The sequence below is a fragment of the Chamaea fasciata genome, unplaced genomic scaffold (genome assembly GCF_029207755.1).
Source record: "Chamaea fasciata isolate MVZ Bird 193981 ecotype frontalis unplaced genomic scaffold, bChaFas1.0.hap1 SCAF_56, whole genome shotgun sequence".
Lineage (NCBI taxonomy): Eukaryota > Metazoa > Chordata > Aves > Passeriformes > Sylviidae > Chamaea > Chamaea fasciata.
The window spans coordinates 424,860-496,465 of record NW_027094141.1 but is presented as its reverse complement, the minus strand read 5'-3'; the positions used below and the strand labels follow the sequence as shown (position 1 = coordinate 496,465).

The 71,606-nt window shown below is 46.7% G+C and overlaps 1 long non-coding RNA gene across 1 annotated transcript; it reads left to right on the top strand.

Annotated features, from left to right (window-relative positions):
• The first annotated feature begins 14,758 nt into the window (after nt 1–14,758).
• On the top strand, nt 14,759–40,944 carry LOC136304189 (uncharacterized). The gene is made up of 2 exons (XR_010724413.1): nt 14,759–15,253; nt 39,715–40,944. It is a non-coding gene; the product is annotated as an uncharacterized lncRNA (long non-coding RNA).
• Nucleotides 40,945–71,606: the final 30,662 nt, after the last annotated feature.

The following is a 71,606-nucleotide window of genomic DNA, read 5'->3' as shown; positions in this document are numbered from 1 at the left end:
GAGGATCCAACGGCTTGAGGGGACACACAATCCTGGGAGGCCTCCAGCCCTGGCCCCAGGCTGCTTACCCGCTGCTGAAGAGGAACAGGACTCTCCTTGTAAAAATGCACGGTGGGAGCATGAGTCATGGTGGGAGTGGGGGTGCTGTCAGTATTTGGGAGGCCTTGAGTCATTCTGGTGGCAGGGTTTGTGATGCTCGTGCCCTCGGTCATTTCCATGACAGCAGCCTTCGCCCGGAGATCATTCACTGCAGTGACAAAATTTTCTGAGCGTGCAGTCAAATTTGTGCTGACATCAGGCTCTGCCTGGCAGCTGGTCAGCCTGGAGTTAAGCTTGGCTGTACCTGCAGTTGCAGTGCTGCTGGTGTTCCTACGCCGAATGCGCAGGAATTTCGGGAACATCTGCAGGGGAACAAAGCCAGGGATGTTCCATGGAGCGCTCCAAGCGCGGTGCTCGGCCGAGCAGTGACAGCAGGCCCAGCCCAGGTGGGGAGGGCTGCAGGTACCTTCAGTGTCCTGCGGAAGCGGCCACTGGCAGGCCTGTGCTCTTGTGTGCCGTCCGTGGCTGCATCTGGCAAAGAGCGAGAGCAGGCAGAGCTGAGGGGCTGCGGGAGAGGCTGGAGAACACAGCCCAGCCCTGTCCTCCCTGGGCTGGGACTGCCCCAGGATGCCCCAGGGGATGGAGCATGGGTGCTGCCAGGTTCAGCCCCAGCCCCTCTTCCGTCCTGTTCCTGGGCATGTCCACAGCAGGTGGGAGAGGACGGAGCCAAGCTGGCTGCAGCCATCAGCCCTGTGGCCCAGTTCTGCCACTCACCATCCTGCACTGGCTGGAGCTGCTCTGGCTCTTCAGGCTGTTGTGCTCCACGGCCTTGCTTTCTTTCCCCCTTGAAGACTTTGAAGAGGCCAAGAAATCTGCCCGCCATGCCAGAGTGTGGTGTTGAGGGCGCCTTCTAGAGAGGTGGCTCAGAAGAGCTCCGAGTCAACAAGTCCTCGATGGTACCTGCAAAAGAGAAGCCTCGGGTAGGCCACAGGTCACCAAGTCCTGTGGTCTGGCCTCGAGGTCACCTGTAGGAATAACGCCTCGGAAAAGCTCCGGATCAGACGGGAATGAGTGTGCCTTGGGGGGGCTCCTCACGACACCGCTCTATCCCGTCCTGTCCCGTCGCCTGCTCCGAGCACTGTGGCCTGGCTGTGTCACCACCAGCACCTATGTCACCACGGGTCACAAAGGGTCCTTTGACACCCCGTCCCGTTCCATGCCATGGTGACCCCGCTGCTGCACTGTGTCACAAAGGGCCAATGCACACACTGCCACCTGCCCTGGGGCTGCCCCCAGCCCAGCCAAGGTGGCCCAGGTTGGAAGGAATCCCTCACCCCAAGTGTCGAAGACAGCCCTGAGACAGCATCTTTCGGAGCGGCTCAAACCGTGGGCAAACGCTGCCCGGCTCTGCGGGCCCAGGGCAGCAGAAGGAGCCCCCAGGGCTGCCGACGCAGCCGTAGCGGGAAGGCCACGGGGCCTTGCACAGAAGCTGGCACGGCCTCCCTGGGACACGTCCCCATCCGCTGGCCGTCCTAAACCCGCGGGTGTGACGCAGACGAGGAACGTGTGGGCCAGGGCACGGATGCTGCTCTGAGCCCTGGGGCCAGGGGAGCGCTGAAACCGGCAGGTGTGACGGAGCCCCCGCCCAAGCAGAGCTGCTGCCCCCCGAGCCCTGGCAGTGCTGGTGTCATCTCCTGCCACAGAGACCTGTGGCCCGGGGCGCTTCTCTGCCACAGGGCAGCCAAAGCCAATGTGCGCTGGAGGCCGTGCTCCTTCCTACAGGGCATGTTGGCAGGAGCACCTGGAGCAAGTGCTGGCAACACTTGCTCTCTGTCAGAAGCTGTTACTCCATGCTGAAATTGTTTTCTACATGGAGTGATTTCCTGAAGCAAAAAATCAACCTGGCAGCAAAGGCATAGAAGGATCTGGCATTTAAGAATCCTCAATTCAGGAAAGCTTTTCTTCCCATAACTCAAGTAGTTCCAAAAAGTTGCAAACTTCCTAAATTCATAGCAATGGCCTGAGAACCTGATAGATTTGGAAGTTTCCTTCCCACCTCAAAGCAGTAACACATTTGCCTTAAGGTCATCCACTGAATGTCGCTTTACAAAGCATGAGACCACACAGAGGCAAAATAAAGGCCTTGCTTTGGTTTCAAACATTTTTCTAGGAAGGCATGATAAGAACCTAATTCTCTTAAAGAATAAAAGCTCTCCACGAATGAAAGTCCACTCAGTGTTACAAAAGCAGCCCAAACAAAGGAGTAGATTGCAAAAGGGCTAATCCTGCCCCTGCTACAGATATCTAAGTGGCCAAGAAAGCACAGCTCTCCCCTTCTGCTTCTCTGCAGGAGAAGCAGGATGACTAAGAGAAAAAGTCCCAGCTATTCCTTCTGTCCTCCATAACCAAAGCTGTGCCATACCACAGGTGGTGCCTTCAAAGTGACTCCAGTTCCAGCCTAGACCTCTCCTCTTCCAGACGACTCCTTCCCCAACACGCCCAGCAACACCAACCCCAGCTCAACGCCCTGCCAAGACCCGCAGCTGTCCCCATCCCTCCGCAGAGCTTTCCCACCCCCTGCTTCCCTGCACGTGCCGTGGCATGGCACTCAGGAGGATGTGCTCCAAGGCCTTCCCCGGCAGCAAGCTCAGGCTGCCAGGCCTACGGTTCCTGGATCATCCTTCCCACCCACCCTTCCCGTGCTCGGCTGTTCCATTTGCGCTCAACTCGGACTTGTCCGCTTAAGCAGGACTGCTGGTCAAGGATGGAGAGCAGCCTGGCAAGCTCCTTCTCCAGCTCCCTCTTTACTGTCTGGGGAGGTAGAACATGCCACAGGAAAGCAAGCAGTGCCAAAAGACTTGGGCCAGCATCAGGCACATTTAGGAACCAAACAAGGCCTTTGTTTGATGTAAGGAAGCACAGGCAATTGACAGAAGGAAAGAGTACTTAGCACAGATATCCAGAAGTACTTAGCACCAGTTTACATAAGAAAAACCTGGAAGCCTAACTTGGCAAGAGAGTGACTTGACAAAAAGCTTTAGACATAGCCTTGGGGAAGACCTAAGGGTGGCTACAGAATCAGCCCTGTGCAGGGAAGGGGTGAGGAAGATGAGCTGCTTTGGTGTGCTGAGACTCCTCCTGGCCAGCAGGTGGACATTAGCTTCAAGTCTAGGATTCTGGCGCAATGTGTTTCTTTCTAAGCCCCTGCCTATGGAATCACCTCAGCAGTCTAAAGACGGAAGGTATTTTTGATAGAATTCCTACAGAAAGCCACTGCAATTTGGATGTGGCAAAGAAGCCTTGTGGTGGGGTGCAGAGCCCTAACCTCCTGCCAATCAAAGAGCTTTTGGTGGACAATGCATTTGTCTGCTGATTTCTTTGAATTCTAGAGACCTCTCAGGACTGCTCTATCCTGAGAGAACGTCCTTGGCCTTGACCTGTAGGCACCCGCGCAAGCTTCAAATCAGCTCCCTCAGCTTCCAGGACCTCTCTTGGCCGGCATCCTGACGGGGATGCAGGACTGCTGCGAGGCACTGCTGGGACCCGGCAGGACAGGACCGGCTGTCTCGTGTCCACGTAGCAGCACCCCCTGACACAGCCGGGGTCATCCCGAAAGCAGACAAGGCTCACGTGTCTGCGGAGAGGGGCAAGGAGCGCTGGGCTCCTCTCAGGGTGTCTCAGCTGGGCCTGCTCCACAACACGCCCCCGTTTGAAGGCCTGCTAATGCCCAGCTGCCAGAAATGCCTGCCTTGTTCTCTCCAAGATGCACAGGGAGAGCCAGTGAGCAAGGCGCCTTGGGAGGCAAACCTTCCAAGCCTTTTCTGAGGCCACAGACACCCCAAGATCAGCCAAGACTCTCCATGCCGCCTGGCCCACACAGCCCAGCTCGGTGCGGACCCTCTGGGCCGCAGGAGCCTCCAGCAAGCAAGAGGCAAATGCATATTGCCAAGAGTTGAAACACAGCAGACAGGTAAGATGTGAGAGGTGTGTGCGTGAAGGCCTTTGACTTCACAGCTATCAAAGACAGCTTTGGGGCTGGCAGCTGGACAGAGATGCTCCTGCTCACACCTGTGTCCAAACGGGGGGGAACACACCCTGCTGCAGGTGCTGGCCTTGGTCTCCGCAGGTCCAGGTGGATTCCAAACCTGCTCTTCACAGCCTTCTCCTTTCCCTTGTCCATCTGCCAAGTGCAACGGGCCTCAAGGACTGAAAGGACCACACAGAGCCAAAGGATGACAGCTGCTCCTACATCACTGGGAGTTCCTAGGAAAGCGCTTTCCTTCCGCAGCAAGCCCCTTTCCCCCAGAGGCGTTTCCCCAAATGTGTACCTTTCCTGGGGAACACCAACACACTCTTAAGAAACCCTAGCAAGGCTGAATTCCTTCTGGTCCCTTCTGGACAGGCACTCCAGCTCTAGCTGGGATTTCCCCCAGTGTGATTCCAGGTGGAGGTTCGCACACGCAGCCCCAGGCCCTCTACAAACACAAGCTGCCCGCTGCCTCTTCACCTGCCTCGACGCCTGCCTGCGCTCACAGCAGCAAAACCAGGCTCTTCCCGGCCAGAGACCAGAGCCCTGTTCCCGCAGGACGCTCCTGCCAGCACCTTCCAGGACTCTCCGCTGTGCACGCAGCACTTTTCATGCCCAGTCTCCACAGCCTTTGGAACACAGAGCACAGCCTGGCTGGCGCTGCCATCAGCACACCCCAAACACAGGCGGAGGAAGGAGAAGCAGGGGCTGCTTTGTGGCCATGCCCAGGAGAGACTGGAAGGCTGCCCTCCCTCTGCTCTCACTTGCTTGGCTTTCTGACAGGCTCTGAGGCAGGGGCTGCGATTCCTCAGCTCTGGGCACCAGAACCGCAGCCAGGATCCCGGCACTGCCTGACGGCGCTCGGGTCATTGGCTCGGTCACGCGTCCAAGTCTCGGCCACCGTGCTGCTGCTGCTTCACTTGCCCTTAGGCACACCCAAAGCTCCCTGTTAAGGCCTGATGGTCTCTGCTTCTGCCCTCTCCCTGACCCTGTGCAAGCATGGAGCACTGCTGTGCTTTCAGGAAGGCATTCTTGAAAGCTTCCAGCATTCCAAGCTCCTTTGCCCTCTGTAGATGCTTGCCATGGAATCCCTCACAGCTGGGTTCAGAGCATACTCAGGTTGGCTCTTCCAAAATCCAGGAGCTTCAGGCTGCTCAGTTGGACCTTAAACTCCACAGTGTTGTGGAACTGGACCTTCAGCACAGGCACCTTTCCAGCCTGACGCGGCCTTGCTCCTCTGTGTCTCTGCACAAAACACAGCGCGGAAGAGGATGGCAGCAGGGGCCTGTGTGTGCCAGGGCTCAGGTTTTTACGCCGCTTCAGCTCCACAGAGACGCAGGTAAAGTGAAGAAGCCAAAGTGTTTATTAATGGAAGGCGAAGCAAAGGGATGAGCTGGGAGGGAATAAGGGGGGATGGGCATGGTCTGAGGGCTGGAGGGAGGGAGCTGTCAGCAGGGAGGGAGAAGGCAGGAGCTATGGGAGCTCCCCACAGGCTGAGCTGTGCCCGGCATCAGCCGTGCCTGGAGTGACACTGAGCGATGTTCTCTTCACTGGCTCCTGCTGCTGTTCTTGGGACACTGGTTCTCTGAATCCTGCAGATGGCCTTAGTTCTGCAGATCTTTGTCCAAAAATTGCTTGGATTTCCAAGTTAGTGGAGTATGGGCTGTCGTCTTTGCGGACAGGAGGTGCGCTGGGTTGTCGGTTTGATGGTTCCAATACAATATGTTTGGGACAGAGCCAATTAGAAATTATTTTAGCCAATTTATCATATGGCAATTTATTCATTACTTCTCGTGGAACTCCCCTTTTCAGTCCTAGCCACCACCGTTGCTGCCAGTTGGAAATTTGTTTTCCCTTTTCTGATTTTTCATTAGGAAAGGCAATGTGCCTGACTCCTCTGGGTTTTTCTTGTTTGTCCTCTGAGTAGTTCACTGGTCCATATTTTCTACTGTAACTTATTAACTCCTCTGCTACCTCACTCCATGTCCAAAGTTTATGACTGCTGTTATATTGTGTGCTAGGAGTTGTAAAAGGTGAGGAGTCAGTGGAGTCAGTGGAACCAGTTTGATCTCTTGTATGGCCAAGAAATCTTTCAAGTCTATCTACCAGAGAGATAGATGCTCTTGTTTATTGAAGAAGAATTGCTGTTGGTTTTAGAGACTCTGGCAAACCTCGAATTGGGGGGGTCATGATCTCAGGTTTGACAGGCTGTTGCATTGGTGACTCATAGCCAGAGATTAATTTCCTTTCATGTATCATTTGCAAGCATGCAGCTTTGTGTATGTTTTCTAGGAGTTGGTCTGGAGTGCCGACTATTGCCAGAGGGTTGTCCCTCTCAAGGGGGTTTAACCCCCCTGCCCAGTAAGCTGCACGCTGTGTCAGGGACCATGGAGCACGTGTATTTCCTGTTGTTAAGAAAACTCCGTGTCCCCAATAGCCACTTGCTTCTTGTTCACTTAATTGAATTTGGTCACCCCCAGTGAGTGAGACTCTAAAAACATACTCTGTCTCTGATTCACTTGGGAGGCGGGAGTATTCTTTCTTTAATTTAGCTAATTCAGTGGCCATGTATGGTATTTCTTTGGTGGTTATGTGGGGATCATGATCCTCTTCATTTATAGAATTATATTCTGTTTTGATGAGAGGTCTCAAGTTGGAGCAACAGTGTTCCCCACAATTTTGCATGTGTTCTAATTCTTTCTGAGAGTATATTTGTTTAATGTTGTATGTCTCCTTTCTTTCTGTTTCTGTGGGTGAATCTGCAGATTTTAAGTTTTTACTTCGCCCTTCTGCAAGGGAAGTCTGCAGCAAATAATTCTTTTTTTCCTGTTCTAATTGTGTTTGCAAAGCTTCTACCAAATTTAATAGGGATTCTATTACTGCTTTTTCTTCACTTACCCGTTTAAAACGGGTTGCTATGGCTGCCGAGAGACAGGCTCCCAAAACTGAGCAAAGAATGGTTTTATTTCTGCCCAGTTTATATCTAGCATCATGTTGTAAAGAATATATTCTAGTTACTATGTTTTCAAATTTAAACCAATTATTCTGTGCCCACCTTTCTCCGTCTGGAGAAGGTCCAGTGCCATGTTTCGCTAACAAAGCATAAAATGCATTCTTATCTTTTTCACTCATTTTGTGAAGGGACCAAAACCACTCTCAGGGAGGTATTCTTAAAGTTACACCAAAAGCACAGCTAAAACTGTGTTTCCCTTCGCTTCCCTGGAATGGGCGAGGAGACCAAAACTGCCTGGGAGGTTCACCTTAGTTACAAATAGTTGTCTCCTCAACTACACCAAGCAGCCCAAAACACACAAAAAAACCTAACTACAGTCCCATCTTTTGCACAATGAGATCTTTTTGTGAAATCCTGATGACAGGGAGTGCTATTTGCCTGGGTCTATAGAGTTTGTGGGAATTTTCCCTCGCCCCCCTTGCTTTCTAACAGCGCTCACCGAAGTGGTGTGCTAGGTGCGGCTGAGACGAGGGTCCTTCTCCTTTTACAAACTGTATAAAACCCGCAACCCCTCTGTCCATCAAGATCCTGTCCGTGACGCCAATTTAATGTCAGGGTCCGCAAATATATGCGGGGAAGCTGATGGTTTGTTTTAAGGATCTCAAGGCGCAAAAGACACAGCAGGGGACAACTCAGTTTACTCAATCAAAAATGCACCTTTACTTAGTGCCAACAAATGCGATAGTGGGGATTTCAAGGGAAATAAAGGATAGCGAGAAAAGAGAAAGAGGAGGTGGGTTATAGCTACCAACGGAGAGACGAAATCCTCGTGGTCTGGCCAATAGATCCGTCTTCTTCTGTGGGGAGATCTCAAAGTCTGTGGTTAACTCAGGGGTCCTTATAGTCCTCTCTGAAGCGACAGGCAATTGGCCAGACAGGTGGGGGAAATCATTACAGTGTGCTCGTTTTGAGAACTCAGAACAGGTCAGCCGTCAGCAGGTAGAGTGTCAACCAGTACAAGTCAGCAGGCGCAGTCTCTTCACCGTGACTTGCCCATTGTTTCTGCTCAGGTTCTGATGTTCCGATAGATATGCGTGCTGGGTTTTTTCCATCAAACACACCGGCAGGCAGCACTTGGTCAACATCCCACCTCAGCCAGGCCAGAACTCCTGTGCTGAGATTTTAAAGTCCCTTTTAGGGGTTTCAGTCTCTGTCCTTGACGATGGTCGTGAGGCAGATGAGGGATCTTTGGACTGTCTCTTACACATGGGGCCCTGCAGTGTCACAAGGGCCCTTTGCTTCCACGATGCCCTACAGTGTCACAACGGTGGCCTTGGTCCAATGGGGCCCCAAAGTGACACAATGGTCACTTGGTTTCATGAGACCTTGTAGGATCACAATGATCTCCTTGGCTCTGCAGTGTCACAATTGGACTCCTGGTTAAAGGAGACCCCAAAGTGTCACAATGGATCCTTGTTTCCATAAAGTCTCACTGTGTCACCATATTCTCATCAGTTCAATCAGGCCCCACAGTGTCCCAATGGTCTACTTGGCTCAGCAGTTTTGAAATGGCCTTGGTTCCATGAGGCCCTGCTGTGCCACACAGACCCTTGGTTACACAAGACCCCACAGTGCCACAAGGATCCCCTTTGCTTTCATAACACCCAAAAGTGTCATAATGGCCCCTTGGTTCTCGGAGGCCCCTCAATGTCACAATGGACCACTTGGTTTCCTTGGCCTCCCCTGTGTCACAAGGGTTCCTTTATTCCATGAGCCCTTGTAGTGCCACACCGCTCTCCTTGGTTCCATGAGGGCCTGAAGTGTCACAATGTCCCATTGCTTCTATGGGGCCCCAGAGTGTCACAATGGCCCCTTGGTTCCGCAGTATCGCAAAGGACACTTATGGTTCCTTGAGGCCCCAAAGTGTCACAGTGGCCCCTTGTTTCCATGGGGACCCCAGTGTCATAAGGGTCTCCTTGGTTCCACAGTGTGACAATGCAGCCTTGGTTACAGGAAGCCCTGCAGTGTCACAATGGACATTTGCAAGGCTGGAACTGCTCTGGAGCCAGGCTGAGAGAGCTGGAGCTGTTCAGCCTGGCTGTGAGAAGGCTCCAGGGAGACATTGGAGTCCATTCCAGCACCTAAAGGGGCTTTGAGAGAGCTGGAGAGGGACTTTGAACAAAGTGACAGGAAAAGAGGGAATGGCCTTCAGAGTGACAGGACAACAGGGAATGGCCATAAGGGGAAGGAGGGCAGGTTTAGATAGTATATTGGGAAGAAATTCTCCCAGTGAGGATGGTGAGGCCCTGGCACAGGTTACCCAGAGAGGCTGCAGACTCCCCACCTCTGGCCGTGTTCCCTATACATCATTTTTGGTTACATATTGCAACCTAAGACACTCTGGCACCTTCCTTTCCCCATCAGCGGGGCACAGAGCCAAGGAACCCCAAGGGCATGGTGCAGGGGAGGTTGGCACGGGAGGGTGGAAGGGAAGAGGGTGCTTGCAGTGCTCCATTTCACTGAGATGGGAGCAAAGAAGGTCTCATTGCTCCCCTCACCCAGAGTTGTTCCAGATACATCCCTGAAGAGGTTATAGCTCTGTAAAGGAAGAGCAGGTTGTGAAGAGAGAAAAGATTTGAGACAGCTAAGATTTGAAACATCCAAGGAACCACAAATATGGTGTGTAGCAAATAGTTTGGCATGAAATCAATATTAAACGTCTGTTAATGACGTAGCATCTTGGCTGAAAAATCTCAGCAAGGGCTCCCATTGCAAGTCTAAAGCCTAACTGCTGTTTTTTGTTTGTTTCATGAATGTGCAGCCATCATGATAAAGTCAGACACCATAAAAAGAAGGCTTGCACACCAGATGTGTTTGCTTTATAAAGGATAGAGTACCTTCTCTCCCAGCAATGCACACATGTAATACCAGCTTGGATGCAGCAACAGGAGGCACTGGACCATTTAAATGTACAAATATCAGTCTGTAATGTCAGTGTTGCAGATGAGAAAGTACAATTTGGTGTCTTCTCTGTGTTGAGGGTTATCGTTATTACAGTGTGGGTGGTAGGGGGCTGCTGCATGTAGACATTTGTCCCTACAATCATTGTGCCTTTTAGACAATCTTCCTGTCACTTGACTGTTTCTAGGCTGTCTCTGTGCCGCTAAAAGGAGTTGGACTGTCGCAACACTCCTGCCTGCCACTGTCGAGCTCGTGGAGGAGAAGTGGCTTAAGTACTGCTGATGAGTGTTATCTGTAATTTACCAAGAAAAGCAGAAATTTTCAGGGTTAAAATTCTGCCCTCTCATATCTTTTCTGGGTGCTATTTTATTTTTAATGTACTCTTACAAGGTAGCTTTGAAGTCGTTTCACATAAAAGAGCCTCCAGCCGTACATCCTACAAAACGCACGTAGACCTCATTTAATCATTCTTTTTATTCCTCTGACTCGAGTGTGATCTCTGATCCACTCTCACTGATGGAGCTGGCACTTTATCTTCATCCAAATTTATTCTTGATCTAATTCAACAGAACACACAGCAGAACAGATTTCCAAAGTGAAATAACAGCCAGTTAAATATTGTTTAAGCCTACCACATACAGAGGCAACAATTTCAATTTCTTCAGAATTATGTTACATCTTCAACAAACACGATTATTCTTCCTCCTCCTCTTTAAGACCCCATCTAAGTCACAGCATGCCCACTGTAGGCCAGACGTATTTTTATGTGATCATTGCTACACCTTTTCTGTTGGAGTGATTTTTTTTTCATCAGCAGGTTGTGGGATGGGTTTTGTTTTTTTCAAGCAGAAGGTGGGATGGTTCTGGTTGGAACATGAGCTCCTGAGTGGGGAACTTCACCAGCTCAGTAACAATGAAATTTAGCATTTTGGATCCCGTGGTTCCCGGACCACAGAATTCCCAGGTCATGTGTATTCCTGCACTTGTTTTCATCAGAATGAAGTGCAGAGATCAGCAGAAATGCATTTATTGCTCACTTTCATAGAAATACTACTCAGCCTGCAGAAGGAAAATGCTTTGAAATTTATTACTGTCCTGAAATTTTGGGTCAGGTGGGAATTGTTAGAATTGTTACCTTTTCCCATCTACCTCTGTATGAATAGAACTGTAGGTCAGCTAAAGTGCAATTGGATTTAAAAGCTGGGATGTCTTTTTCTCATTAGACAGTAGATGAAGTAGCAAAAAGGTCTCCATTGCACTGATTCATCTGTGTGAAATAACTTCGCAAGAAACTTTTTTATTTAAGTGTCCCTTTCCTTTCTTCAATAAGCAGCTTCCTAGAAAGTAAAAGAAAAACATTATTGAAGCAAAGTGTGTCCTGGATCAATCAAAAATTATTCTTTGTCATCTAGGTGGTATTTCTTGATGTGGTTTTTGCTAGAAAAGGCACTTCGGAAAAGGAAAAGGAAAAGGAAAAGGAAAAGGAAAAGGAAAAGGAAAAGGAAAAGGAAAAGGATCCCCACCAAATCTTAGCCGTGCAATAATACCTTGTTCAATTATCCTAACATTTTTGTTCCCAAACTTAGAAAATGATAAAAGTATAATAGATATCTTCATTTTATAAGGATATTCTGTATGAGGTGCCTGTCAAAGCAAAATCACATACAAACCTGGAGTACTCTGGCCTTCAACCTTTGATTTAGTACAAAGGAGAGAATCACAAATGGTCACAGACTTCATAAGTTAGCAGCAGCGGTGCTGTCACAATTGTGCCATGACTATGACATGTCATTTCCTCACTGTGATTTAACTGTGCTTTACCAGAAACCCATTTTTCAGTAGAACAAAACGGGAGAATTAAGTTTCCTTTCTGTTTCACTTTGTCCATTGTGACCATAGACTTCAGCCCGTCTGATCCAAATTGGTTAAATGTTAGAGCAATTTGGCCTCTTTTCAGCTCCAGTCTTTACTTCCAGCACCTGAAGATGGTGAACTCTGTCTTTCTAAAGGGTAAACTCCTTTTTATTTTCTGTTATGTAAGCTACTTAGTGAGGGGTTCTCATAATGTCATGTCTGCAAGGAGATGGCAACGAGTGTCTTAAAGTTCAGGCCAAACACGGGCATTTGCTGTTCGTGCTGTAGGATTAATTAGCACTAACTTAGCTCTTTTCCAAATGTCCACAATCTACAATTCAGAAAACCGAAAGTCTCATCTACAAGTGATCTGAGACCTTAGACAAATTCCACCAGAAGTGTATTTAGACCAGACATTGGGATTCCTCTGATGAATCTCTGGCTGTTCCATTGATTCCTTATTTTTTTACTTAGCCTTCAATTCTTTCTCCATTAGTGGCTGTCATATTGCTTACATTTTTATGAGGGCATGACACCTAATTATTACATTTGGCAAACTCTGACATAGCCAAATGCTTTTTAATAAATAATAAGGTGTTACTGAATGAAAGCTACTCATATTTTCACCTCTGTTCTCCCTGTGCTGTGTTGCAACCTCGACTCAGAGATAACCAGACCAACCAAATCCAACACAAGTAAACTTAAACGAGATCCCGAGATCCAGTTCCTTTTCAGGATAATGAGATGATAATTTATGCATAAAGAAGCACTTAATGAAATTATTAATCCTGTTTCACCCAGCTCTGAAGGATGGGGGATCAAGCACAGCTCACTAAGGTTTGTTGCAGCATTACTTGGGCAATTTAGATGTGATTCCACCTGTGCCATAAGTTATGATCAACTTTGATTCCCCACATTGCACTCGAGTGATTCCTGTGCTGGGTTAATCTCCACAAGGGCTTTCTGATTTGGTTTGGTTTCTTTCTTTAATTTGCTAATGTGTCTGTTCTCTGGACGTCCATCTGATTATATTTGCTCAGATAACCTGTTCATCATGGGAACCAGTGATTTTTCTTTTCATAACTTGGTTATCTTTGAGCACTTCATCACAAAAAGTTTTTCCTCAGTGACAGATCAACATAATTTTGAACCATGTCTTGCTCAGTTTTTGCCAAGCATGGTTCAAGATTGCCTCAGTATATTCTTGGTCTATCCAAAAATTGTTCATCAGAGGCTGCCAACTTTCTCAGGGTCCCTGAAATTTCAAGTTGGGTAACAGCGAAAGAACATACCTGTGCCCACAATGCTTTTGGAATCTCTTTTCACTTACATCCAGTATTCATGGTAGTTCTCAAATAAGTTGGTTTGAAATAATTTGATTCTCTTCAGGCTGAAACAGTACAGGAAGAATTGATTTCAAATGTTGTGCGGGGTTTTGTTTGTTTGTTTTTTTTTTTTGTTTGTTTGTTTTTTTTAAATTAAGGTTCCTAGAATCACAGAGCAAATGAAATGCTGCAAAGACATATTCTGCCTTGGCCAAAAGGAAGAATGTTTTCAAGATCAAGGGCATAGATGGGTTTGCCATTCTCCAACACATAAGGGGAAAAAATATCCAACAAAACAACAGTATCTTATTTTTTTTATGGTTAGATCATGCCAGAGACTTGTGAGCCAGCATTCCCAATCCCAGTATCAATTTGTCCACGGCTGTGAGTGCTTCCCTGACAGGGAACACAGGTGTGCTCTCCTGTGGTGCAGCCAGCACCAGGGCTCAGGGCAGTGCTGGTGGCTGCAGGTGATGCCTTAAGATTTCAGCTTTTATATTTTTCATTTTTTTGCAATCCTGCAGTTCTTTAGTGTATAACTCTAAACTCCACACACAGGGTGAGCTGCTGCTTCCCCATTTTGCTCTGACACAACAATTCCTCCCCAGGCCTGGGGATCAAGGGCACCTCACTGCCTCAGGACTGAGAGATGGAAACAAAAGTGAGTTGGGAGGAGCAAACTTGAGGTAAATTGCTTCATTAGCTGAAGCTGTAATTGCAAGATTAACCCCCAATATGCAAATGGACCAAACTTATACAAGTGTGAAAACCCATGACCTGTGGTCATTTTTGGGTGCAGCCCTTGGGGGGCTTTGTCTGCCCAAACTGTACCTGAAGCCCCTCCAAAAAATATATTTATTATAAAATTAAAGAACAAAAATAAATATATTTTTATTCCCTTAACTCTGTTTGGCCTCTGTTTTTAGGTAGCCCCAAAACAGCACCACAGGAGCCATCCCTGCCATGCCAGGTGGATCCCTTGGAGCTCCTGGTGAGGGATAGTCTCCTATTTGTATGCTCACAGCTCCCTGTGCTGGTGCTTTCTGCTCTTTTCTGTGCCACTGGGCAGCAGAGGGAAGATCTGGCTCTGATCAGGAAAGAGGAGTGGGCCAGGGCACAGCAACTCTGCCTGGCAGCAACTCAGAGCTCATCTCAACCCTCCAATCATTTGGGATCTACCCTCTGCTTATATATTGCTGCTGATTATATCTTAATGAATGGAGTTGTCATGCACAGGGTAGCGAACACATTAATTAAATTCTTGGTAATTTTCATGACTCTGGGCCTGCAATGATAAAATACTGCTACCTTAGTTATTTCTCCTTAATTGCCCCTGGCTTCCAGGTGAGTCCACAGTGGATTTACTGCACATGTGCATTTGCAAGCAGTGGCAGGGGTTACAGGAGCTGGGTGAAACAAGTAAACTGTAACACATGCAAAAAAAGTTTTAAAATTTCCAACAGAAATAGGTAACTTTAAGGGACTCCTCTTTTTTTTGAAAGCACCAATCACAGTGGTGGTTAAATACACACCAGATCTGTGCTTTCAGACAGTTCAGATGTAATTTTACCAGCCCTTTGAGAATTAATTTTGTGCCTTTCCATCTATTCCATGTGTAATCTATACATTCTCACTATGAAAATATTAGTTGGTGGGGTTTTTTTGGTTTTTTTGTGTTTTTTTTTTTTTTCTGGTTCACGTCTTGCTAAATATTTTATGCCAGTAGCTTGCACTGAAAACAAAAAACTGCAACACTGAGGAGAAAAAGAAGAAAAAGCTACTCCTGCTCTCTCTGTTCCAATGTGGAGAATAAAGGAGGAGACTTAATCAAATGGATACATCCTTTGGTGTACGTAACAGCCTGGCACTGGTATGAGTTCTCTTCTGAGCTTTGTAAATAAAAGTCAGGAGTTCAGTGGAGTATTGTAAACTGCATCAGCTGGGGATTTATAAAGGGAATATATGGCCAAAGGATTCTCCTTCAGGGCTTCAGCTGCTCAGGAAATGGGCAGCCTCATGGAATACAGATAGAGGCATAGAAATATTCAGAAACTCCCAAGTTTTGTTAAAATGGAAAAGGGAAATACTTCAAGGGTAAGTTGAACTGTGGTTTTTTACTGGATATTTCAGGAAGAATGGAATATAATAACAAAATAAGCTCTTATAATGATGACTATTAGAAAAGTGCGGATCAAATGGTTAAGCTGTTCTGCCATTGTTTACAAATCTCTGGCCTTCTTTTTTATTATCTGAATAATACCTCTGCAATCCTGTAACTCAGGAATAAATCCCTGCCCATGGTAAGAAAGCTAAGGAAATCTCATTGTTTTGAACATTTTTTAATTAGTTTGGATGAAGGGGGGAAAAGCCAATTCAGGCAAAACAAGAATAGTTCTCAGCAGAACTTGTTCTGTGTTTCCTTTCACCTGACTTAAAGCAGAAGCAGATTTTGAAAATAAGCTTATATTAATTTCAGAATCTTCTAAAGTATGGGGTGTTTTGGGACTCAGATGGTTTGAAAAGGACATGAGATGAGTCTGAAAAGTTATATGAAGGGATATTTTAGTATGTGGTTCGTTCCTCCTACCTCAGGCATCGGGATGTGGACTACCAAGGTTAGAATGACCCTGTTTTCCTCTTCCCGTCTTGTTTTTGCTTGGTTTTTAAGCAATTCTTTAGTTTTAAGTACCTGTTCTACTTAAATCTACCTTAAATCTACTTTTCTTTTAGCAGTCACAGTCCAATTTATTTTGTATTCAGTTACCTGAAGGCCTCACTTGTGCCCATAAATAAAATAAATTAAAACAGAATCCGAGTTTTAAGTCTGCTTCCTGGCAGTTATTCACTACATTGAATGCAACGTAATTAATTACTCAGTTTCTTAAGAGACTTGTAATGCTGGATATCTTGATACATCTGGACTGGAAAAGCAATATTTGAATTTCTGTTCTTATTGCTGGATTTCTCCCCATTAAAAAAAAAAAAACACAGACCCATGCTACAATTATTTATACTATTTAGCCACGGCTAGGGGGTGATTGCAGATCTATGGATTCACAGATAGCAATCCTTTCATCACCCAGTTGTGTGTTTCACAAGCACAGGATTTGGAGATTGTGACAGTTGCCATGGCACCCACATGTGTGCCAGGAAGATTGTTGGGAAAGGGTGATTTATGTTCACAACAAACTGAATTAAAAAAAAAAAAAAAAAAGAAAGTGATCAGAAGTGAATGGTACATTTTAAGCTGAAATAATTTTTTTTGGATGTTTTTTCTTTTTGCTGTGAGGCCAAAGTTGTGATGCTCCATGCCAAAAAAAAAAAAAAAAAGCTGATGTGGAGATGTAATGGCTTGGGCATGGGTCTGAGGTGGAGCTTTAGCACCCCTGCTGTTTCCTGCTCCCAGGCTCCAGAACATCCTCACAGAGTGCCAACGCCACTGTCACTCCTGGTAAAACTTACTTGGAGGAGGGATAAATGAAGACTGCTAATAGCTCTCCTCTAAAATTCACAAAATATCCTTTTTATTGGTGTGGCCCCTGGCCCAGCAGCTACAAATTACACTTCTGATTTCCTTCTTGTCTCCACGGCTGAACCCGAGTGGTTTGGGAAGAGTCAGGGTTCATTTCCTGGAGAAGAATGGGCAGAGCCAGCACTTCATCCTCAGCTTTGCCCTCCCTGGGGCTGAGAGGATGCAGCTGGAAATGCTCCCAGCTGTGGCATTCCCTGCTGGAAGGAGGAGGCTGGGATGGGCCAGCCTGGGATGTGCCAGCAGGGAGAGATGAAACCCAAATCCAGGGTCAGGGACTGCCCCCGGCAGGGGCACAGCCAGAGGGAGCAGGAAGCCTCTTCCCTGCTTTAAAAAAAGAAAACCTTTCCTCTTGAAGTTTGCATTCATTCTTCCTTCCAATTAAGGGAGGTGACCACTTAATTCCAACTAATTAGGGAATTTTTTAGATCCATTCTCCACTGTACATGCCAGATCCGTGCCTTACCTTTGCCGTGAACTCTCACAGATTAATCGTTCTTATTGCATAGTTTAATTACTTTGGTTCAACGCTTATTTTCTTTTGACTTCTAATTGACTTTATGAGTGCTTTTATTTGTATTGTGTGACTCTTTAAAGTGAAACTGGTAATATTGGGGATTTTTCAGTAAAAATTCCAAAACACCTACAGAAAACTTTGCTATTATGTGGCTAAATTTGTTTTCTAAGAGATTATAATATGGAGGACTTAAAAAAAATTATATGTAGGCCAAAGGCTTTTGTACTCAAAATTTTCCAATTTCCCTGAGTTGCTGCTTCTCAGTTCTAGTTAGTTGTTTTCCCTTTGTTTTCATGCTATTTGACCATGTTCTGTTTTCTGATCATCTGGGAAGACTTTGATTTTGAAAAGAGGCTTCTACCTGTGAGGACTGAGATAAAAAGCCTCAAAACATGAATCCTGAAGATCCAAAAACCATGAAGGCAGAGGTGAACGCAGCTCTATAAAATGTTCCCTAAGTGTGACATCATGCTTGATCTTTGGATTTCACTTTCTGCAAGTCCTCTGTTTGCTCAGGGTTTTAAGCCATGCCAATTCTCATGTGCCATTGCTTATCTTTGGTGCCAAAGATGGGCAAATGTGGTGTAAAAATGCACTTCCCAGCAAAACAAAGAGAGTGGGGCAGATGTGAACCTCTCCTGCCATCTGAGAAATGAGGGAATACCCAAAGTTTTTCCTCTCCTTCTCTTCATTGTGTTTTGTCATCCATCAAGAGGCAAGGTTGGTGCTGTATTTCACTTTTAAACTGGTTGCACCAACAGCTGGAGTAAGTTCTGTGCAGTTCCCTGTGTCTGCCAGCCAGGCCAGGAAACCTGACCTCCTGTAAGAACACTTCAAATAATCATCTCCATACTTGACTGTACAGGAACATAAAATGCTGGTTTAATTATTCTTGCTGTGAGTTGATTGTCTTTTACATAGGATTTTGTTTTCCATCTGAATTCCTACATGTTTTCCAGTGGAATGGTGAAATATTTAAGCCTCTGGCCGTAGCTAAAATATCCCCTATACACTTAGCAAAGCAGTTTATTGTCCCTATGGCATTATAATGATGCAAAGTGTATTTTCTCTCTTAATAAATATATCATTAATCCATCAATAATACAAGATTACTGTATATCCTTTTCTAATTTTAACTTGCTATCTTTAGTAGTGAAGTAGAAAGCTTGGTTGGGGTTGTTTTTTTTTTTCCCTTTTATTCAATTTCTTCTCTGCCTACAACCATTTTCTCATTCAGTTTAACACTTACTCAATTTACGCAGTGTCCATCTCCTACCCTGCAGAGCAAGAATCTTCTACTTAATAAGAAATACTTATTGGCACATAGCTTTGATTCATAAAGAGAATGTTTCCTTGAGAGACTAATTGGTTTGGGATTTTCTTTTTTTCTGCTTACCAAAGGAGCTTATCAAGTTCTTTTACAGAATCCTTAATATTGTTGTTTTTCTTCCTTGAATGTGAATAAGTGCTACAGTCTGGAGGAAAACTGACTCCTAACTTATCTCTCTTTCTTGAAATCAAAAAATGCCTTTCACAAAATGGGAGTTATAACTCTGTTTTCAGGGGAAAAAAAAAATTCTATATTGTTGAGTCCTGTAAACAAGATGATCCCTGTGACTGCAAACTGTGTTGGTTCAAAGGCAGCTGGGTCCCCTTGGCCCTTTAGAGAACAAGTCAGCCTGGAACAACATCTAATAATTCAATAGAGTTATAGGTCAAATTTGTTGGGCTTACAGCGAGAAAATATTTTAAAGGCTGATGTGCTGATGGTCTGTCAATATTAGGAGTGGAGTGGGAATCAGGTAGACAAATCTAGTGGGTATTTGTCTAATTAGCAGTGACCTGTATTAAAGCAGAGCTGCCTGAATTAAATTAGTTATTGCTCATCTGGTACTAACTTTCTTTATATCTGAGAATCTGGCAAATCTCATCTAGAATGCTAATTCTATCCTTCTGTCTTTTCCTCTGAGGTATCTTTTTCATTTAATAATGAGTTCCTTCATTGTTTTTAAATTTAGAACAGAGCCCCTTTTTGGGAAGGGGGGTAATTTTTTTTTTTTAATTTGTTTACTGAAATATGTAAATAGTTCTTTTGAGGGAAAGCAGTAGGAGAGGTGAGGTCTTCAGGTGGTATCAGATCTGTTGCCTTCAAACATAAAAATAAAATACTGAGTGGCAAGGTAGCATCTGAAAACTTCTCTGTCCCAGAAGATTTTAAAAACTAATCTGCAGCATTTAACATCTTGCTGTTTTAAGCCTAAGCCTCTTTTGGGGGGAGATTTATGCTGCTACTGGCCATCCTTCTCCCTCTTGGGGTTAATAACTTCCCTTTGTTCTCATAAATCTGAGTTTGCCTTGAGTTGCTGACCACCCAAAGCTGGAGCAGCTTTAGGCTCAGCTTTGCAGAGAATTGAGGAAGTGAGGAGAGGCTGCTGTTCCTGTGAACTCTGCCAAGATGACTTGATAAACCGGCAAGGAAATTAATATACAAGGGTAGAAGGGATTACAGATAGAGATAGAAGGATTAGGCTCTGCACTAGCAGCGAGACTTGCTGTAAAACTGTTGCTTCAGGCTTTTGTTTATTATTTGGAGAAATTCTATTTAAATGCAGATTAGATTTTCTACCTAGAAGTACAACTTACTCTTTGTTTAGAAACTCCACAAAGAAGAATGAACACAGGGCTCTTGTTTTCATTTCTTGGTGAACTTTGACAGTCACGTTGCTTATCCTGTTATCTGGATTAGATATGCAAGCTCTGGATACAGGAATTGGAGCAGTTTGTTTAGAGACCCGGGTTTAATTAATCAGTGTAAGATTACCAAATTGCCTTGGGATGAAAAACTGCGCCAGAGAAGTTGTAATTGGCCACTGACTAAACAGAAGGGCCCAGCGCTGCACTGGGTGTTTGGGAGGGGAAAAAGGCAAAGAAGAAGAAGCAAGAAATGAATTAGACAAGTAGATTTTGTGACCTGTATACAGCTTTTTTTATTTTTTTTTTTATTCTGGAATCAATTTCCTTGGGAAGTGACATTTTGTCTTCCTTAGAAGTAAAAACAGTGCTTTAGCAGAGCTGATGGGTTTACAAAAAGTAGCCTGAAAAGTCTTACCTTTAAACGGACTCCTAAATACTCAAAAAATATCTTTTTCCATATTGCAATAGATTTTTTAAAATTTTCCATAAAAATCTCAGTTAATTGTAGCTAAGGAAACATCCCAATCACCCTCCATGGGTTTATTTTTATTCCTTTATCCATTCTTCTTACATCTTGTCAGCACATCTCCAGCAATCCTCACAGATCTTCTCAAAATTATGATAAATTGATAATTAACACAACTAAGACAACTTTTTGTTAATCATCTCATTTTTTCTGTGCAAAAAGACCCTCCACATATCATACTAAAAACACTGATTTCAAGGGATATTTTCATTTCACCTATTTCTTCCACCCCAGCATAATTTGTGACTTATCCACCAAGTTTCAGGACAGAAAATCCACACAGTGATTGGCATGAAATGTCACTGGGATTCATGTACAGAAGCAGAAATGAAATATGTTTCAGGATTTGAGATTTTGACCCAATTTTAGAAAAGCATGGGTAGTTTGGATTGTTATTAATATCTATCTATCTATCTATCTATCTATCTATCTATCTATCTATCTATCCATATATATATATATATATATATATATAAAGATGACTTTTTCTTTTTTGTCTAATATGTCAGATGGCAGCCAGATTTGACTGACTGGAAATCAAGAGTGTCCTCTGAGCAGATTTATTTCACCAGCCATAGAACTTGTGCAGTAATTTTATATTGGTCATTTAGCATGGAAATAACAAGCCAATGTAATGCATTTAATGTGGTCATGGTGAACCATTTGGCAAGGTAAAATTTTAGTATTATCAGGTTCATAAAATCTTGTGTTTTGAGAATATAATGAACATTTCTCCATGTATTATCCAGTTTTGTTATGAAGTGGAGAAAATATGAAGATAAAGTCTTTGATTTAAAGATGTTGATGAAGCTTGTTGCCTCATGGCATTTTAGGTGCCCTGTGGCTTTTTTGCTCCTTTCTTTATTTCTTTTTGATGGACAATCTAAAGCAGTAACTAAAATAATAATAATTTAAAAAAAATCTTCAGAAGGTAAAGAACCCTGGACCAATAATTTACAAGAAGTAACAAATTCTTGAGAGCTCACACACTCCATTCAAAGTATCACAGCTATTTAAAAATCTGAATTGATAAATTTTTTTTTCTGTGCTGCCCCTTCACAGGGAGCCCAGTTGTTTTTCCTCCAGTTGTTTTACCCATTTTTGGTAATATGATAAGCTGTGCACAAAATAAGTCAGAAAAAAGTGTATCTGTGATGAACACGATATGTCGGGTGAGTGACAGAATTTGCCATATATGTCAGAGGAGAAAGTACTGAATCCCAGAGTCAGCAGTACAGGAATGTCACATTCTGGAATCGGACAGAGCCACTGGATGGACTGAAAGGTAATTATTAGAACAGCCTCTTTTCCTTTAATGCATCATTTCACAGTCGCTTGTTCTCTTAAACTATATCAGATACTTATGAGGGTTTTTGAGAGTTTCTTGTAACACCCTATTAATTGACTGGAATACAGCAATTACCAGTTTTGATTTGACTATGTGCTTGAATCTGTGTGCTCTGGCCAATATTTTTTTTAATACTTATTTTCTATACCTATTTTAATTTTTTGGCAGTTCTTAGTTACCATTTCATGCAGGCCGGCAAAAGTTACGAGCTCAAACTTTAGTTGTGTTTAGTTGTGAACATTTTTTAACAGGTTTTTTTTTGTTTGGTTGGTTGGGGTTTTTTTGGGTGGTGGTGGTTTTTTTTGTTTTTTTTTTTTTTTTTTTTTTTTTGGTTTTTTTTTTTTTTTTTGTTTTTTTTTTTTTTTTTTTTTTTTGGTTTTGTTTTTTTTTTTTTTGTGAGTTGAAGAGAGAAGCCTTCATTCCGGCTGCTTACTGTGAGCCTGTGGAACTTCTGAAGCAATTGTGTCTAAAAAATCTTTGGACAAATGGCCTTTCTAGTGGGTACTTAGAGTCCAAATTAGAAAATGCAGTTTGCTGAACTTCCTCTGAGGTGGCCAGCACCTTGTTACTTGTGAAGATGGAACTTTGCAATTAAAAGCCTGGCGTTAAAATCTGATGGACCAGAACTCCTTGGGAGTGCATCTTGCTTTCCCCACTTCCTTTTTCTCTTTCATGAAAGGATAGATATTAATATCTGGTTTTTTCCCCTCTTCTTTTCTCTGGAATGAGAGAAATATGACCATTCACTTCAGAGCTCTTATTTTTCAAGTTGTCACAAGTCCAGGGGCCAAGTGCCAAGCTCTTTTGTTGGGAGTTGGATACCCCTTCTTCTCCTCCTGCTTTGGAGCTGTCCTCAAGCCCATTTACACACTCTGCTACATAATTATATTGATCTAATCTCTGCTTTCATGAAATGCCAAGCTCTAACCCATTTTTTCTGTGCTCCTTAGTTCCCCTGAAGAGTCTTTCTTGTGAAAAGGGGTGTGAGCTCATCCAGGGGGATTTGATGGCTGTGGCTTCAGTGATCACACAGCTCACCAGCCCAGCTGCAGAGTCACTGCCCTGAGCTCCCTGCTGCTGAGGAGCCCAGGGAATTCTGAGCTTTCTGCCATCTCCATGATAACCATTTGTAAAGTCACTTTCCCACAGGTGATGATGGTGTTGGAACTAGAAAGGGAGAGCAGAGTTGCTGCCCTCAAAAGTGTTTCCTGCATTCTTCTGCGTGTGTCCCGTTCCCTTCTCTTCATTGTCAGTCTCTGCACTTGGCTCATTCCCCAAGGACAGGAGGGTTTGGCATGGAAACTGCAGCCTGTCTGCAGAGCTTAGGGAGAAAAGGGTACCGTGTTGGAAGTTTGTGCATGAATGGGACAGGACTACTAAATACACTTCTCAAATCTTTATTACAAATCAACCTCAGAACAAAGTTTACGATGTTCCTCGAGTCTTTATTGCAGCATCAGCCTCATAACAGGGTTTGAGACAATTGAAAGATGGCAACAGCTCTTGTCTGCCAGCAGCAGCCAAAGATCTCTCTGTCACAGGGCATTTTAAAAGTTTTCCAGCCAATAGCATGTTGCTAAAGCTCACAGACAATTGTTCTAGCCAGTCACTTAAAACACACACACACCTGCTTCAAACAATGCTTGCTTGGATGCTTTCTGTTTATAATACATAATACTCCATTATTAAACTTAAAACCTTCTACTATATTGCTAAGCAGATTTTTCTGCAGCCTTAAGGTCTATCCTGGCCAAACCTAAGTCTCAGACTATTGTTTCATGTCCTTGCTTGCTGTACTGTTGTAACTTTTCCTACTTTCAGGCTTGACAGCTGCAGCTAATTCCAAGTTTTTCTGCTCCTTCTGTTTCTGGGGCCTGCTTTCACAGCTTTCTGAAAGCCACCTTACCTTTAATATTCCCCACAGGTACAACCCATGGCAGAAACAGACAGGGAAAAAAGGCTGCAAAACAAGTCACTCATCAGCCAGGGGTAACAGCAGCACAGTTCTGAGAAACACTCATGTAGTTGTGCATTTCTCACTGCAAAGGGGCCAATCTATTTTAACTTACATAAAAATAATGAGATTTTACAGTGGGAACAGTTGTAACTATAGTCCAGTCCATTTAAAAAATGGACTAAAATTTGATTCCGAGAAGCACTTTGAGGAATTTCTAGAATTGGTTTACCATGTCAAATTTTATGAAATCATTACATTTTATTACATTACAGTTAGTGCTAATTTTTAAGATATATCTTCTGGAAAGTTTTGGCACTGTAAGAAATCATCAAAGCTCATAAAATTCTTAGATTTTTAGTGGTTTATTAAAATAATGAGCTCTTCATCACTGTAAGACTATTCAAAGTACATTCATGGGTTTTTTTGATGTTCTGTTTGGTTAGATTTAGTAAGGACAATGAAAGACAGCTCTTCAACATTCCTGTATTTTTGTTGTACATTTTGAAATGGGCAGCACAGCTCTTTGGTGGTGGGGGAAAACTGAGTTTTTGCTATCATGTTTCATCATTTGGGTTTCTTGGAGTTTCTTTGAGTGCCAAGGACATCATCCCCTTCTCCAACAGGGAAGCTTTGAAAACTACATCTAATATAGTATCCAGTGCTCAAGAGTATAACAATCTGGTTTAAGTTATCTCATGTTGGGCACCCAGAAATAATGAAATAATGGAGGCTGCATAATTTTACTCAATTTTTTTAAATCCTCAGTTTCCCAGATGCAAATGGCCTCAATAAAGCAAATAATTCAGGTGGGATATTATTCATGTTCATGAAGCTTTTGATTGTGTTGTGAAAACAACAGAGTACATGAGGAAATGAATAAATCTGCATTCAACACAAGGCTTTGAAAATATTAATTAAAAAGGTGTATGGCCACATGCTGATTAGAGTAGATAAATATTGAATAACTACTTACTCTCTGAATTGGGCCCAAGGGTCCAATGAGAAAAATAGTATATGATAATTTAATTAAAGTTTGCATCAAAATACATTTACACAAGGGTCCTGAATTAATATTGCAGAGTTTGCACTTTCTAACTCTCCATTGCTTCCCTGGGAAATACTGGATCCCTTTTGGTACAGAGGTTCTTCATTGGGACATCCGGTACTGATCAGACCTTTGGTACATTCACCTCATTGAAGGTCTTAGTTCCAAGGCATTCATAGAATAAATAAGCATTTGAATCTGGGGGGGAAAACAAACAAACAAACAAACAAACAAACCACAAAAACAACAAAAAAACCCCACCACCAAAACCAACAAAAAAACCAACAACAAAAAACCCCCACCCACCCAGATATCGATAGCAGCACATTTAGAAGCACAATTCAGGTGGGTTCTGGAATATGATAGAAAGAGGGTAAAGGGAGGTGGGATGTTCTGAAGGAATCATCCAGATAAATCTACATATTTACAAACACTTGGGTACTGATATTCATTGCTATATCAGTATATAAGATCCTCTGTAAAATATCTAGGCTGAGCCGAGCGAGTTTTTTTATTTCCTGGACAGGTCTGGGCTACTCACTGGTTTTTTCCCCCTCTTTTTCCCTGGGGAAATTTGGTAACTCAAGTCCTGACACTGCATATTTACTCAGTGTAACAAGAGCAGGAGCAGGGAAAGGGCTCTGGTGTGTACAGAATTAGGAGACAAGTACATGAAGGGATGGATAAATGGAGTCACAGTCTGACAGAAAAGGGGCCATGTCCAGTCCACAGCAGCCACTGCTGTGGAGGAAGGAGAATTCTCCCCGTGCTGAAGCTGGGGACAAAACAATAACTTGCCGAAATAATAATAGTTAGAATATTGACTATGATGCCATGATCAGTTGTGTCATTTCAAGTGTTTCTGGGCTTTACAATAAATCTCCAAACCCCTGTTACAATCACAGTGGTGCCACATTCATGACAGTATCTTTGTGCTTTCCATTTCCACTGGATAATGGACTTATAACTACAAAATGGATTTGATTTTTTTCTATTGTAACAGCACCTGAAACACGTCATAAATGCTGTTATATCCAGTTGCTTTTGTAATTCAGATAATATACAGATAGGTTGCAAGCGTGGTGTAACAGAGCAGTAGATCACCCCAAACCTGGTGTTATCACGCGGATGGTGACAAAAAATAGCAAATTAAATAAATTAGTGTTGCGCTGTGCAGCACTACAGCAGGGCCATGTGCTGCATGGATGTACTGATAGGCAGTCTGTGGCCCCAGAGCTCTGAATTCTGAATTTCTGCAGAGCTCTGAATGTCCCTGGCACTCCCTGTGCCCCTCTGTCCCCAGCTCTGGGTATGGAAACGAGGACCAGCAGAGCCCTAATGATTATTTCTGCCTCAGGGTAGAAGGTAAGAAAAAGGACCTGTGAGTGTGAAAAAGAAAAATACTCAGTGTCAGGAACCTCCCTATTTGGGGAGATGGAGTCGGGGATTTATTATTTGTTTGTTTTGCCCCCCAAGACTTTCATGTCCTTTTCTGCAGGAGTTCTGCAGTCATTCCAGTTTCATCTTCCAGCATTCCAACAGCCCAGTCTGTGGGAGGCTTTTTCCCAGCCATGATCAATTATTCTCTGTCAGAATCCAAATCTGCCTTTTCAAGTCTGATCATTTGTGATGAATTTATTCTGTTAACATGGGCCTGAATAGAAGCAATAGAGGATAATAAATTAACTTTGAGCATATTAATGACATCTCCAGACTATGGGTGAATTAAGGAACAAATCGATGAAATAGGTTCAATAACAGGCTGGTGAACACTTAGTCAGCAATTGACTGGTAGCTTTTCATTTAGGTCCTTTTATATCCTATGGTTAATTAAAAACATAGAAAGATTTAAAGCAGCCCTTTGGAACACAGACTGAGTCAAAACTTCTCCTGCCATCCACAGGAACTGTAGGAAAGTTGGTTGTGAAATGCAGTTTGATGAAGCTCAAGGAACATCACCTTCAGAAATTCAGGTTTGAACCCTCTCAAAAAGAAATCTGTGCCAAAAGTGTTGACAGCTTTCTATATGGCATCTGCCAGAGCAGCACTTAACCCAGACTTAAAATATCCTTTCTGTAGGACTTAAGAAAAAATAAACATAAATTATGGGATTTTGTGGGTTTATGAACTAGAGATTAGGTTAGTTCAAGAATTTTCACACCCAGCAAGAACTGCTGGGATTTATTTGGTTACCTCCAGTGTGTGTCTGCCCTGACCAGGATTTCAAAACAAATTTGAAACTCGGACTTTCAAAAGAGCTGGATGCTGAAGTTTAGTGACTTTGTGAGAACTGATTTTCTTAAATCTAAACCTAAGAGAGCCCCTGTCCCATGCAGTAGAGAAATGGCTGATTGAGGCTTATATTCTAAAGGAGGTGATAAGTTCCCTGACAAGTCTGATTGCTAGTTTTTAACCTTGTTAAATAATATATCTTAGGCTTTTATTAGCCTAGGCATATTCATGCCAAAGCTTATCAAACAGGAGTGAACGTTAAATTTTTTTGAAAAGACAGCTATGGTTCAATGTATAAAAATATAAATATAAGGAGGTCTGAGTCAAAACTTGACACCTACTCTCTGAAATTTGAAGGTCAATAAATTTATATCTCTCCTCAGAATCCTTACACAGACACACAGACAGTGTGTGGTTATAAGAAGATGTTTATATAATTGAGCTTATAAAAGCAGAATTTAAAGATCAACCAGTGTGTTTATTTCCATTTAAAAATATTTCCAAGTAATGAAGTTTAATTTCATGAACGATTGGATACCTCATGAAGTTTAACTTAATACCCCCACAGTTTTCTATTCGTTATGCTCTGCGTAATTAATTGTTGTAGTAGTAGTAGTAGTAGTAGTAGTAATAATAATAATAATAATAATAATAATAATAATAACAACAACAATAACCACTACCCTGTTTTCAAGAATCATAGTCCTCATGGCTGCAGGTCACAGAACCACTCCTGACAGCTGTTGCAATGGGCTGACAAGATGCTGTCAGCAGCTGCTCACTTCCATTCCTTTGGCTGATCTTACTGACACTAAAATCTTCCAGAACAATCACAGCTATCACTGTTTCCTAACAATGTCCTTTTAAAATTATCCATGCTAGGAGAAAATGTTCTGTAAAGGATTGTGTCAAGTGTTGATCTGGCCTAAATTATTCCCATCATTTGTCAGTTGTCTAGGGGCTGATAAAATCATATGAACCACATAAGTTTAGTAATGCTGCTAGCTAAAATTCCACTGTTTTTATATTTTTAATTGAAATTTACTCTGGAGAACATATATATATATATATAAATATATAAATAAAAATATATAAATATATAAATAAATATATAAATAAATATATAAATAAATAAATATTTTTTAATATATATCCTGTCAGCAAAACTCCTTGATGCCCAAAAAACTTCTTAATAGTTGGAGAAGGCTCATGTGAGTGAGATGAGGAACTTCCAATCAAACAGAAAAATTTCAGTGGAGAAGCTGGTACACAAGGGACTGTTAAAGAGCTGGTAGCTGTGACAGCGTTCCCTCAGTAGGATGCTGCCCAAATTTCTGAAGGTGCCAGCAATGCCTATAATGGCCCAATTAGGAAGTTGGAGCCATCTCAGTCAGTGATTTTGAGCTCTCAGGTAAATGATGGGAACTGTAGTTTTCAGGAATCTTTTTTTTGTTGTTGTTCAAATGTCTGCTGAGAATGAGGCTCTGAGCTGATGTGCAAAGATTGCTCCAAATCACTTGGAGCCACGCTCCAATGCCTGACTGGAGCACAATGAAGTTTGGATTATGCTGTTTTAAATTATCACCCATTTGAAGTCATTTTCTTTATAAAACAAGATTAAAATGACTGTAATTCAAAACATTTTACCTCCAATTGATGTGAAAATTGTAGTGTTCATATTATTTCCATTTTTCAATTTGACAAAACATTTCACTCCACATACGAGCCTTTCTTTGTTGTCACTATCTTAACAGTGAAAATATGAATTTTACTCTGTGCACTTTACTCTTTCCTGATGTGTCTTATTTCTTAACACTACTTATTTAAGTTTTTGAAAGCATGTCTTTCTTTTGTTGTAATACCTGGGGAAAATATAAGCAGATTTAGGAAGTTTTCTTTCCTCCTTTCTAACCCACACAATAACAGTTTATAGCTCCGTATTGTTAAGTTTGTTCTCGGTTCTTCCTACATGTCTGATGGTTAGATAAGTGCTGATGAATAAGCAAACCAAGGAAAAAATTTAAGTTCTAGGTTGATGGAGTTGAAACTCAGATAATTTACCTGAAACATCCTTTCATTTGTTTTCATATTGATGCCACAGGCGAAATTTCTCTGCAAGAATTTTCCTCAAAGTTTCATGGCTCTTAATATAATCATATAGGGAAAGAATTGTCTTTCTTCAGAAGTTTATTTCATAGACAGGGAGTATTATCAGTAATACTTTTTAAAAATCCAGTAAATTCTGAGTAACTTACTTGAGCTGCCTATGAAAAAGGGCACTTGTGTCATCTAAGACAGAGTTGTCCTTCCAGAGTTCTTGAGGAAGCAAAGAACAGAACAGTGCTGAAAACCACTGGAAAATTAAGTGACTTGCAGAAGTCCTTGTTTAAAATATTGCCAGTGAGATTTACAACTGCAAAGTTCCTGGCCTAAAAATACAATTGCATTTATTTTTAAGTCACACTGTGCTCCACCACAAGTGCAACAGAATGCCAAACCTTATCACTTAAAGTAATAGCGAGGCACATGTCAGCTATCAGACCCTCAAACTCTGAGAAAGAGCTGTTTTTGTGTGCTCAATCTGCAAAGGATAATTCATTCCTTACTAGGGGGTATGATTTCAAGAGCTGAAAGCTCTAACTAGTGCAGATGTGCAGGGTAGATTTAAAGTGATTATGGAAATGTCACCGCAGGACAATGCATTATTAGTAGGCCCTCATATGTTGTATGCTGTCCCCTTATGTTTGCTGATAATTAACAAGCAGATTGGGATGTCATGGTGAGAATGAGTGCAAAATGTCCCTTTTATCATTTGCAATAAATATGAAATAGTGGTCTTGCTGTATCCTTCAGTGATTGTTCTATTTACATTGGTGACAAATGACATCTTTCTCCTTGTAACGTGCCTGCAGGGTTAAATGACTTTATTATTATTAATGAGTCATTGCTCCAGCTGCCCAGAAATACAGGGAGTAGGAAACATAAGAGATTTAGACCTAAGTAATTACAAATGTAATTATTACCTTTCAAATTTCATTTTTACAGCAATCACAGGGCTGTTAATCAAACATGGCCCTTTCCATGTGTTCACACTTTTCGGAGCCTTTGTCAAAGGGATGAGCAGCTTCGTGGGCCCGCTGAGGGTAGCCGGCGGCAGATTGACAAAGTGGTCTTGACAGAAAACTGCTGTGAAAAATTGGGTGGAAGCCGTTGCGTAGTCATCAAGGAGGCTATGGTTGAGAGGGTTTTCCAAGAGGAAAGCTGCGGCCATATGGAGGAGAGAGTCCTCTCAGGGAGGACAAGGCAAGCGGGAGGGGAATCCCAGTGTCCTGCGGACAGGTGGAATGCTGAAGTTTTACTCTTCCAGCCTGCCCTTCCTCAAGGTTGTTGGTTGTCATGAAATGGTCTTAAAAAAACACAATGGAGTCACGCGCTGCACTGTCCTGGTTTAGGGGAAATTTGGGAGAAAATCCCCAAAAAAGGGTCCCTCTGGGAAGCAAACCCAAACGGGCCCACTCCCAACTGGTCCAGGAAAAAAACCTCCCCAGAGAAAAGTGGAAAAAACGATTTATTTAACAAACAAAGTGCCCACAAGCATAACGAATGAATAATATGAAACAATGGAACCTCTCGTTGTTCTGAAGTGAGATGACAAATTCAGACAGTCCCTGCTGTGGGTAGCTCAGCTCTGCGGGCCCAGGCCCCGCCGGGCCGCGGGTCAGCTCCCGCTGCTCCTCTGGGCTTTTCAGTCCAGAGCGGCTTTAAACAGTCCTGAGGCAAAGGAAAAACAGTCCAGGGAACTCCTCTGCCTCAGGCAGCTAAAACTAACTAAAAGCACAGGAGATCTCTGTCCCACAGTCCGTAGGCGCTGCAGACAACGCTGTCCAAGAGAAACAATGTGCAGGAGTCAGGCCCTGTCTGAAACAAATTCCACACTGCTTCCTTCTCCCTCCTCTCTCTCTGAACTAGTCTTAAAGGTAGAGAACTTAACATACAGCATAAAGAGGACAGTTGGGGATATAACATCAAAGAGCCACCCCAGGACCCTGCTTTAGGGGAATTACAAACCATGGCCTCTTACCCTGAAATATTTATCCTAACTACTCATAATTATGTATTCTTAAGTTTTGAGGTGGAGCGTAACTTTTATTCTCCTGCAGTAGTTGCTAGGGTGTTGTAGGGAATTCAGAAAAGGGGAATAGCTGTGATTATTGTTAGACCGTGTTGCAGATGGCATGAAATATAAGCAGTGCTCTTTCCTAGCATCATAACCTGAATTGATATTTATGGTGAAATGCAAAATCTGAGGGACAGCTTTGGAGAAATGGGAACATTTCCATTCAATAATGCCATTTCTTCATAATATTAAGGATCCTCATATTTTAAAGAAATAAGTGAAAATGAATTGAATAGAGAAAATGGGAACTACCAGTTACCACACTATGCCCCCAAATGTAATGTGAATCAACACTGGCACAAAGCATTTGAATTTTGAAATGACATTTTTGATGGGAAGATTGTTTTGTCAATCCACAGCAAGCTTTATTTATACATTCAGCTGGAAAGAATTATTATTGTTGATGGTCCAATAAAATGTAATAGCTATCATCACTCAAAAAAGCATAGTGTGTTACATAAATAACTGCATAGGTAATTATTGTAAAAAATGTTTCAAAATATTCAAAAATAAACAGGGTATTAACAGTAAAAAAGGTTAATATTCTAATGAAGAAATATAGTTTCTTTGGGTTTCTTTCCTTGAAATACAGCTGGAGTCACACAAAAGGTACAGAATATTTTAGACTGTTTTAGGTTTGTTTTGGTTGCTGCTCTAGTGGTCTTTGACTTCAAGTTTGTTTGTGTATATCTGATGAAAACACAATTCAGAACAACTTTTATTGTCTACCTTTTAAGTTATCTCAGGAGATATATGTTCACTAGCTCACTGAGCATTTGGGGATTTTATGACTCCCTTTTGAAAATTAATATTTCATTAAAGTGTCTGAACCACGACCAATTGCGCACAGTTGTTCAATTACTTAATTTAAAAGATTTTTTTTTCTTTGCTTTCCATCAAACTTTTGTTTATTTGTTACTGCAAAAGCAATACTAAGGAAGACAGAGCACCATTTGGCATGGAGATACACCAAGAGACTGCATGAATAGAGGGTGTAAACACAGACATTTGAGGGGCTTTTTCCCACACCGACCCTTGAAGGAACTGCTGTGTGTGAACAGAACTGAGCAGGAACTTCTTCTCATCCTCATCCTCCTCACTCAGCCCTGACCTCTGCTGAGGGGGCTCACCCAATCTGCTCCTTGTCACAAGTGTTGGAATCTGGTAGGAGAGTGGGATAGAGGAATATTGATATGTTCATGTAGCCCCCTTATCAATAAGTTAGTGCTTCTGACCCTGTTCTACCCAGAAATTCTCTTCCCTTTGTACCTTCCTGACACTCATCCTATCTCCAAGCCCAGATCTTTGCTCTGATGTATCAGAGTTTTAGATGGATGTATCTGATTTTTTGATTACACAGCCTAAACTTAGGAAATGCATTTTCTTGTTTCCACAGCAAAGTGAGTTTATGTAGATTGCATAGTGATTCTTAGTTCTCTTTATGAATCCTCACTCTTTTGAGATATTTAGTGATTTTTAGTAAAATCAGTAAGCTGCCGTTCCTTCAGGGACACACGTAATTTTACTTGAAACTGAAATCTGAAAAACTAGGTATAGTGTTATATTCTGCATAAATGGTTCCTCTGAAAAGTGACAGCTGAAGCCCTTTTTTATCCAGCATAGTTTTGTAGGATGTTGTGTTTATCACAAGAATTTTACATCAGTAGTAGAGCTTAATATGTATCACTTATAATGCACAGTCTTTGCAGGTATGGGGGAAAAAATGCTAATTTCACTCTTTACTATGTTTCCAGGTCGAAGGTTATTGCTGGAGGATAAACCATTTCTCACTATGTAGTTTCACCTTGTTTAATTGATTTGAATTTGAATTTATATTCTATGTTAAATAATGAACCATGTATTAATAATTAAGAAGGTTCAGTACAAATGGGAAGCAGTTAATTAAATATTAAATAAAGCACATTGTATTAGCCACTATTGTAATCAATATACTAGATTTTAGGTTATCCATTTTAGGTGGTCATTATGCTTTACTAGTTATAGTTAAAACTCTTACTGAAAACTCAATATACAATTTTAATCCAAGAAACATGTGGCCTTTGCAAATTACCTTTTTTATTCCCATAAATATCAGCGAAACATGAACATAAAAGATGAATTCAATTGGACTGGTAGAGCAGTAAGGGTCAGCGCCATGTACTGTCCTACAATCTGTCACACCCATGTTCATTTGGCTCAAAAAATGAGTTTGCAGGAGGTTTGGGGACTTGGGTTTGGGGGTTTTTGGGGGGGTTTTTTTGGTTTGGGTTTTTTTCTGTATGTTTGTTTGGGTTTTTGTTTTGTTTTTGTTTCTTTTTTTCTCATGTGAATTCTCTTTCTGTGGAAAACAGTAATTATTGAAGCTGAACTTTTTACAGGAGCTTTGCCTTTCGACCATATCTTGGTTATGATTAATACAAGATTGAGGCTCTAGTCAGAATAACAATGAGGTAACCAAATGAAAGATTAATGTGCTTTATTTGTAGGGCTGTTGCTTGTGAGGGGAAGATTCACTTCACAAGTGTAGTTAATGAGACAGGAATTACTAGAGGCTGACTCTCTTGCCCTGACACTTCCTCCATTTCCTCTTGCCCTCACCAACTTTCCTTTGCTGTCTTTAATAATGTTTGCTTGACTTGTTGAATCCAGGTGCAAAATCCTCACACCTCATCCTATCATTTGGATTTCATGAGAAGTATTTTTTTAAGATTAAATTCAAATTAAAACCACGGCTGTTAGGATATAAACTATGTTCACTGCAATGGAAGCAGAGCTGATTCTTGCAAGCTACCCAGCACAATCTGGCAAGCCTAGGTAGCACAGGAAGATGTGATTTCCCTCATGCCTGTTGATTCCTCAGTCAGAACATGTGGAGGATCAATCTTCCCTAATTTCTCACAAGCAAAGCAAGCTCTGTACTCACAGCTGAAAATTGAGGGTCGTGTGTCCTACTTGTTCTTTGAATAAAAAGGTTCCAAGGCTAGAATTTAAGTAACTCTTTTAGGTTTTTAATTTATTGAGATGTATACAGGAAATAAAAAATTCATAGGGAACTCCTCCCAAAGGCATTTTATTATTAAACCAAAAAGCTAGAGTATATTATAGCAGCGCTTATTTAGGGTTCCTGCATTCAAGCTTCTTCCTCCTGACTTTATTAAAAGTAACACAGTTTACACTAACTACTATTCCTCCCTCCCGTTTTTATTGTTAATGTCATTTCTGTTCTCCTCAAATGGTGGAGACCTCTAAATGATGTTACTCAAGTGGCCATGTTTGGTCACCAGGGTAATTCCGGACGATAATTTCCCCACATTATGCTTGAATTCCTGCTTACATTTAGCACCACATTTAGTAAATACACATGGGCAAAGAGTGGGGGGGTGGGGGGCAGCTCCATTCCTCAGGAGCTGCTGGCTGAGATGAGGAGTTGGGGTTGTCATCTCCATCACTCTGGTGGGCTCCTGCTGAGCAGAGAGCGCTGGAGGTGCGCTGGGAGCTGCTCAGTACGAAACGCTCCAGTAAACGAGAGGCACTTCTGGATGCTGACAGAACAGCATTGGCACTGCCAGCCATGTATTCATGTATGTGCTGTGTTGTGAAAATATGAAAAATAGCTCGGCAATGGCATAATTATGGGCAATTTGCTTAATTGCTTGCTAATTGTTGCTTGCTTTATTATGAAACAAGAGTGCTCTAAATGTAACGCTGGATGGTTTGCATCCAAAATGTGTCAAATTCAAAACTGGCTTTTCATTAAGACTTCAGCTACATGGCTTTAAAATTCAAGCACTCTATATTCTGTGGTTTAAGGTTTCCTTTTCTTTTTCTTTTTTTTTTTTTCCCCTTTTCTTTTTCCTTTTAATTTTCTTTGCACAGTTTTTATGCCCCTAAACCTGCATTGGTATTGTGCAGCCTGGTGGTTTCTGAACTTCTAATGAATCTGAGTGCTTTGGTAATGAATGCATTTACAAATGTCTTTTGATCATTGCTACACTTGTGTATAAAGGTGGATCTTTTAAGGTTTCTCCAAGAGCTCATGTTCTTGATTGTCCAACCCTTAGTGAAGCACATCTTTCCCTTCAACACATGCATTCGGATTTTTTCTCTTAAGGGATATGTACAATTCTGAAAGTCTGGCCTTTTGGAAAAGCCACTCTTCTTTTTCAACAAATATACCCAGGTATGAGCAGAAGGTTAGACCAAAAGTCCTTTCCAGCCTAATCCCTGTGATTCTGTGGTGCAAGTGATGACTTTCATGGCAGAGTGAGGAAAGAACCAGTCCTCTTGACATTCATTTAGTAGTACATGTCTCTTTCAAGGCTGGAGGGAAAGGGTAGAAAATAAAGTGAGCTGTCTGTACACCAAGTATGTGTTTTGATGATCTTTCAGGTCTTTTCCAACCAAAATGATTCCATAATTCTAACTTCTCAACATTCTGAGACTGTGGGTAACATACTTGTACCAACAGTCTGTCTCCCTTTGTGAATTTTCCATGAGAAACAGTCTTAAAACTGGAACATAATAGTAAGCCAGAAATGCCAAAGAGTTGCGCCAGAGTTTTGTAGACTGAGAAGGAGAGTAGCACTGTCAAGCTCTTCAGTTTTCATCTCTAAAAAGCAAAGAGGATAATCAGGATTTTCTGGAGTGAAGGTAAATATTCTTACTTGAAAACTGTTTTGACCTATAAATGATGAGACTGCGGAACAATGAAGAAAGTCTTTTAACTGTTGTGCTTTTAGTTATACTTGACAGTTCTGATCTAAACATTTCTTAAGAGCTGACAGACACTTTCTTTAAAAATGTTCTTAGTTCTGCAGACAATTAAAAAGAAAAAAAAAACATTCCTAAAACAACCTGGAGTTCAAATCAAAGTGGTAAACTCACAGGTGCACGAGTGTGATCTATTATATGAATTAAAAATTCTCTTTTGTATAATTTTCATGTCATGTTTGAAGAGTCTCCATGTAGTTTGGAAAATAATATCTAAAATTGAGGGTTTGTAACTGATTGAAGTAAGAAACTAGCTAGACTGCTAAGAGTTCAATGGAATGTAATCTTTATTCATAATATGTGGGGAATATGCAAACTCCTATTTCCATTTATAAACCTGTCATGTCTTATGTGAGAAGATGGTACCAGACACTGAATTTCACTTGCAAGAGCCATCATTTCTTCTGAAAACATTCAGAGACAGCCGGAACTTTCTCTTCCTTGACGGGTGGAGGCAGGTGTCAGAGGTGTTTCCTTCCCCTGATTACTTATCAGACTGTGCAGAATAATCACTTTGGAATGAGAGAGAAAGGCTCAGAAAATTTGATTGTCACCCACATTTGGAACTACTTGCAAGGAAACAAAATAGAAAGGAGCTTAAAGAGTAGCAGCCAGAAGGTGCTGTGGTCAATTTGCAGAGCTTCTGATAAATGACCACTTGAACACTGAATTTCACATCTCCCACAGGTGTGGCTGGAATGATATGTAAGGAAAATAGAGACAGAGTTTTGTGATAGTTTTGGGTATCCAGAATTCTGACAGAGTTTGACAAAAAGAAGATCTATTTCATGGCCTGAAGGAGCAGGCAAATAAAAGATAATGCTCAGTGAATATTCATGCAGAAATCTTTCTACAGTTTGTTCTAGTTTGAGTTATTTTCCAAGAGCCGTTGGTTTGTGGGTGGGGAAAGTTGTTTTTTTGTTTGACATTGAAAAGTGTTTTTTCAAAGTTAAGGAAAACTGTATATTTTACATGGTATTAACCATAAGCCCTGATGAAAAGCACACTCTGATAACAATATTGAAACAAGATTGAAAGAAAGATTATGACTTCTACAAAAGATGTTTCTTCTAAACAGTCCTGCATTGGCACCCTTTTTTATTAAAAAAAAGACCCAAACAACACAAAAATAATTTGCATTCATATCTTAGGATTGTGTCCAGAATAGTTATAAAGCTTTGGGGTTTTCATTCTTGTTTTTTTTTTCTTTTGCTTTTTGTTGTTGTTCTTTGGGGGGGTGTGTTTTTTGGGTTTTTTGGGGGGTCCTATTTATTTATTTTTAATAAAACGAAAACTCAAATTAAAACATCTCTTTGTTAACAGAATAAACAAGACTGTAATTTTAACAATACTCTTGTTCTTAACATGGTAACATTGTTCCAAGTCTCCAGGTAGTCTGGCATCACGTGACACAAAATTACTGTCCTGATCTTTGAAATGGTGTGGAGACTGTTTTATAGGCAACCTTTTTTCTTCCACAGTTGCCTTGGCCAATGTTAAATGTTAAATTTTTATTGTCAAATGCTTCCTTTTGCTGTTTTAGCTCTGTGTACTCTCTTAGTGTAGTTCGAGAGAAATGGTACAGTACAAGTGTTGTAACCTCTTGCTGTGAGGACCTCAAAACAAATAAGCAATATTTCCAAATAAATAATTGTGTGTATTTCACATTTTACCTGAATTAATAGCATTTTAAGGGTTTTTTTTTAATTAATGCAAAAAAGATCAGTTTCTCTACAAAATGGGAATAATTCCACACTCTGTCAAGGTTGTACCTAATTTCAGGGAGTTGCTTTCATCAGAATAGAAGCAAACCTGGATAATTAAAGAGCTTAAAAGACTTGAATATACTTAAAGTTATGTCTGTAATAGCAGATAGTAGGACACAGAAAGATTAGACTAATCTACCACTAGAAACTTTTCTTTTTTTGCAGTACCTCTTGCCTCTACTGAATTATTTCCATATTTATGTCTCCTACTGCCCATCAAAACTGGATTAGTATTTCAACAGCAAGGTGCCAAAGCTTTGTCAGGATTAAACTGAAAAATACTCAGGCAAAATGACTGAGGACATGTTGAAATGCCAGTAATACACCAAAATAACATTTATAAACAATCATTCCTCTAACTGACATGTAGAGAGTCCTGAAGGAGAAATAATCAAGAACAGAGCATTCATGATATAACGAGCAACCAGCTGTCTTCTTAAACATGGTAGATTTAAAAAAAAAAAAATCCTGTTTTGGAGAGCAACATTATGTATTTCAATGCCTGAAGGAAAAACTTAATTCCTTTGTATTGAGATGTAGCATGGAAATAAGTGTTTGTGCTCTGCAGCTTTACACAGGTTTCAACATGCAAAATATTTGTTAAAACAGAAATGCAGCATCTGTCTAAACATAAAGCTCAGAGGGTGGGAGGCTCCTACTCAGCACTCTCATTGCTATAAGTAATTTTAGTGGCATTCCTTCTCCAGTGCTTATCAGCCAGAATCCGATTTTAAATGCAATTTTCATTAAGACAGGCATTAAAAATATGTTTGTATCTTTCATTGGGAAGTTTTATGAAGAAAACACAAGGAAATATCCAATCAGATATTCTTCTGCACTTCTCATGTATTTAACCCTGTAAACAGGAAGAGAATATAAAATCAACACTTGCAATATTAAAACTATTTTGAGGAACCATTTGTAGAAATTTAAATTCCATTCATTTTTAATTTACCTACCATGGCAAAGCTACAATTTAAATGAAATAGATCAAAAATATTTATGTATTACAAATGAACAGTTTTTGATTTCATAGTTTACTTTGTCTTTGAACAAATTAAAATTTCTATAATCCTTTTTCAAGGGCACAAACCTCACATCTACTGAAGAAATCTGGTTTGATTACTAGCAAACTACAGAGATTACATCTTCTTTTGCTAGTACTCTTTGATTTTTCAAGGTGTTGAGTACTGAATGCATGGAGAAATCAATTCTCTTTAAAATAGCTGTTATGCTTTTTCATTCTTGTAGCTTGAGTGCATCTTTGAGGCCAGTGGACCATCTTTGGCTAGTGCCCAATTTAGGCTTTTTTGCCTTAAGCAAAGGAAAACAAGAAAAAAATCCAGTTTTAAGAGAATATTAAAGAAACCAAAAGTCTTTTTTTTTCCAAGTATTTCTGTGCAAATATCTAGAGTAATGGAATTAAATTATTATAAAGTTTTTAGCTTTGTTACAGAAATGACGCCTGCAAGAGGTGAAAATATTATTTTAGGGAAGTGACTGGACCAGAGGAGATGGTCAGCTTCTGGCAGAGGAGGTTTAGATTGGACATTAGGAAAAAAATTCTTCACTGAAGGGGTCATCAAGCATTGGAAGAGGCTGCCCAGGGAGGTGGTGGAATTCATCATCCCTGGGAGGGTTTGAAAGGCGTGTGGATGTGGCACTTTGAGGTTTTTTTTAGGGGTGAACAGGGTGGTGTTGGGTTACTGGTTTAACTCACTGAGCTTAGAAGTGTTTTCCCACCTGAGCAGTTGTACGATTCTGGGAAATCGAGTGTATAAGGGTTTATTAGAAATCCTTAATGATGGTGTGAACTGTGACAACACTGCGGGCCCCAACATCTGAACCTTCACTGAACCTCTACCCTTGGAAGCCTTTTCTTCCCAAACCATGGCCATCAGTGTAGGGCGGGGATTGCTTTGCTGACCTTGATTCCCTCTGTCTGTCTCTCCTCACAGCCCTGACACTGTCCTGTGTTCTTTCCATCCTCCTAGCTATCGAAGTGAACCTGCAGAAAGCCCTGGCCGAAGCCTCCGAGAACTGCACGCAGGAGTGCCTCATCCTCGGCCACTCCGACAACTGCTGGATGCCACCGGCGCTGACGCAGTTCCAGCAGCCCAACACCTCCCTGCCATCGTTTGGCTTCCAGCAAGGCTGGGCCCGAGGAGCCAGACCTGAGGGCCGTCACACCCTGGGGAGACCCCTGCCAAAGGATGACAGTGACAAGGGCCAGGGAGGGCCCAGGCCCCAGCTCTACAACACCTGTGAAAGACATTGCGCCGCCGAGGACCCCGTCAAGGTCATCCCTCTGGCAAACTTCGCCGCGTCCCACCAGGCGCCGGGGGCTGGGAGCAGCACCACGTTTGTGCACGAGCACCAGCTGTGAATGCATATCTGGCAAATCTCTAATTTCAGGCTTTAAGCGTGACTGTGGAAAGTCACGGCCTAGCGCCACTCCTCGGGCGCATACAAGCTCGTTAGGCTTGTGAATAGAACACTACATCTGAAACAGAAAATCTGAGTCCTTAGGACCTGGTGGAAAGGTGTTTACCATAGTTCTTGGTATAAACCAGAAAATGGGGATAAGAACTCACAACACAAAAACACTCAGAAGAAAATAAAAATCTGGTTCTTTTTCTCACAGTGCAAATATCTGCCAGCAGTTCCTCCTTCCTTTGGAGGCAATTCCTTAGTACAGTTTGGGGGATATTGTAGTCTAAAAATAGCTTACTCAAATTTGTTGTTGTTGTTGTTTATAGCATATTTATAGCATATTCATAGATTTCATCTTCCATTTGCTTAGCATTAGAGATCAAGTGAGCAATTTCTCTCATTTGATTACTTGACATAATAGAATTAATAAGATCCTAAACTCTAGTTCTTCAGAAGGATGGTATATCTTTCCACCAAAATTTATCTTTTATATAATTAAGGAGAATGTATGTGACAACTGATTTTTATTTTAATTTTCATTGGCTCAATGTACAGGTATTTATTTTCTGAAAAAATGCAATAGATGAAATAAAAACTCTCGACTAGGCTTTTCTGTGTGAAATAATCAATGTGACAATGAGAGGATATCCAAGATCAAAATGGAAAACAAATAAGAAACAACTTTACTTTTTCATTTTCCAAGTTTTTGCTTTCTATAATAATTCAAGGAAGAATATTATAATTATTATATTTTTAGCCATAAGTCTATTTCTCTCTTTTTCTTTTCTTTATTTTATTTTTCGTCTTACAGAGCTTGCTTTGGCTACTGTTCCTGTTAGTGGAAAATTACATGGGCACTGCTGAAAACAGTAGGAAGTGGGGTAGTTTTTTTGGCTGATGTGATGTTGTGGCTGCAAGCTACCAGTGTTTTAAAGAATATTTAATAGTGATGTGTACGGCTTTTTTTACAGCTATATTCACCTATTGTAAGTATCCAGTAAAAGTTTAACTATAATATTGGTTACTTCATCACAAACCTGTTAGACTAAGAAGTACTTGTCATTGTGGGTTAGTTGTTAGAGAATGACTGATAGTGCTCAGCAAAGAAAGAAGGATCTAGGTAGTGGAAGTTGGATAAATATAAACAAACCCTATTCATATTATTTGAAAAAGTCTCAAGGTGATTCTCTTTAGAGAGAAAAGATTTTTTTCAATGTTCTGTGTACTGGAGAATATATTCTCTTGGTAAATTCCACAGTGGATGAAAAGAAGATTCCTTTTTTAGATGAAAAAAACATATTTTCCTTCTAGTATTTCCTTCTAGTACTTTGTTGGTCTTTAGCCATTTCATTATTTGCAGTATGTACGTACCAAGAAATTTTTCCTTTAAGAAAATGCATCACTTTTTTGTTTTATTGCTACATTAAGTGAGACAATCAAAGCTGTATGGAGGGGAAAAACTGTGTGAATATTTCCTATGGGTAGAACTCTATGTAGGCTTCATAATGTAACTTAAATCTGTAATTTGTAAACAAAACTGTGTGTAAAAATGCTGTAATATTAGCTGCTTGTAAAATTTACAGAAGTTCAAGTTGTTGAGGGTTTCCAATGAATGCTAAAAGAGCTTCTCTTATGTGCCCAGCAGGTATAAGTAGCTTTATATATTGCTGTCCCCACTGTAAATCTATTCAAACCACATTTAGATTTCATGTGGAAAAAAAAAGAAAAAAAGAAAAAAAAGCTTCACTTTTAACCTACTGATAGGGTTTAATTAATAGGCATCCAATTATCTAATGATGTACTTCTTTTGCTTCCTCTTTTTTTTTTTTTTTAAGTAGTTTTAAATAACTTTTAGAAAAGATGTGACACACTGGCTTCCAGTTGCATGTAAATCCTGGAAAAAAATCATAATCCTTTGGGTACTGACAAATCTCTTTTTCAATCCTGGAACAATTGAAAAATTGACAAATTAATTCATACCTAATGTATACAAAACCCTTTTGTTGGGGGTTAGGTTTGTTCCTTCTTTCTCTAAAGAATTTTTTCCCCACAAGTTACCAAGGAGACCAAGTGTTGGATACTTGAGAGTACTTAACCGAAACAAAGAGGTGGACAAAAGGTGGAAGGGGGAGATAACGCAGGTAAAAGACAAAGCTTGAGGCAGCTGCGTGCTTTTCTTTTTCTGGCGTTCGGGGAGACGCGTGTCTGCCGCTCCTCGAGGAGCTCAGCCGCCGCAAAGCACGCCGAGCGGAGAACGGCTGTTGCTGGCTGGAGGAGTTTCACTGTGGCCAAAGGGATCCAGTCCTGGGAAATCTACTATCACCGGGTCGGCCTGAATCCGGAGTTTTCCCGGCCACCCGCGGGGAGCTGGTCCAGGCCCTGCCTCGCCATCGGCTTCTTCGGCGCTGCTCCTCTTGCTACAGTGTGACCCTGCACTCCCTGCGCTGCCGGGACATCCTGCCCCTGCCTGCCAGGACACCCTGCCATCCCAGCTACCAGCCCGGGACTTTTCCACTGTTTCAGCTTGGTGCTCTGAGGATCCTGCAGAGACACCGAAACCAAACTGCCCTGGGTTTTGTGAAACAAAGCCCTCAAGGTTCTTGGTACTGTTGTCGTTTGTCATTAACGCTGTAGTTGTTTGGTGGGGGGGGGGGGGGGGGGAGGGTTTTTTGTGTTTGTTTGCTTTGTATTACATACTAGTAAAGAACTGCTATTCCTATTTCCCAAATCTTTGCCAAAGAGCCTCTGATTGTAATTTTACCTAGCAGATACCTGTCTTCCTAAACCAAGACACCATTCCAGCACCTAAAGGGGCTTTGAGAGAGCTGGAGAGGGACTTTGAACAAAGTGACAGGAAAAGAGGGAGTGGCCTTCAGAGTGACAGGACAACAGGGAATGGCCATGAGGGGAAAGAGGGCAGGTTTAGATAGGATATTGCAAAGAAATTCTTCCCAGCGAGGGTGGTGAGGCCCTGGCACAGGTTACCAGAGAGACTGCAGACTCCCCACCTCTGGCCGTGTTCAAGGCCAGGTTGCATGGAGCAATCTGGTCCAGTGGAAGGTGTCCCTGCCCATGGCAGGAGATTGGAACTGGATGATCTTTAGGAGTCCAACCCAGGCCATTCCATGATCCTAGATTTGCCCCTCCTGCTCTCATTTAGCAGCAGGTTGACATGTTTCTTTTGCAGCCATTTCCTGCAAACACAGCAGCTGAATTAAGTTTGCTCTGGATGTTGCCTGCAGCCTCCATTAGCTCCAGCTGAGCTTTGGCTTTCCTAAACGCATGAAGACACGCTCAGGTCAGATCACTGAATTCCTCCGCCATAGCTTGTCCTCACTTCCACCTCCTGGTTGTTGTATTGTGGCTCATCCCTGTCATTTGTCCCTGAGGCAGCACAGCCCCCCTGCCCAGCACAGGCCCCACATCCCCCTCAGCAGACATGGCACAGCACAGGATGTGTTTTGGGTGGGCAAATGTTCCAACCAGAGTGTCCACAGCAGACCTCAGGGTCCAGTTCCAACACCCACATCCCATGCCAGGGTTCACACAGAGCCCTGCCCTGGGGTCTGCCAAGGGCTGGGTGAGGAGGGAGCCTGGGCAGGGCTGATGCTGCCCCTACACTGGTGCTGAAATCAGCAGGAGGAAGGAGATAACCACAGAACAAATAGACCAATAAACTGGGGTGAGTGCCCAGGTGTGCCAGTGGCTGATGGAAGAGGCTGGAGGGATGGTCAAAGCCCTGGGGCACCTTCTCACACTGGCCATGCCACCAAGGCCACAGACCAACCTCCTCAGTGCTGCACCTGCCAGTGTGAGATCCCTGCCAGGGGACTGGCACAGCACCACACACCTGCTGGAACGTGTCCTGGCCCTGCAGAGTCACACAGCTCAGCTGACATGGGTGGGTTTTATCTCCTGGACACTTCCCAGTCTAGCCCAGCTTCTGCCCAGCTCTGCCCACCTCCCCTGCCCTCAACCCAGCCCAGCCAAATCTGGGTAAACCGCATGGCAGTGCCTGCTCTGGGCTGCTCCAGCACTGGGTGCACTCACCCCACAGCCCTGGCCCCCTTGAAAGGCTCAGCAGCTGCTGAGGGGCGGAGAGGGAGATCAGGCTCCAGATCAGCCCTAGTGCTGGAGGGTGAGAGACTCAGTGATGCTCCAGTAGTCCAACCTGTTCAAATACTTTCCTCAGAACCTCCTTGAGATGAGAGGTGACCACCAAAGGCCAAGGGCAGCCAGGGCTCTCTGTCCTGGCAGCTTTTTTCTCAGAGAACCCTTGCATATAGGGAATTTTTCAGGGGGAGTATTAATTTTGCCCATGACCACCTGGAAAGACAGATGGTTCTTTTCCATAGGAAGGAAAGCACTGAGGCACTATACTCCAGAGGCACTGATGAGAGGCAGCCCTCAACATTACAAAATCAGCTGGACCTGTCAAGTGGCCCTTGGGAGGCCAAACCAGCCAGATCTGTTCCATGCTCCCTTGGTTCCATGAGGCCCTGTAGTGTCACAATGTTCTCCTTGCTTCTGAGGTGTCACATTGGCCCCTTGCTGCCATGAGGCCCAGCAGGGTCACAGTTGGTTCTGTGGGGCCCTGCAGTGTCACCATGGTCTCCATGATTCCATGTGGCCTTGCAATGTCACAATGGTCTCCGTGGATCCACAGTGCCCTGCAGGATCACAATGGTTCACCTTTGGTTCCACCAGGCCCTGTAATGCAACAACGGCCTCTTGGTTCCACAAAGCCCTGCTGCTGCACAGTGGCCCCTTGGTCCCATGGGGCCCAGCAGTGCCACAATGATCCCATTGGTTCCATGAATTCCCACAGTGTAACAATGGTCCCTGTGATCCATGAGGCCCTGGAGTGTCACCATAGTCTCCACTGGAAGGAAAGCACAGAGCCCCAGTGCTTCAGGGGCTGATGAACGGCAGCCACCAGAGGCCATGGCCAGCCAGGGCTCTCTGTCCTGGCAGCTTTCATCTGGGAACAATGGAATAAATATCTTGGATTCTGTATCTTGGATATATGGAATTTTAGGGGCAGAATCCTTATTTCAGCCATAAGCACCTGCATGAGAAGGGCAGTTCATTCCCATAGGAAGGAAAGCACAGAGCCCCAGTGCTTCAGGGGCACATGAGAAGGGACCCCCAACATGCCAAGGTCAATTTAGTCAGGCCAAGTCAACGAGACCTGTTCCCTGTTCTCTTGGATCCATGGGGCCTCACAGTGTAGCAATGGTGGTGTCATATTGGATCCTTGGTTCCATCAGGCCCCGCTGTGTCCCAGTGCCCCCTGGTTTCCGTGGGGCCCCATTGTGTCACAATGGTCCCTTTCTTCCATGAGGCCTTGCAGTGCCCAAATGGTTTCCTTGGTTCCATGGAGCTGCACAATGACACAGCGGCCCCTTGGTGCCATGAGTTTCCGCACTATCAGCAATTGTTCCATTGTTCCAACAAGGCCCTGCTGTGTCACAATGGACTCTTGGTTCCATGAAGCCTTTCTCTGTCACAATGTACTTTTGATTCCATGAGGTTGCAGAGTGTGACCATGGTCTCCTTGGATCTGCAATATCACAATGGGCCATTGGTTCCATGTGGCTCAGCTGTGTCAAAAAGGATTTTGGTTCCATGAGGTTCCAAGGTGTCACAGTAGAGTCCTTGGTTCTGTGAGGCCCCTCTGTAACCCAATTTACATAAATATCAGAATAAGACTCCTTAACACTAATTTGCAATTAAGAGGGCATCACTTATGCAGCCTCGAGGTCTAAAGTGGGGTAACTCATCATCTTACATGGACATGAGATTCTAAAGGTGTTTCTTATATACAGTTGCTACATGTGAATTACAATTTAGCCATTATTATAAAACTCACTCCAAGTTCCCAGATTCACTCCTTGTTTTTTCTATCACTGCACTCTCGAGCTACATGTATTCTCCGTGTCTTATAACCACCCTTGCTGGGAAAGCAGGGCCTGCATGACTTTTCCCTGTGCTAAAACATCACAGGCACAGTAAAAGTCTAATTAAGCCTCCTGGTTTCAAGCGCAAGGCTCTGTGTGGCCAGGCAGAGGCAGGCAGGACGCAGAGCTGTCAGCAAAGGAAGGGCCCAGCCAGGTGGGGCAGCCGGGGGATGACGACAGCCTGCAGGGACAGAGGCGCAGGGCACGGACACCGTAGCACAGCCTGGGCTGCACAGGGCACAGGGATGGGCAGCAGCTGCAAGGCCCTGACAGAGCCAACTCCTGCAGCACTTTGGCCATGGCTGCTGGGCCTGGGCCTGAGCCATGAGGAGGAGACAAGTGACCCTTGCAGGCCTGGGGCCTCATTGCCTCCTTGTCCCTGCTCAGCAGCCTGGCAGGGGCCGCCCCATGCTGCTGCCCTTGGCATTGCACATCCCCACATCCCAGTGGGCCGGGAAGAGCCCTGAGCACTGAGGGAGGGACAGGATGTGCCTTGGCAGGGGCTGGGGCTCGGGCCTTGGCCCTTTGCATTCCTGAAACACATGCAGGTTTGCTCAGCATCACAGACACCTTTGCCTTGTTTGTCCCCACCTGTCATCACTGCCTGCAGTGATGGAACCTGGGGACACTTTCTCCATTTGGTCTCTCTGTGGGTCCCATTAAAACTTCAAGAAACTTCAGTGTTTCAATTTGAGTTCTTGAGAAGTTTTTTGAACACTCTCTCAGGGACTGAGTTAAATGTAAACAACACCAAATACACGGGAGAGTCATTAAAGTCCTTGTGCTGTGTCTGTGCTGCTGAGCTGGGCTGGGCTCCTGCCACAGAGGCAGCTCCTTGCAACAAACAAAACTTCTAGAAAGACATTTCTCCTGAGGAGAAATCCTCCTTCAGATGGGTCACCTTTGTTATTTGAAATGTAGACTCGGAGTGAAAGTTTACAGTGACAAACAACCTTTTCTGCTCCTTTCTCATCAATTGTTAACACAATCTTTTTTGTTTGTTTCGGTTAATTTTGCTTTTAACAGTAGAGAACATCATTCTGTTACATGGACCATTTGCTTTTGAACTTAGACCTATTGATATCTCTGCCTATGGAACCTACGCCTATGGAATATTAAGTTTTAAATACAATACGTATGTTTCACGAGCAAATAAACACCTTGAAGTGAACAATTGTCCCCCAGATGCTCCAGGATCCCTAACTGTTCCCTCAGCGTCCATTTAGCACCCCCCCCCCCCAACCAAAAGCATCCCTGGATCCCCTGAATGCTCCAACCCCACCGATTCCCGTTGGAGCGACTTCAGGGAATTCATCTCCAATCATCCCCCCTGGTCTCGGAGCCCCTCATAACACGGTTCTGCGCCTAAAATTCCTGCCATGCCCCGTGGCCTCAAGAGCCCGGTTACAGCTCCCCAAGCTCCCCCCAAGTGCTCCCGAACCACACACGTTCCCCCCGAGGGCCTCAAGTCCCGGCTCGGACACAAAAGTGTCCCCCAAGCGCCTTCCCGGACCCCAAACGCCCCGTTCGAGCCACTCCCGGGACTACAGCTCCCAGCATGCTCCGCGGCGCACACAGAGCCCTATTCCAGCCGTGACTCCATCTCCCGTCATGCCCCGCGCCCCACCGACAGCCATTGGAGCCGCGCCTCGAACTCCCGTGATGCTCCGCGGCCCCGTTACACCGTGTTCTACCCGCGCCTACAACTCCCATCATCCCCCGCGCCCCAGAGAGTCCCCTCAGGGCCCCCAAGTGCCCGCCCGGACCCCGAATTATCCGACAGAATCCTTTAGTGCCCCGCCAAGGGCCCACGCGGCTCCCCCAAGTGTCCTCCAGACCCTTAAGTTCTCTAGAAATTCCTTCCCCAGCTCCAAAACATCCCCAAATGTGCCCCAGAAACGTCTCCGTGGACCCCAAAGTAGCCCCTTTTACCCTGTCTGAGAAAATGATGAACACGATTACAAAAGGACTAAAAACAGGACTAATTAGCATAAGAAGGGAGAAATCAATAGACAATAGAGGTCAATGAATTAATGAAGGGAATTGTGTTACTTAGAACAAATGACCAATATTGTTTTTAGTTGCTAAAAATGTATACCTTTTTCACTATAAATATAAAATTAGGTATGTAAATAACAGTAATAACATTATAAATCTGGAAAATATAATTATATTTTAAAAATAATTACATTTTATTTTTTAAAAACAACATAATTTTTTTATGTTTTGTGATGTCAGTCCTTGGTGGGTGAGGTTAGATATGGTGAGGTTGGGGTGAGGAGCAGGTTGTCCAAACAAGGTCAGCCTGCAAGGGGCTCATTCTTCACCATGCCCAGACCTCCTAAGGAGACATTCAAATTAAGATCACTTGGGGAATGTTTCTGTCACTTCTTCAATGAACTGAAATATTAAAACTGTGCCCTTGATTTAAAAGAAAAAAAGAAAAAAAAACAAAACACAAAATCATGAGATGCACTTTGAAATCTCCCTCAACAGAACTCCAAACTGACTCCAAGCAGCTGCACAAGCCCTGGAGACTTGAAGACAACTGAAGAGAGAGAAAGAGCTCGTGAAGGTATTCTGTATTTTCATGAGCCCCACACTGGATTTGGGGCTGAGTCCAGGACGCTTAGGCATGGAGAGAAGGTTGAAGAAGCTGCTGAAGGAGGCAGAAGCAAAACTCCAAGTCCCTTGGAGCATCCCTGGGCCCCACTGAGGGCAGGGAGTGCCAGAGGCTCCCCAGGGACTGCTGAGAGCAGATCCTTGAGGCCAGGATTGCAGGGAGCCGCAGGCTGTGAGCAGGGAACTGCAATGCTGAGCAAGGCCTGGGCTGGTTGGAGGCAGCAGAAAGGCCAAGCCCTGAGCCCAGGCCTGGCACAGCAGGGCCTGTCCCTCCCGGGTGGCTCGGGGCTGCTTGTGGGGCAGTGGGATGGGAGGGGCAGCAAGGACAAATGGCACAAAGCTGTGTGACACTCCCGATCCTCATGGCACTGCGGGCCAGTGTGACACAGCAGGGCCTCATGGAAACAAGAGGCCGTAATGAGCCTGCGGGGCTGTAACACCCCAGAACACTGAAATAATGGGGGCACCCAAAGGTTCTCTTACTCGAGTTTGGTGCACAAGGAGAAATGCCAACCAGATAGTCTCAGGATGAACAGATGCACAGAATATTCTTATTTGCAAGGAACAGTCAAGGATCATAAGTCCAATTCTGAAGTTAATGGCCCATAGAGGGATGGAACCCTAAACCTCGGTGATATTAGCACCATATTTTAACCAACTGAGCTAAGAGATCAAAGCAACACACAGCTCTACTGGAAAAATATAGAAAATCAAGGAACTTGGTAAACCATTTAATGGTTTTTTTGTGGAGCAGGCCCAGCTGAGACACACTGAGAGGAGCCCAGCGCTCCTTGCCCCTCTCCGCAGACACGTCAGCGTTGTCTCTTTTCGGGATTACCCCGGCTGTGTCAGGGGGTGCTGCTACGTGGACACGAGACAGCCGGTCCTGTCCTGCTGGGTGCCAGCAGTGCATCGCAGCAGTCCTGCATCCCCGTCAGGATGCCGGCCAAGAGAGGTCCTGGAAGCTGAGGGAGCCGATTTGAAGCTTGCGCGGGTGCCTACAGGTCAAGGCCAAGGGCGTTCCCTCAGGATAGAGCAGTCCTGAGAGGTCTCTAGAATTCAAAGAAATCAGCAGACAAATGCATTGTCCACCAAAAGCTCTTTGATTTGCAGGAGGTTAGGGCTCTGCACCCCACCACAAGGCTTCTTTGCCACGTCCAAATTGCAGCGGGTTTCTGTAGGAATTCTATCAAAAATACCTTCCGTCTTTACACTGCTGAGGTGATTCCATAGGCAGGGGCTTAGAAAGAAACACATTGCGTCAGAATCCTAGACTTGAAGCTAATGTCCACCTGCTGGCCAGGAGGAGTCTCAGCGCACCAAAGCAGCTCATCTTCCTCACCCCTTCCCTGCACAGGGCTGATTCTGTAGCCGCCCTTAGGTCTTCCCCAAGGCTATGTCTAAAGCTTTTTGTCAAGTCACTCTCTTGCCAAGTTAGCCTTCCAGGTTTTTCTTATGTTAACTGGTGCTAAGTACTTCTGGATATGTGTGCTAAGTACTCTTTCCTTCTGTCAATTGCCTGTGCTTCCTTACATCAAACAAAGGCCTTGTTTCATTCCTAAATGTGCCTGATGCTGGCCTAAGTCTTTTGGCACTGCTTGCTTTCCTGTGGCATGCTCTACCTCCCCCGAGAGTAAAGAGGGAGCTGGAGAAGGAGCTTGCCAGGCTGCTCTCCATCCTTTACCAGCAGTCCTGCTGAAGCGGACAAGTCTGAGCTGAGCGCAAATGGAACAGCTGAGCACGGGAAGGGTGGGTGGGAAGGATGATCCAGGAATCGTAGGCCTGGCAGCCTGAGCTTGCTGCCGGGGAAGGCCTTGGAGCACATCCTCCTGAGTGCCATGCCACGGCACGTGCAGGGAACCAGCGGGTGGGAAAGCTCTGCGGAGGGATGGGGACAGCTGCGGGTCTTGGCAGGGTGTTGAGCTGAGGTTGGTGTTGCTGGGCGTGTTGGGGAAGGAGTCGTCTGGAAGAGGAGAGGTCTAGGCTGGAACTGGAGTCACTTTGAAGGCACCACCTGTGGTATGGCACAGCTTTGGTTATGGAGGACAGAAGGAATAGCTGGGACTTTTTCTCTTAGTCATCCTGCTTCTCCTGCAGAGAAGAGGAGGGGAGAGCTGTGATTTCTTGGCCACTTAGATATCTGTAGCAGGGGCAGGATTAGCCCTTTTGCAATCTACTCCTTTGTTTGGGCTGCTTTTGTAACACTGAGTGGACTTTCATTCGTGGAGAGCTTTTATTCCTTAAGAGAATTAGGCTCTTAACATGCCTTCCTAGAAAAATGTTTGAAACCAAAGCAAGGCCTTTATTTTGCCTCTGTGTGGTCTTATGCTTTGTAAAGTGACATTCAGTGGATGACCTTAAGGCAGATGTGTTACTGCTTTGAGGTGGGAAGGAAACTTCCAAATCTATCAGGTTCTCAGGCCATTGCTATTAATTTAGGAAGTTTGCAATTTTTGGAACTACCTGAGTTGAGTAATGGGAAGAAAAGCTTTCCTGAATTGAAGATTCTTAAATGCCAGATCCTTCTCAGCCTTTGCTGCCAGGGTGATTTTGTGCTTCAGGAAATGGCTCCAAGTAGAAAACAATTTCAGCATGGAGTAACAGCTTCTGACAGAGCGCAACAGTTGCCAGCACTTGCTCCAGGTGCTCCTGCCCACATGCCCTGTAGGAAGGAGCACGGCCCCCAGCGCACGTTGGCTTTGGCTGCCCTGTGGCAGAGAAGCGCCCCGGGGCACAAGTCTCTGGGGCAGGAGATGACACCAGCACTGCCAGGGCTCGGGGGGCAGCAGCTCTGCTTGGGCGGGGGCTCTGTCACACCTGCCAGTTTCAGCGCTCCCCTGGCCCCAGGGCTCAGAGCAGCATCCGTGCCCTGGCCCACACGTTCCTCGTCTGCGTCACACCCGCGGGTTTAGGACGGCCAGCGGATGGGGACGTGTCCGAGGGAGGCCGTGCCAGCTTCTGTGCAAGGCCCCGTGCCCTTCCCGCTGCGGCCGCGTCGGCAGCCCTGGGGGCTCCTTCTGCTGCCCTGGGCCCGCAGAGCCGGGCAGCGTTTGCCCACGGTTTGAGCCGCTCTGAAAGATGCTGTCTCAGGGCTGTCTTCGACACTTGGGGTGAGGGATTCCTTCCAACCTGGGCCACCTTGGCTGGGCTGGGGGTGGCCCCAGGGCAGGTGGCAGTGTGTGCATTGGCCCTTTGTGACACGGTGCAGCAGCGGGGTCACCGTGGCATGGAACGGGACAGGGTGTCAAAGGACCCTTTGTGACCCGTGGCGACATAGGTTCTGGCGGTGACACAGCCAGGCCACAGTGCTCGGAGCAGGCGACGGGACAGGACGGGATAGAGCGGTGTCGTGAGCAGCCCCCCCAAGGCACACTCATTCCCGTCTGATCCGGAGCTTTTCCGAGGCGGTATTCCTACAGGTGACCTCGAGGCCAGACCACAGGACTTGGTGACCTGTGGCCTACCCGAGGCTTCTCTTTTGCACGTACCATCGAGGACTTGTTGACTCGGAGCTCTTCTGAGCCACCTCTCTAGAAGGCGCCCTCAACACCACACTCTGGCATGGCGGGCAGATTTCTTGGCCTCTTCAAAGTCTTCAGGGGGGAAAGAAAGCAAGCCCCTGGAGCACAGCAGCCTGAAGAGCCAGAGCAGCTCCAGCCAGTGCAGGATGGTGAGTGGCAGAACTGGGCCACAGGGCTGATGGCTGCAGCCAGCTTGGCTCCATCCTCTCCCACCTGTTGTGGACATGCCCAGGGACAGGACGGAAGAGGGGCTGGGGCTGAACCTGGCAGTGCCCAATCTCCATCCCCTGGGGCATCCCGGGGCAGTCCCAGCCCGGGGAGGACAGGGCTGGGCTGTGTTCTTCGGCCTCTCCCACAGCCCCTCAGCTCTGCCTGCTCTCGCTCTTTGCCAGATGCAGCCACGGACGGCACACAAGAGCACAGGCCTGCCAGTGGCCACTTCCACAGGACACTGAAGGTACCTGCAGCCCTCCCCACCTGGCCTGGGCCTGCTGTCACTGCTCAGCCGAGCACCGCGCTTGGAGCATTCCATGGAACATCCCTGGCTTTGTTCCCCAGCAGATGTTCCCGAAATTTCTGCACATTCGGCATAGGAACACCAGCAGCACTGCAACTGCAGGTACAGCCAAGCTTAACTCCAGGCTGACCAGCTGCCAGGCAGAGCCTGATGTCAGCACAAATTTGACTGCACGCTCAGAAAATTTTTTCACTGCAGTGAATGATCTCCGGGCGAAGGCTGTCGTCATGGAAATGACCGAGGGCACGACCATCACAGACACTGCCACCAGAATGACTCAAGGCCTCCCAAATACTGACAGCACCCCCACTCCCACCATGACTCATGCTCCCACCCTGCATTTTTACAAGGAAAGTCCTGTTCCTCTTCAGCAGCGGGTAAGCAGCCTGGGGCCAGGGCTGGAGGCCTCCCAGGATTGTGTGTCCCCTCAAGCCGTTGGATCCTCTCAGCCTTTGAAGCCATTAGAGTACTGTGGGAAGGGAAGCTGGAGAAGTTGCTGCCTTGGACAGTGCTCCAAGTCTTCCCCATGCCTCCTCCAGGTACCAGCCATTGTAAGGAATATTCACCAGAGACTAGCATCCCATGTCACTGTGGATGCCGGAATGGAAACTGACATTGTGAGGCTGGCTGAAGAACACCCAGCGGATGTGGTGCTGACCCTCCTGCGCTGTGCCCCAACATGTGACAGGTATGGGCTCACCTGCCTTGAGAGCTCAGGGCTCACCCGCCTTTAGGGCCGTGGCCCTGCACGGCCTGTGCAATGGGCTCTGCCAGACAGGCAGACAGGTCCAGGACCCTCAGGCCCCTCTGTTTCCCAAGCCTGCTGCCATGCTCCCTCCCTGCCCTTCAGGGCACCGGGGCTCTGTCCCCTGGCCCCCAGACCCGCACAGGGCATGGTAGTGTGGCTGAGACGTCCCTGACACAGAGCTCTGATCCCACAGAGCTGCTGCAATGATGTGGAGAACCATAGGTTCATCGAGTTCCACGGTGGAGAAGGTGCTGCCAACACTCCTCAGTGTGATGGAGGACTGGCCTCTGTCTCGCATGGTTACCTCTGATGGGGACAAGGAGGACGTCTTTGCCCTGGCTGTGAGTTTCTGGGCATTTGCTCACCCCCAGGTCGCCTCTCCAGCAGCTCTCCATCCTCTCCCTGCCTCAGGCCCTGGGCTGAAACCTGGGCCAAGGGCAGGCTCAGGGGGCACCAGGCCTGCTGCTCCCCCTGCGTCTCCCCTGGGGCCCTGCCACATGGACACCTCGGCACTGAGCGCTCTCCTCGGCAACTTCTTTTGCAGGCGACTCTGGTGGTGTGGGTGATTGTCCAGGTGCCTGAGTGCCACGAGGCACTGATCCTTCATTCCTCCCGCCTGTTTGTGGCTCTGCTTTTCCATGTTGTCATCACCACACAGCAGATGCCACCACAGGAAGTCGATCGCTTCTGGAGAGCATGCCGAGAGGAACACCGCCTTCCCAGCGACCCCAACAGGTCTCCATCCTTCTGTCCTTCCCACGTCCTTGTGGCCAGTGCCAGTGCTCCCAGTGTGACCCGGGCTTTGCTCTGCACACAGGTTTGCAGTGCAGGCCGTGAGGTCCCTGCTCTGCCGGCTGGAGTGCGACAATGAGGTGATCGCTGTGGAGTCCAAGCATGGCTGGAACACGCTGCCCTGTGCTGACACCCAGCACTATGCTGTGTCTCTGCTGGCCAGGTGAGATCCCCTTCTCCCTGCTGTCCCTGGAATTTGTGCCCTGTGCCCGGGCTGCCCCACACAGTCCCTGTGGTCGTGGGCCAGAGGGCCTCGTCACTTTAGGGATGGCCGAGCAGACTGGAAAAGGCTGGGAGAGGAGGGTGCACAGGAGTGGCCGCCTCCCAAAGCACCCACATCCCCTGCAGGGATGCTGGGGAAAGACTGCCCCTCTATGAGTCAGTCCTGAGAAAAGTGTGCCCCCCCACCTCAGGCTCTTTGTTCCTTTTTGCCCCTGACAGGGAGATGCGCCATGTCTCAATCCCTTTGGCTTCCTGCATCGCAATCCATTTGCTCCGTCTGCTCAGCACTGAGAAGCCAGGCTGCGATCTGCCTCTCCTGGCATTCCTAGTGGAGGTGAGCCTGAAGGCCAGCGTGGCCTTGCTGAGCTGCCTCCCAGCTCTCTGCCCTCTCGCAGCCGCATCCCTGGCCCGGGATGGCACCAGCGCCCTGTGCTGCTGCCTGGGGCTGGCCCTGTGCACTTCTGGGCTCCTGCCAGCCGGGCCCTGTGCCACTGCCCTCTGCCTTTCAGGTCCTGGAGTGCCTGGACTTTACTAAATGTGGTGGCTGGGTCCTGAGGGTCGTTTCGAGTTACCTGCGGATTGAGTGCAGGCAGATGTGTCGCCTGGCGCTCAGAGGCCTCCTGGTGCTCAGCAAGGATCCCCTGATGGTGAGAAGGGGGCAGCAGCTGAAGCTGCACTGGGGAGAGCAGCCCCATGGGCTGGCTGGGCTTCAGGAGCTGAGGCAGCTGCTCCCAGCTCTCCTGCCTCAGCTGCCCGAGTGCTTTGGGATGGGCCTTTGGTCTCTGGGCCCTGCGGCAGCAGGCTGGGCTTGCAGTGCCAGGGCGCTGTCGCTGGTGCAGCTGCTGACGGCTTCACAGCACAGCCTTGTGTTCCACACAGGCCAGAAAAATGTGCTGTCTGTCTGAAAGCTTTGTGGATCTGCTGGGCGATGAAGATGGAGTGGTGGTTGCCCTGACCCTCCGTGTGCTTACTGATATGCTGAAGAATGAAGACATCCTGATATCCAGCACCACCGCCCCAAAGCTGGCTGAGGCACTCCTGGCGCTCTTTAACAATGTAAGGTTCTGCAACTCAAGCCACAGGCATTGGGTGCTGCCCAGAAACTTTGCACTGTCTGCATTTTCAGGCCCTTGCCTAGGTGGGCCTGGAGTAATTGGTGCTTAGGTTTTTTCCTTTCCTCTAGGAAAATAGCTTCATGCAACTGCTCTCCATTGACCTCTTCCGTAAGGTGATGGAGGTGGTAGTGGATGAGGGAAAAAAGCCCCTGAAGACAATTGTCAACAAGAGCCTGCAGCTACTTTTAATCTACTGCCGTGATGAGAACCGGCTTGTGGCAAATGTGAGGTTTTGTGCATGCCTGGGAGGGGGCTCAGCCGCCTCCTGCCCTGGTGCCACGCAGGCTGCATCCTCCTCCAGGCCTTGGCACAGGGATGCGGGTCCTTGTGCCCTGGGCTGTGGTGCCATCTCTGCATCTCTGCTGCTCTTCAGGCCTCTCGGGAAACCCTGCATTGTGCGGCCAAGTTCCTGAAGTGGAGGGATCTGGAGGAGCTAGTGAGGAAGGAATATCCATTGAATATCGATGAGTGTAAGGTAAGGATGGCTTGGAGAAGTGCCAGCCTCAGCCTGGAGAAGATCCGTGGCCGCGGGGCTGGCAGCCGTGGCCCCTGCCCAGCGCTGCACCCAGGGGCTCCGGCCTGCGCCCCACACGCCGCTCCCTTCCCTGGGCCCCGCGGGCTCTTCTCCAGGCTCCTGCGGCCCCGAGCCGGGTGCCCGTGGAGTCCCGGCCCAGCGGGGCTGCGGGGCGGGGCGGCAGCGCCGCTCCCCGGGCAGCAGCCGGCCCTCTGCCCCCTCCAGAGCCCGGCACCAGCGGCTGCTGGCCGGGCCTCAGGGCCGTGCGGGCAGGGGAGGCCGGGGCTGGGCGCGGCCAGAGCCCGGCCCAGGGGCTGAGCCCGCGCCAACCCTTCCCTCCTGCCGCTCTCTCCAGCTGGCAGACGACAGGAGCCATGCGGCCGAGCACCTGCAGAACCCACAGGAGTCCCTGCGAGAGGCGGCCATGGGGTTTATCGGTGAGCCACGAGCCCGGGGTCCCTCCCCGGCCCGCCGCAGCTCGGCCCCGGCCCCGGCTGCTGCCCCGGCTGCAGCGGCATCCGGGCCCGGCGCCGTGGAGCCCCGCCTGCCCTCGGGGCTGCTGCCGCCCTCTGGCAGCCGTGCCCTGGGGCGGCAGCAGGCGGCAAGGGCCCGGGCTGAGCCCTGCCGGGGCAGGAGGCCGTGTGGCCACAGGGCTGGCAGCGGCGCTGGCAGGGAGCCGTGCCTCTGGGGCTGTGACACACTCTGTCTTCATAGGCATGGCCGGCCGGTAGATGAGGGTGTAGCAGGGAGAGCTCCAGCTCATCGCCAGGGGTGAGTGAGGGCAGCGGGTTGTCAGCGGCTCTCTCTGGCAGGGGAAGCTGCACTGCCTGGGCCGAGAGCGGCAGTCCCCGGCTGTGGAGGGCTTTGCTCCTTGTGTGGACGAGGGCTGGAGAGGGCACAACACACAGAGATTTCAGGGGCACGTGGGGGATTCGTGGCAAGCACCTTCTGGCTGATCCCAATGTCTCCTGCTTCCTTCTGGGTGGGATGGCCCTGGCCGGAAGATCTCCTAGGATTCCCACAGATCCCGGCTCTGACCATGGCTCTGTTCTTCTCTCTTCCAGTCCTTCAAACCCAGAGGCAAGACAACAGCCCGTCATGTTCTAACCTGCAAAATGAAGCCCGGTTTCCGCAAAAAGCTCAACAACTGGGGACGTCTTCTGAAACCAGTGAACCAGTGTCCCAAGAACACACCAAAAGACACTGAAGAGGACACCATCTCTCAGTGCTGCTGGAGCTCCACGCACAGCTGAGGCTGAGCACAATTCCCACGGCTTCAGGCCTCTCCCTGTTTGTAGTTAGCTCCCTCCCTCCAGCCTTCAGACCCTGCCCATGCCCTATTTTTCCCTCCACTCTCCACCCCTTTTGACAGCTCCTTCCCTCTCAGCCCTCACACCCTGCCCATCCCCCCTTATTCCCTCCCAGCTCATCCCTTTGCTTCGCCTTTCATTAATAAACACTTTGGCTTCTTCACTTTACCTGCGTCTCTGTGGAGCTGAAGCGGTGTAAAATCCTGAGCCCTAGGACACAGAGGCCCTTGCTGCCGTCCTCTTGCGCGCCGTCTTTTGTGCAGAGACACAGAGGAGTGAGGCCACATCAGGCTGGAAAGGTGCCTGTGCTGAAGGTCCAGTTCCACAACACTGTGGAGTTTAAGGTCCAACTGAGCAGCCTGAAGCTCTTGGATTTTGGAAGAGTCAACCTGAGTATGCTCTGGGCCCAACTGTGAGGGATTCCACGGCAAGCATCTACAGAGAGCAAAGGAGCTTGGAATGCTGGAAGCTTTCAAGAATAGCTTCCTGAAAGCACAGCAGTGCTCCATCCTTGCACAGGGTCAGGGAGAGGGCAGAAGCAGAGGCCATCAGGCCTTAACCGGGAGCTTTGGGTGTGCCTAAGGGCAAGTGAAGCAGCAGCAGCACGGTGGCCAAGACTCGGACGCGTGACCGAGCCAATGACCCGAGCGCCGTCAGGCAGTGCCGGGATCCCGGCTGCGGTTCTGGTGCCCAGAGCTGAGGAATCGCAGCCCCTGCCTCAGAGCCTGTCAGAAAGCCAAGCAAGTGAGAGCAGAGGGAGGGCAGCCTTCCAGTCGCCCTTGGACATGGCCACAAAGCAGCCCCTGCTTCTCCTTCCTCCGCCTGTGTTGGGGGTGTGCTGATGGCAGCGCCAGCCAGGCTGTGCTCTGTGTTCCAAGGGCAGTGGAGAGCGGGCATGAAAAGTGCTGGGTGCACAGCGGAGAGTCCTGGAAGGTGCTGGCAAGAGCGTCCTGCGGGAACAGGGCTGTGGTCTCTGGCCAGGAAGAGCCTGGTTTTGCTGCTGTGAGTGCAGGCAGGCGTCGAGGCAGGTGAGGAGGCAGCGGGCAGCTTGTGTTTGTAGAGGGCCTGGGGCTGCATGTGCGAACCTCCACCTGGAATCACACTGGGGGAAATCCCAGCTAGAGCTGGAGCGCCTGTCCAGAAAGGACCAGAAGGAATTCAGCCTTGCCAGGGTTTCTTAAGAGTGTGTTGGTGTTCCCCAGGAAAGGTACACATTTGGGGAAATGCCTCTGGGGGAAGGGGGCTTGCTGCGGAAGGAAAGCGCTTTCCTAGGAGCTCCCGGTGCTGTCGGAGCAACTGTCCCCCTTTGGCTCTCTGTGGTCCTTTCAGTCCTTGAGGCCCGTTGCACTTGGCAGATGGACAAGGGAAGGGAGAAGGCTGTGAAGAGCGGGTTTGGAATCCACCTGGACCTGCGGAGACCAAGGTCAGCACCTGCACCGGGGTGTGTTCCCCCCCGTTTGGACACAGGTGTGAGCAGGAGCATCTCTGTCCAGCTGCCAGCCCCAAAGCTGTCTTTGAGAGCTGTGAATTCAAAGGCCTTCGCGCACACACCTCTCACATCTTACCTGTCTGCTGTGTTTCAACTCTTGGCAATATGCATTTGCCTCTTGCTTGCTGGAAGCTGCTGCGGCCCAGAGGGCCAGCACCGAGCTGGGCTGTGTGGGCCAGGCGGCACGGAGAGTCTTGGCTGATCTTGGGGTGTCTGTGGCCTCAGAAAAGGCTTGGAAGGTTTGCCTCCCAAGGCGCCCTGCTCACTGGCTCTTCCTGTGCATCTTGGAGAGAACAAGGCAGGCATTGCTGGCAGCTGGGCATTAGCAGGCCTTCAAATGGGGGCGTGTTGTGGAGCAGGCCCAGCTGAGACACCCTGAGAGGAGCCCAGCGCTCCTTGCCCCTCTCTGCAGACACGTGAGCCTTGTCTGCTTTCGGGATGACCCCGGCTGTGTCAGGGGGTGCTGCTACGTGGACACGAGACAGCCGGTCCTGTCCTGCCGGGTCCCAGCAGTGCCTCGCAGCAGTCCTGCATCCCCGTCAGGATGCCGGCCAAGAGAGGTCCTGGAAGCTGAGGGAGCTGATTTGAAGCCGGCGCGGGTGCCTACAGGTCAAGGCCAAGGGCATTCCCTCAGGATCGAGCAGTCCTGAGAGGTCTCTAGAATTCAAAGAAATCAGCAGACAAATGCATTGTCCACCAAAAGCTCTTTGATTTGCAGGAGGTTAGGGCTCTGCACCCCACCACAAGGCTTCTTTGCCACGTCCAGATTTCAGTGGCTTTCTGTAGGAATTCTATCAAAAATACCTTCCGTCTTTACACTGCTGAGGTGATTCCATAGGCAGGGGCTTAGAAAGAAGCACATTGCGCCAGAATCCTAGACTTGAAGCTAATGTCCACCTGCTGGCCAGGAGGAGTCTCAGCGCACCAAAGCAGCTCATCTTCCTCACCCCTTCCCTGCACAGGGCTGATTCTGTAGCCGCCCTTAGGTCTTCCCCAAGGCTATGTCTAAAGCTTTTTGTCAAGTCACTCTCTTGCCAAGTTAGCCTTCCAGGTTTTTCTTATGTTAACTGGTGCTAAGTACTTCTGGATATCTGTGCTAAGTACTCTTTCCTTCTGTCAATTGCCTGTGCTTCCTTACATCAAACAAAGGCCTTGTTTCATTCCTAAATGTGCCTGATGCTGGCCCAAGTCTTTTGGCACTACTGCTTTCCTGTGGCATGCTCTACCTCCCCTGAGAGTAAAGAGGGAGCTGGAGAAGGAGCTTGCCAGGCTGCTCTCCATCCTTTACCAGCAGTCCTGCTGAAGCGGACAAGTCCGAGCTGAGCGCAAATGGAACAGCCGAGCACGGGAAGGGTGGGTGGGAAGGATGATCCAGGAACCGTAGGCCTGGCAGCCTGAGCTTGCTGCCGGGGAAGGCCTTGGAGCACATCCTCCTGAGTGCCTTGCCACGGCACATGCAGGGAACCAGGGGGTGGGAAAGCTCTGCGGAGGGATGGGGACAGCTGTGGGTCTTGGCAGGGCGTTGAGCTGGGGTTGGTGTTGCTGGGCGTGTTGGGGAAGGAGTCGTCTGGAAGAGGAGAGGTCAAGGCTGGAACTGGAGTCACTTTGAAGGCACCACCTGTGGTATGGCACAGCTTTGGTTATGGAGGACAGAAGGAATAGCTGAGACTTATGAAAAGCCTGATGTCTCTGTGGAAGTGAAGAAGGACTCGAGAAAAATGCAGAACACTTCCACAAGCCAAACACAGGTCCCAAATGGGAAAACAAACAAACAAACCATTGTGACCTCCAGAAGGAGCCCATGCACCCTTGGGCTAGAGCGCTGCAGAAGCCAAGACATAGAGCTTCACTGAGCCAGATGCTCACCTGGAGCACCAGCCCTTTGGTGCCTCAACATGGCAGATCAAAGCCCATTTCCCAGCTGTCACTGGCTGGGGCAAATGCTAGGTCCTGGCAGGACTGCAGCACTCAGGATCTTTAGCCAGCAGCAGCAAGTGCTGGCTGGGCAGAAACTTGTACCTCTGCCTTGCACTAAAGACAGCACCCTCCAGAATTGGCATTTACTATCTCAGGAAAATCTGAGTCTGCTGTCACCACAGCTGTCGGGTTGTGGTAACTTTGCTCATTTTGCTCCGCTTTGGCCTCTTCTCCAGCAGAAGAGAGAGCCATCAGCACTGCAGGTGGCTGAGGAGCTACCACTAACTGTAGCAATGTATCTGCAGCAATGTATCTGCATAACTTGGAATACAAAGTGCTCAAGCCCAACTACCACCTAGAGATATTAGTTACAAGTAGCAGCTCTTTGGGAATCTATCAAGGCCACAGAGACACAAACTGGTCTAAAAAGAAGAGGAGCCTGGAAAATTGAATACCAGGACAAGAAGAACGAGCTAGAGGCCATGAAGGCTCGGGATTATAGCCAATCAAATTGCCTAAGGGACGTGTGCTGAGCCAACAAAGCAGACGAACCAATCAAGAAAGGCATGAAGGTGTGAACAGTGGTCTTACAATCTATAAACATAGTGTAATGTAAATATGAAATGGCTTCTGCAGAAATCCTATCGGTTCTGTCGTTCAGAGGTACCGAGCTCCCAAAAGTATCATTCAGATGTGTTTTCTGGCAGCCAGAAATGAAAATTCGGGACTCAAGCTGTAGCCCGAAAGAGCAGGGAGATGCTCGAGGAGGCACCACCTTTGTTTTAGCAATTCAGCAAGCGAGCGAGTCCTTCTGTGAAAGGAACCACTACCCTCCTTGCCTTCCTTCTGGCACCTGAGAAGGACAAAGACTGTCCCAAATGCAATTTGCAGGCTGCCACAAGTCTGTGCTTCTTGTGTCTTTTCAACACAGCTCTACCCAAAGCTGCAGCCACAGCTGACACCGGAGAGGAAAGTCCCTGAGAGCAGCAGAGTCTGTGGGGGCTGTTGGCATTTACCTCTCCTCCTGTGGCAGTGTTGAGTGCTTTACAAACCTCTCCAAAAGTCCGAGAAACAAAAAAAAACACAAAGAAAGGAGAAAGCGTTTAGATCTTGGAGTGCAAGCCAGCCCAGACTGGAGATCTCTGCTGGAAATGCCTAAAACCTGCAGGATGCAGAAGGGCTCTGTCAGAAGGCAGATGAGGCATTTTGCTCTCAAGTGCATGGCCACTGGGCCTGAAGCATTGAGGATTACTGCCTCAGCTCAGAAGGAGAGTTTCTTCTTTCTTCTCGGGTTTCAGTCTCTAAATTATGCTGTTCTAATCCTGACCATGGAGTATTTCCTTCAGCAAACTCTTGGAAAGAAAGCTATGATAGGGGGTAGGTTTCTCTTTCAGGCAAGCAAGATTCTTCTCCCTCTGTGCGTGTGGCCAGCTGATTATAGATATACAAAAATGCAGAGGCAATTAACACACCGCTGTCCCACACTTGAGAGACCAGGAGATCTATCAGGTCCTGTTGCCTACTGCAGGCAAGACCTTGGCAGTGTGACCATTTGACAATTTGACAATGCCTTCTGGCCACGCTTACAAATTCTGACTGGTACTGAGAGATGGGACAGTCTAGCCTCAGTGTCTGAACATTTTTGCAGCTTGCCTGACTTCAGACTTGATCGATATTCCACCAGGAAAACACCTGGCCCATGGTTTTGTGGTCGGACTCACCCGCTGCCGATATTTTTGACTTTGATGGATTTTCTCATGGGATTTTCCATGCTCACAATTGTCCCTGAGGAAAACAAAATTCCAGATGCTGACTTTCAAGCAGAGATCCCAGCTTCCAGGAGATACCTAAAAATGCAGCCCCCTTGCTGGGGCACTGAACCCTTTGTGGTCAGCTGGGTAACAGCAACAACAACAAGCAGACAGACAGACAGACAGCTCTGAAGCAGAAATGGCCAGCAGAGACTGATTTTCTCCAGAAGTTCCTATGGGGAATCCTAAGTGTCCCTGTGATATCAAACTGAGGAGGAACATTTGGTCCAGCTACGCTGCCACGTGCGCACAATACGCTATCCTCCAGACAACAAATACACAAGACGTACTCAGTAGCTCCAGGGAGTCCTCCTCGATCTGCTGTTGCTGAGCAGCAGCTGTGTCAGCGCAGGAGATGAACCGACTGCCCGGGATCACCGTCTCAGCTTGGGGAGCAAAGGCTCCTTGACACAATGCTCCTGCTGCAGCTGGTTTGGTGCAAGAGCCTGTGTAGATCTGGGAGAAGAAATGAGTTTGGTTCAGAAAGGTGGCTGGCAGAGATGACCCTGAGATGCCATTCCAAATGCCAGCCCTTAGGAAGATGCTGTCAGCCTGCCACACGCAGGGCTCTTCAAATGGATTTTTTGCACGTCCACTTCCCTTTGACTGGATGGCTCAAAGCCAGAGGCTGGTGTTACTGGAGTTCATGGCCAGATTCATCTTCCATTTTCAGGGATTTTCTGAAGGAGGACTGCCACAAGGACCATATTCCACTTCCTCCCTCTTTTCCCCCTCCAAGGGCTACAGACACACTTGCAGCTCCCTGTTCAAATGTTCTACCTCCTCCCACGGAGTGCTCTTGTCCTCCACCACGTTCAGGTCATGCTCAACCGGCAGCACTTCTGGTGGAGGCAGTTCCTGTGGCTCACACTGATCCAGGGGCTCCTCCTCCTCAGTCATTTGCAGGAGGCCTTTGCAGGCTGCCTGGCCAGATGTCAACACTTCCACCTCGAGTCAAACAGAACAAAGCAGTCAGAGACTGCAGCTTGTCGCTGTCAACCAAGAGTCATCAGCTGTGAGCAAAGGGAAAGAAGAGATTTACAAGGGCTACAGACAGCTTGTTTCCATCCTCCGTCTTGGGCACCATGTTCCACTGTTAAAACACCAAAGGATCAGGAAGGGCAGAGCCATGGGGGAGGGAAATGCACAGGGACTCCCCCTGGGAGGGACCTCGGGAGGTTTCCAGGTCAGGCCAAAGCACAGTCAGTGGAGAAAGGGACACAGGGAGGGGCTGTCTGTGTGCTCTGCCATGGCAGGATGAGATGCAGAGCTGCACAGACACCCAGACCATGTGGATCCCTGCAGGAGCTGATCTCACTCAGTGGCTCCCAGGCCTCTGCTGCTCTCTGGTTGCTCTGGTTTGATGTTCCCTGGTGGTCACACCCAGCCCCACACACACCAGTGCTGTGTGCACACACACCAGTCTCAACAGTGCCTGGGCCCCAAAGGACACAGGACCTGATGGTTTGTGGTCCCCACGCCAGTATCTGGCACTTGGACATCCCTCAGTACCACGAGCAGAGAGAGCTCCCTTGTCCCAGAGAGTTCTTGGCAGCAGGGGGTTTAGGAAAATGGCACAGGCTGTGGGGATCAGCTGTAGGGCATGGCCAGGGATGGGCACTGACCATCACCTCTGAGCAAACCACCTTGATCCCCCATCCTTTCCCTTCCTGGGGTCCTTTCTTAGATACCCCATGGGAAATCTCGCACATTGCCCAAATGCCCTTTGTGGATTTCCATCGTAAATCTCAGACCCCAACGCAGAACCTCCCATGCTCAGATGACATCATGCTGGAAAGCTCTGCCATTGACCCCCTTGGTGAGGCTTTCATGAGGAGGTGTCAGAACTTCCCTAAAATTAAATTTTTATCTTCTGGTTTTTTTTTAAATTGGAATGGCCCTAAAATATCATGTGCTGCAGCCCCCTTGCTGTGAGAAGGCACAACTACCACTGCAACAGATGGTCAAAGCTCCAGATCTTGAACACTTTTTGGGATGGGGCACTCACTTTTGTGGACAACCTGTTCCTGTCCTGTCAGCATAAACACGAAATATTTCATTCTTATATCAAGTCTGAATTTATGTTTGACAATTTTAAAGGCTTTTCCCTTTCCACTGCCAATACAGGCTTGTAAAAATATGCCGATTTTTCTGGGATTATGACCACGATGTTTTAATCTGAAAAGACCTTGAAAAGACACAAAAATCTCCCAAGATATGATCTGGAGGCCACAAGCACAAAGCCCGTGAGACTAAGGGCCCTGGGCTCAGTGGTGTGAGTAGCCTGAGAGGGCCTGAAGGGGTGTTTCAGAGATGGTGGAGCTCTTCTTCATTGTGTGAAACTGCCTGAGGATGAAAAAATGCCAAACAGATCTCCTGGGGAGTTCCAAACTGGACACAAGGAGAGAGGAATTTCCGTCCCAGGGCAGGGCTGTGGTGCAAAACATCCCCCAGAAAGAGTCTGGAGCAGCCCAAGGCTCTGTGTGGCCAGGCAGAGGCAGGCAGGACGCAGAGCTGTCAGCAAAGGAAGGGCCCAGCCAGGTGGGGCAGCCGGGGGATGACGACAGCCTGCAGGGACAGAGGCGCAGGGCACGGACACCGTAGCACAGCCTGGGCTGCACAGGGCACAGGGATGGGCAGCAGCTGCAAGGCCCTGACAGAGCCAACTCCTGCAGCACTTTGGCCATGGCTGCTGGGCCTGGGCCTGAGCCATGAGGAGGAGACAAGTGACCCTTGCAGGCCTGGGGCCTCATTGCCTCCTTGTCCCTGCTCAGCAGCCTGGCAGGGGCCGCCCCATGCTGCTGCCCTTGGCATTGCACATCCCCACATCCCAGTGGGCCGGGAAGAGCCCTGAGCACTGAGGGAATGTGGTGGTTTAGCATGAATGTGAAAGATTTTTTTTTTTTTTTAAGAAGGAATAGTATTGACAGCTTGGTTGACAAATAAGAGCGTTGTACATGTCTCTCGGGACCCAGTCTTGAATCAAAGGTACCAAGTGACTCAGTCGTCTTTCTATTTCTGGCTGGCGAGGAGTTAACACCACTTCATAAGTCAGAGGTTCGGGCTAGGCCTCCCCAGAGCCAGGCCCGGCAAGGCCTTGGGAGGGCCACTGCCTGTAGGAGAGCTGCCTGGGCCGGCACTGTCCCCTTTTTCTTCCAGCTCCTCTGATGGGGAGAGGAGGAGGATTGCAGATCGGCAGTGCTGGCCCTGTGCCAGGGGCCGCGGCGGCCGGTGGCCGTGCTCTGGGCTTGACTGCCGGAACCTCTTGTCTCACAAAATCACAGAATGTGTAGGCTGGAAGAGACCTTCAAGGTCATCGAGTCCAACCCAGCCCTAACACCTCAACTAGATCATGGCATCAAGTGCCACATCCAGTCTCTTTCTCACCACATCCAGGGATGGTGATGCCACCACCTCCCTGGGCAGACTATTCCACTTTTTAATCACTCGTTCAGTGAAAAACTTCTTCCTAATTTCCAACCTGGATTTCCCTTGATGCAGCTTAAGACTGTGTCCTCTCGTTCTGTCTGTTGCTGCCTGGAGAAAGAGACCAACCCCCCTCGACTACAAACACCTTTCAGGGAGTTGTAGAGAGTGATAAGGTCACCTCTGCGTCTCCTTTTCTCCAGGTTAAACAACCCCAGCTCACTCAGTCGTTCCTCACAGGAGTTGTGTTCCAAGCCCCTCACCAGCCTTGTTGCCTCCTCTGGACACGTTCAAGCATCTCAACGTCCTTCCTAAACTGAGGGCCCAGAACTGGACACAGCACTCGAGGTGTGGCCTCACCAGTGCTGAGTACAGCGGGAGAATGACTTCCCTGCTCCTGCTGGCCACAGCATTCCTGATCCAGGCCAGGTGCCATTGGCCTTCTTGGCCACCTGGGCACACTGCTGGCTCCTGTTCATTGACTGCTGACCAGAAGCCCCAGGGCCCTTTCCGCCTGGGCACTGTCCAGCCATGCTGTGCCCAGCCTATAATGCTGCAGGGGGTTATTGTGGCCAAAATGCAGGAATCGACACTTGGACTCATTAAACTTCATTTTGTTAGACACTGCCCACCCATCCAACTGTTCCAGGTCTCTCTGCAGAGCCCTCCTACCTGCCAACAGATCGACAAATGTTCCCAGCTTAGTGTCATCTAAAAATTTACTAATAAGAGATTCAATAGCCCCATCCATGTCGTCAATACAAATGTTGAACAGAGCTGGCCCCAGCACAGACCCCTGAGGAACACCCCTGGTGACTGGCTGCCAGCTGGATGCAGCACCCTTCCCCACCACTCTCTGGGCCCGGCCATGCAGCCAGTTGTTAACCCAGCAAAGAGTGCTCCTGTTCAAGCCGTGGGCTGCCAGCTTTTCCAGGAGCGTGCTGTGGGAGACAGTGCCTAAGGCCTTGCTGAAGTCCCAACACACAACATCCACAGCCTTTTCCACATCCACCAGGCGGGTCGCCTGGTCATAAAAGGAGATCAGGTTGCTCAAACATGATTTACCTATCCTAAACCCGTGCTGGCTCATGGAGGAGAGAATTTTGAAAATTCTTGTCTGGAGCTCCAGGGAGCTAATCCAAGTTTGAGTTGCTTTAGATCAGACCAGGGGTGGAGGAGGGTCATCCATCAGTGTTCTTGAGCATGATTCTTCTCCATGCTCCCCCTGCTATCACTTTCAGCCTTGAAGTTCTGGGAGTCAGCTGGAGAAGAAAGAAAAAAAAGGACTTTAGGCAAAGACATTAACCTTTTTCCTTCCTTCATAGAAGACAGAGTGATTTGAAATGTAAGGAGAGAGTATGAGACAAAAGTTAGCACAAGAACTGATAAAGACTATTGGAAAAAGTGGATATTTCTGACCAGACTTCTCTGGATGTGAATTACAGAAAAATAGATTATTATAATGCTGTTTGGGAGAACGCAAGTTCTAGTCAAACAGTTGTATGTACTGATATGAATGAGATTTAATTTAGGATTTTGAATAGAAAATATACCCGGCTCCTGGGAAAAAATGAGGAAGTCTCAGCCTTTGAGATGAAGATGCTTCTAGAAAGGAAGTAATTTTGAAGTTCCGACTCCTAGGCATAAAAGGAGGTCTCTATTTCTTTTGAGATAGTGATGATTTTAGAGAAAGAAGAAGAGAATCCTTGCTTTATACTAGAAAAGTATTCTTAAAATGGTACCCCAAACATGCAGAGGCCCATAAGCAGCTTGGGAAACTGTTATATGGGTGGGACTGCACAGAATCTGCAAAAATTCCGTGTGGTTGCAGATTTGTGACCATGAGAACCACCAGACCTCTTCCTGTGGCACATATCTCCATAAACTCTAGAGAGGCTCCTCTCCCAAGGTGATGCAGGATTGTGTTTAAATAGCTGCAACTGGCTAAAAATCATAGTTTTCTCTCTGTTGAGTGGGAAAGTGAATGGTTTGTGGTAAGTGGAAAGATGTTTGAATGTCTCATTTTTCCTTTTTCTCTTCTCTTAGTGTATGCTAATAAAATCTATCTGTTTTTACTTTCAGGTTGAGCCTGTTTCAGCTTTTTCTCCCAAAATCTTATCTCCCAGCTAGTAAACAAAATTCAGCAAACATAAAACCACCACAGGAAGGGACAGCATCTGCCTTGCCAGGGGCTGGAGCTCAGGCCTTGGCCTTTTGCATTCCTGAAACACATGCAGGTTTGCTCAGCATCAGAGACACCTTTGCCTTGTTTGTCCCCACCTGTCATCAGTGCCTGCGGTGTTCTGCTCTAACTGGAACCTGGGGACACTTTCTCAGGCGTGTCCCTCAATGGGACCCATTTAAAACTTCAAGAAACTTTGGCGTTTTTAATCTGACTTTGAGTCCTTGAGAAGTTTTTTGAACACTCTCTCAGGGACTGAGTCTGATGTAAACAACAGCAAATCCCTGAGAGGCTCATTAACATCCTTGTGCTGTGTCTGTGCTGCTGAGCTGGGCCGGGCTCCTGACACAGAGGCACCTCCTGGCAACCAAGATGAGCTTCAAAAAGGCATTTCTCCATCAAAGTGGCTCCTGTGCACAGCCCAGCAGGGCTGGGGCACTGCTTGCAGCCACCCTGGGCACAGCACACAGGCACTGAGAGCTTCAATCACTCAGGGCTGGGAAGATGCTGAGAACTGACTGGGCGAGAATCATTTCCAGCCCTTGACACTGGAAGCCTCTGGCTGCAGGACAATGCAGCTGCAGCTCCTGCAATGATCTCCTAAAGCAGGAACATCCCATTATGGATTCTGTAAGTACAACTCAGACTATCTCTGCTGTAAGCATGTGGACATGCTCAGGGCTTCTGCTCACTCCAGGAATATTTCCAGGACAATAATTTTTATAAAGATAAAATTTACTGAGTCATTGTTTTCAGTTTCTTACTCCTGGTGAACGGGGGGGATAAATAATAAACAACTTCATGTTTAAAAGTCCCTAAGGCATCTGAACTATACCTCCAGTGCTATTCATGGGTTCCCAAAAGTGTTTTCATCCACTCCTTTGCCCATGGACAGCACCAGCATCACCTTCACTGGAGCCATCAGGCTTAGTCTGACCAGTCCTTTCTCCAAGCTCCAAACAGAACCTGCCCCCAGCAAGTGCCCTGCAAACAGGCAAGTTTCTGTAGGGCCAAGGAGGGTGCACAGAGATTTGGGGTCTGTGAGTGCGGGCAGGGAGAGATCAGGAACAGGGAAATACCTCCAGGAGAAAAATCTCCGGGAAGCAGAGAGAAGATCAGGCAATGAGAGAAAACAAAACCCAGAAATGCTGTGGCAGGGAGAGATCTCCAGAGGATCCTTTCCAGTGCAGCCCCTCCCTCGGAACAAGCCCCCTCCCTCTTGTCCCCCAGCCAATCCTCTGCCCTCAGGGCTGGGGGTCCAAGGCATGAAGCCCCTCCTGTGCAGGCAGAGCTGCAGCAGAGCCGTGGGGCAGCTCTGCAGCCCTGGGCCCAGTTCCCTCTGCAGAGCACAGGGCTGGGAGCAGCTGCCTGGCACTGGGGGGCTCTGGGAGGGGGCACAGCTGGCTCAGGGTGACCCTGTCCCCAGTGCCCGGCTCTGGGCAATGCTGTCAGTGCAGCCAGGGAAGGAGCTCCATCTCATTTAATCCAGTGCCATCATTAGGACACTTGAAAGTCTCCCTGAGATTTCCTTCCAAGCTTCCAGCTTCCCTCCACAATGCAAACCTGCCCTGTAGCATCTTTGTGTTATCTGAAAGCCCCACGGGGAGACACACAAGTTCTGTGATGGAGAAAATGCTGTTGGGTTGGTGGAATGAGTCCCGTGTGTCCTTGGGTACAAATGTGGGGCTGAGCCCTTGAGAAGAGGATGGACATTGGGTGGACTGTGGTGGATCCATCAGCTCTCAGCAGTGTCAGGATGGTTTTTAAAAGAAACTTGGGAGGGTGATCATCCTGTGTAGGGGACAGGTGAAAGCCCAGAGAATCCTGGAACAGGACAGGGTGACAGACCTCCTCCCCTCATTCTCCATGCACCACCTTGCCTCAGAGAACTTGCTCTGTTCTCCCTGAGCGCAGCAGCAGAAATGCTGAGAGTTTCTGACATCAAAAATAGTCAAGTGGAGATGAAGAAAAGCTGTTGAAAAAACTCTAGAACATTTAAACAGACTTTACCATTCCTGGTCACTGGCAGTGGGAGTACAAGCAGACAGAGACTTCTGTATCAACAGGGTTTCAAAGTGGAACACGAGGACGGGTTCCCTGTCCCCCTCTCACGTCTGCACGGCAAGGCTGAATTATAAAAACCCTGCATGTAATTGCCCTGAACCTGAAGACCCACTCAGCCAGCACCAACCAGGGCTTCCCAGTTGGAGTTTAAGGAAAATCTGCTAGAAAATCAAAAGGCTGTCAGTGTGATACAGAAGAATGGTCTGTGGGAAAAGGCTTTGATTTTACTGAAAGAACTTTCTCCTAACCTGTCACTGATCTTTTCTCCTTGAACAGGCCCCCATGGCCAGACACAGCAAATGTCCAACAGCAGCTCCATCAGCCACTTCCTCCTGCTGGCATTGGCAGACATGCGGCAGCTGCAGCTCCTGCACTTCTGCCTCTTGCTGGGCATCTCCCTGGCTGCCCTCCTGGGCAACGGCCTCGTCATCAGCGCCGTAGCCTGCGGCCACCACCTGCACAGCCCCATGTTCTTCTTCCTGCTCAACCTGGCCCTCAGCGACCTGGGCTCCATCCTCACCACTGTCCCCAAAGCCATGCACAATTCCCTCTGGGACACCAGGACCATCTCCTATGAAGGATGTGCTGCACAGCTCTTTCTGTTTGTGTTTTTCATTTCAGCAGAGGTTTCCCTCCTGACCATCATGTGCTACGACCGCTACGTGTCCATCTGCAAACCCCTGCACTACGGGACCCTCCTGGGCAGCAGAGCTTGTGTTGGAGAAGGGAGAGGCAGACACCAGGTGGTCGTCAACCAAGCTCGTTTATTGTTAATTCACACAATGCTTTTATAATAACACTAATAAGCTCATGCATATTGCAAAAGTTAAGCTCAGGATTGGTGCTCAGACTAAAAGTCAGCTACGCCTCTTTCTACATTTCTTTGTGGTTACACAGTTTGAGTAAGTTTTAGTTTTACCGTGCTTCTCCCTCATAGCTTTCAGCTACAAGGTCTTGTTATCGTATCCCAGCTGTGCTCAAGGACATGCGAAGCTTACTGCCTTGCTGGTTCTCATGAGAGTGCCTGTGTGCTCAGCAAAGCTCTCTCATGTCTGCGTGACCTTTTGCAGCTAGCCAGTTATCAATCACACTCTCCACACTTCCCCCGTTTTTCTGTTGGACAAGAAGGGTGGTATTAAATGCAGTATCTACCATTTTTTGCATCATTTTCTTGTAAGCACAAACAACAACATGGTAAAATCAATACAGCTAAAAAAAAAACCACTATACTAACTATTATAGC